General features: G+C 39.2%; 3 protein-coding genes across 3 annotated transcripts; all 3 read left to right on the forward strand.

Moving 5' to 3' along the window:
- Window positions 1-26,039: 26,039 nt before the first annotated feature.
- LOC143553678 (uncharacterized) lies at window positions 26,040-36,244 on the forward strand. The gene is made up of 5 exons (XM_077043620.1): window positions 26,040-26,309; window positions 32,475-32,817; window positions 33,695-33,969; window positions 34,874-35,070; window positions 35,684-36,244. The coding sequence occupies exons 1-5, from the start codon at window positions 26,120-26,122 to the stop codon at window positions 36,107-36,109; spliced, it is 1,431 nt and encodes a 476-aa protein (XP_076899735.1). The 5' UTR covers window positions 26,040-26,119; the 3' UTR covers window positions 36,110-36,244.
- A 4,913-nt stretch (window positions 36,245-41,157) lies between these two features.
- On the forward strand, window positions 41,158-43,225 carry LOC143553672 (F-box protein CPR1-like). The gene has a single exon (XM_077043614.1). The coding sequence runs from the start codon at window positions 41,179-41,181 to the stop codon at window positions 42,310-42,312; it is 1,134 nt and encodes a 377-aa protein (XP_076899729.1). The 5' UTR covers window positions 41,158-41,178; the 3' UTR covers window positions 42,313-43,225.
- A 10,115-nt stretch (window positions 43,226-53,340) lies between these two features.
- On the forward strand, window positions 53,341-56,685 carry LOC143553673 (protein MULTIPLE CHLOROPLAST DIVISION SITE 1-like). Its single transcript, XM_077043615.1, has 5 exons — window positions 53,341-53,581; window positions 54,115-54,372; window positions 54,781-54,944; window positions 55,560-55,947; window positions 56,145-56,685. The coding sequence occupies exons 1-5, from the start codon at window positions 53,531-53,533 to the stop codon at window positions 56,337-56,339; spliced, it is 1,056 nt and encodes a 351-aa protein (XP_076899730.1). The 5' UTR covers window positions 53,341-53,530; the 3' UTR covers window positions 56,340-56,685.
- Window positions 56,686-72,089: the final 15,404 nt, after the last annotated feature.

Raw genomic sequence — 72,089 nt, forward strand, 5'->3', positions numbered from 1 at the left:
GTAGACCGTCCGGTTCGGTGTCCGGTCCGGTTATGAGAACATTGCATACGTATATACATTTTTTAATAATTGTAAATGCTTTAGATAAGATATAATCACTTTAAGTCGTCTTCATGCCTTCAAGGTAAATTAATAGCGCATCGCGTTTACACTAATAAACTTGATAATTCCATAACTTGTTTATTTTATAACTTCTAAAGCAATTAATCAAAGATGAATCAAATATGTAAGCCACCAACAATCTAGTTAAATATTAAGATTACACATTAATAAGTTAAAACAATATAGGAATCTGATGTACGTGAGCTAGCTATTGTCTAATCCAACATGTTATAACATGTGAGCATGTGGGTATCAATTTGTTTCTTTGCTCCTTTGTTCGATTCTATTTGGGACATGGGGTGGTTTCCTCGTCCATGGGGAATACAAAACAAAACCTTCTAGCATTCCATTACTCAATCAAAAACTAGTGTGATTCCCGACAAACTATTAATTTCAAAAATAAAATAAAAATTTCACAAAAGTATTAGAAATAATGTTTTGTATATTTTAGTTATATGATAGTATAATTGGTTCATGGAATGGGAGGGATACTGAAGAGGTAGGTCCCAGCAGAGCCCAGTTGGACCCGCAAGACTCACCTTGAAGAGAGACGTCTGCGCAGAAACCAACTGGATCCGCAGGACCCACCATGCTCAGAGACGTGACGTCCTTACGCGCAGTACGCAAGCTGTTCCCGCAGGAAATGCCTCCCAATGGTGAAGGACTCTGCCTGTTCCCGCAGCTGCGGATACAAGCCATCAGGGAAGGCCACCCGCGCAGCAAGGCTACACGCACAAAGCACTTAGCTCTCAATAATTCAGTTGTCACCTGAAGGAATGAGCAAAGCCGGGAACAATCCCGCACAAAGGCGGGAGGGGGAATACTCCCGCCCAAATAAGCCAGTCCGTACGATACGGGAAGATCTTCTGTACTGTACCTGACGAGGTATGGGCAAAAGATCTGACCAAAGATACGACAGCTTATTGACAACAGTATGGCGAGCAGCATGCTCTTGTACTGTATGTCACTATTAGCCGCTGCCTACTCACCAACTCCTGTCATACCACGTGCATAGCCGGCAGTTGGTGGAAAAGGAATAGTACACAGCAGGCCTGGTCACTGTCAGCCGCTGCCTACCCACCAACTACCAGCAGGGCACGTGCGTAGGCCACAGTTGGTGGAACAGGAATACTATTCAGCCGGCCACACCTTCTTGGAAACCTACATTCGGCTATAAATACCCCAAATGGTATGATCTTATCATCATATACTATCTCGTATTACATATTATACCTGATATCTGCTCTAGCAATCTCTTAATATACATTTATATTTAAAGAGCAATCTAGTCTGATTCTCACGCCGGAGGGTGGTCACAAGGAGGAACCCCCCCCCCTACTCAGTGACGAGCTCACGGTGTCTGTTTTGCAGGTTATCAGAAGAACCATCTTTGCCGGGTCTAACCCCTCGTGGGAAACATCTATCCAACCCCCAGGTTACCCGTAATCTGCCCGGGGTCCGGTTAGTGTTTCTTCATTGGCGCCATCCGTGCATAAAAGCTAGAACTTCATTTCTTTTCAGTTTTTTCAAACTTCTGGAAAGATGGTTAAAGAAACTCCGGTAACCACAACCCCAGCTACTGGGGGGAATACCGGCGACTACACAGTTTTTACGAACACTACCCCGGTTACCCAAACCGGGGCAAGTGCAGTAAATTTTACGAACACTACCCCAGTTACCCAAGCTGGGGCAAGTGCAGTAAATAATCGCTCACTGGGATTCACCGATACCCGGTTAGAGAGAGAATGAATGAGGCTCCCCCGCCAAACACTCGATGAAATTAAAGCGTGGGCGGAAGCACGTCAAAAGGAATTCCAAGCTGAGTTGGACGAACGCTTGCGTTCCGTCCAACAGGCTAACGAATTTGGAAGCATTCAACTCAACATGAGTAGTGAATGCGAATACTCGGAGGAATCCGACACCGACGCGAACCCTCGCCATAGGGCAAAAGGGAAGCGTAAGGAAACGGACTCCCAACCGAGAAGGCGTTTTGGAAAAGCCTTCAAACCAAAAAACACAGGTGGAAATCCACGTGACTTCTCCAAAACATTCAGACCAACTGTGGAAAATGCGGGAACGTCCAAATTTGCAAGGGACATTGCGGAAGCAATCGCCCCAAAAAGTGCCAAACAGATGTCCAACATCGGCACTTATGATGGTATATCTGATCCAGACGATCATTTGAACAGGTTCATAGCGTGGGCAACCGTCAGTAGTTGGACGGAACCTACGTGGTGTTACATGTTCCAAATGACGCTTGTTGGGGCTGCTAGAGCGTGGTTCGATCGTCTACCGGTCCACCACATCTACGGTTGGGAAGACTTCCAGCAAAAGTTTAGCCAACACTTCAGCCAGCAAAGAAAGTATACCGAGGAGCAATGGACAATCCTCAAATGCATTCGAGAGGAAGATGAATCTTTGCTAGACTTCATCACTCGCTTCAACTCAAAGAAGCTTAGTCTGGGTAATATCAGCGAAGATCTTGTTCGCGCTGCTATCATCCAGGGCGCGAACGACCCAGAGCTCATCCGCACCTTAACGGGTAAAGATGGCATGCCATCCACATGGGATGCCATCATGACAGCAGCTAAACACTTTGCGGAAACGGAGAAGCAACTGGGTAGAGATCTCCCCCAGAGCACAAACCTCTACACCCAGAAAACAAGAGAAGACAACGTCCTTACGGCCCGACTAAACAAAAAGCGGAAGCTAGGCGTTTGGCAGTCAAGGGTAAACTTTGACACCTCATCCGGCTTGCAACATCGGTTAGGCTGAAGGGATAACGTACGGTCGAACCAGAACTCCAGATGGACGCCACTCACCAAAAGCGTCACCGAGATATTCGCCACTGAGGAGCTCCCATGGCCAAAGGCTCCAATAATCCGACATCGTCACAATGCTGATCGGAGCAAATACTGTGACTTTCACAGGACAAAAGGCCACAACACTGAAGAATGCACAGACGTAAAGGACATGGTCGAAGCATTTGTCAGAGATGGACGCTCGCGCACCTCGTGGCGCAATGAACGCTGAGCAGGCTGATGCGTGTAGAACCCCAGCTGGGGAAAACACGAATAAAATTGCAGCTTCAATGTGGAGACTACATGCTGCGTAAAGAACGAGATCCCGAACCAGGTGCATATCGGCTCGATGGCACTCCCATCCCAACAACATGGAAGGGAGCTCAATTACACAGTTTGCATGTAGATCAATTCCAAATTTGTAAAGAAAAGGCCCAGAGCCACTTCTAATGGAAATGATTCTCCTTAGAACATCGACGCTGATGATTTCACATTTATACTTTTATGAACTTTCAACACTGATGCCGGTTTTCACCGCATACATAAGTGTGAAAGTCGTTGCGTGGGGAAGGCGGCAAAACCCGCATAAACCCAAAAAATGGCAAACCTTCACGCAGGTCAGTTGAAGGGTAAAGTTCAGTCATCCCACTAAATGAAAGTGCTGGTCTATCCGCATGAATCATGATAGAGGAAACTGAACACTAACCTATTAACAACCGCGCGTCGAACGGTTAATTTATTCAACACGGATATGCCGGTTTTCACCGCATAATTACGTGGAAAGTCGTTGCGTGGGGAAGGCGGCAAAACCCGCATAAACCCAAAAAACGGCAAACCTTCACGCAGGTCAGTTGAAGGGTAAAGTTCAGTCATCCCACTAAATGAAAGTGCCGATCTATCTGCATGAATCATGATAGAGGAAACTGAACACTAACCTATTAACAACCGCGCGTCGAACGGTTAATTTATTCAACACGGATATGCCGGTTTTCACCGCATAATTACGTGGAAAGTCGTTGCGTGGGGAAGGCGGCAAAACCCGCATAAACCCAAAAAACGGCAAACCTTCACGCAGGTCAGTCATAGGTAAACTTTGGTCAACTAAATGAAAGTGCCGGTCCTAACCGCACAAATCATGAGAGGAAACCGAACCTATTGACAACCGCGCGTCGAACGGATAACTTATTCAAAACAGAGAATTTCTAACAAAAGCATGAGGAAAACCTACACGCAGGTCAGATGTAGGTAAAGTTTAGCCATCCTACTAAGTGCAAGTGACGGTCCTACCCGCACAATCACGAAAGAGGAAGCAAAACTTCAACCTATTATCTACCACGTTCAAAGGTTAACTTATCCTAAACACTTAGAAATTTCAAAAAAGATGAGGAAAACCTCCACGCAGGTCAGATGTAGGTAAAATTTAGCCATCCTACTAAGTGCAAGTGACGGTCCTACCCGCACAATCACGAAAGAGGAAGCAAAACTTCAACCTATTATCTACCACGTTCAAAGGTTAACTTATTCTAAACACTTGGAAAATTGCTAATTTAAACTAAAGTATGCAAGTCATATAACGTTTATAAAGCAAGGAATCCAGTGAAAATAGCGGTCTTAACCGCACAAAGATTTATATTTCATAATATTCATTACAAGAATGGCCGGGTAACTACCCGCCTACAAGAATATAAATCTATACAAGCTAAACCTATCCTAGCAGTGGGAAGGGATCTTCAGGATCAAGCTTCAGGGCCACTTCCACTTGGACCAGCACCATCAGTAGAGCGTGGCGGTTCAAGGAAAGCTTTAAGGATAGCTAGCCCATCATCAGCAGCAGCAGCGTCGTTCACCTTCTCCACCACCGGATGCGGGAAGGCGGCATACTGATTCACTGCTTGGTCGTATACAGCTTCAGTATCCACATCAAATAAAGGGAAGTTGGAAGGCGGGATGCCTTTCTCAACGAACCCTAGACCAAGCAGGAAGCCGGCCTTTTCCCCATCCTCATGAGAAGCGTTGAGGGCTGCACTCATAGCATCGTCATAAGACGTATCCGCGAAGACCCGATGCACAACCTACAAGAAAAAATACAAGTGTCAAAACCTTTTCTATTTACAAAGAAAAGCGTGAAGACATGAAGCTAAACATACCTGAGACAACGCTTCTCGAAGAAGCCATTCCTTGGCAACCAGAGCCTCCTGGAGGGCAGCTTGAGCTTCGTTACGGGCGCGTTCGGCTTCACTTTTGTTGAGGTTGGCAAGCAACACTTCTTTAGCCGCAGCCTCTTCGACGCCCTTTAGCTTCCGCTCAGTGTGGTCAAGCACCCCCCTCTGGTCCAAGATCTCTTGGAGCTTTTTGGCGTCTTCCATCGCCAAGGCATCATGAGCCTGCTGGAGAGCCTCTAATTTGGCTTTAAGCTCCTCATTCTCCACGCGTAGAGGCTCAGCAACAGCTTCAGCCTTGGTGGCCCTCTCGGTTGCGTTCCTTGCAGTTTCCTTAGCCAGCCGAAGCTGTTCGTTAACAGCTTGGGCAGCCTTGGAACGGGCCTCAAGCCGGGCCTGAACTTCAACCTCGAGGGCCTTGAAGGCCTTCTCCTTTTCCGCAGCCACTGCGGTAAGCCTTACGCTCTCCTCCCGGACAGCCCGCGCCCGAGCTACTTCTTGATGGCGAGCTGCTTTTAACTTGTCGTTTTCACTACAAAGCAGCTCGACGCGCGGCTGCATCCGGGCCAGGAGAACCCGAAGCTCATTGGTTAGCCTACCCTCCTGGTAGCTAGCCATGGCTTCCCCCAACGCACCACTGGGAGCTGCGTGACGAGCCCACTCCACGCACTCCACAGGTGTGCGAAGGGTTGTTCCTCGGCGGATGTTCCATCGTGGAACATACACTTCATTGGAATCCGACACTGCAAAAAACATAAAGCAGTTAGGAAAAGATGATAAAAATATAAAAAGGCCAAAAGAACCCTACGCACCTGTAGGGTCAACAACAGGCCGATAGCCGCCAAACCCATCACCTGAACCCAAGGGAAATCCATCCAAGAGGTCAGGCAGATGGGAAGGAGGCAGAGGTTGGCGATAAGCCCCATGCATACCTGAAGGATCGGCCGTCGTTGCCGATGACGGAGGAGGCATGGTAAAAGCCGCCGCGGTCGCCGCTGCGGAATCCGCAGCAAAAGTAACCGCCGGCTCAGTGAAAGATGCGGTAAAAATGGCACTGACAGCCGGCGGTGATGTCATCACAGCTGGAACAGTCGGCTCAACGGAGTGAGCAACTGAACCAGCGGAAGCAGGCGCAGCCGCCTGGGTCGTCGCCTCAGGTAGGCTGACCAAGCCTACCGTCATGGGCAGGGGGGTACTCCTCCCCGCTCCACCCTGGAATGCGTCAACATCCACGCCTGCACAAAGAAGATAAATATTAATGATGGAAAGCTATGAAGTTAAAAATAAAGTTTGTACTTACGGGTTTTCTTGAGCCTAAAAGTGCGGACAGGCGGGGATGAACCCGATGGAGCCGGCCTCTTCACGCCGCTCACCATTGTCATCCTGGGCTCTCCGGAGGTGACAGTCGTCGCAGCCTCCGGAGCGGTGGTCTTATCACCACCGGGGTTCCCCGCCACCTCCTCGCTCTCGGCCTCTGAGTCAGACCGAGGCACCGGATCGGCAATGGAGGCCACATTCTCCTTCCCCTTCCCGCCGGCAGCCTTTTTCTTCCGCACCAACGGAGGACCATCTGCGGATTCCTCATCAGAACATAAGATTAGAGGAATTCCAGCAGAGGTTTCAACATTGAGGGGTCGAGGGTTGAATAGCGCCTTACCTGGCCGCCTGGCGCTAAGGATCTCGTGACCTAGCGGGTAGACCTCCACGAACCGATCCGCCGTTTGTTCTAGGATGGGCAACCCGTTCTCATCTAGAGCACGAGTACCCATCCGAGCGGGACTGTCAGCCTCCCGCGGATACAGGAGCGACTGCAAGTCGTTCCCCTCTGAAATAAACAGGAAAGAAGTTAGAAGAGATTCTAAATCAACAAAAAGAAACAGAGCATACCGTAAGGAACATAGTTCAAACCGTATTCGAGGACGATCGGGATCTTTCGCGCATCCGCATCCTTCCACACCCGGCTCATCCCGAGCATCACCATCCCGGACTCCGCAAACCGGTAAACCGGAGATTGGACTCGGGATATCTTCGAGAACCATTCCGCCTCCTGGTAGTTGGAGGCGTGAAGGCTGGGAAGTGCTTGCCCATTCTTGAACTTCATGGCAAGGGGGATGGCGCGAGCGGAGATGAAGAAGAACTCCCGCTTCCATGAGCGAAGCCTGCGCTCGGTTGCGCTAATCTTCAAACCCTTGATCCGGGTTATCAGAGTATACCACCCCTGGATGCACCTCCAAGAGTAGAAGGTCATCAGGCGGTCGACAAAGGGCTCAATGCCCAGAATCCGGCACACCCACTCGAAGTGGCGAATCTTCGCAATCGCCATCGGGTGCACCTCGGTCAGGTGCACACCGTGCCTCTCCAGGACACGGTACACAAACTTTGTCAAAGGGAACCTAAGATTCCCATAAACAAAGAATGCAGCATATACCCAGATCTTGCCTCTGGTGGCATCATACACCGTCTGATGGGGTTCAGGAAACTCAGGCTCGAGAGACTCGAGCATGAAATTCCTGACGATGTACTGATACAGATCGACAGGCAGAGCACACTGGCACTCGCCAGCAGTACTCTTGTCATCGGCGAACACCCCAGCCTCCTGGGCTGTAGCTTCGAGATCGTGAGAAGACATCTTGCAGATATGAAAGAAGAAAACGATTTCAAGAGAATGCTCGACTGAAAAGGTGAGTATTCGCCGGAAATCGTTTTGAAGATGAAGAGAAGTGAAAGTGTGGATTACAAAGAACCCTCTCCCCCTTTATATACTAATCGCAATTAATGCGATGAATTTAATGCGGAAGAGAGAGAAATCGAAGGTGCAATGAAACTATGACACGTGGCAAAAAACAAGCTGGCAACAGCTGTTGAAAGGACGCGTACCATTAATTTCGCGGCCACGCGCCCGAAAAATCGAGCCCACGCGCCTGAAAAAGCGTCTGGAATGACCATGTACTGTCACGTCACCATAACTTCCTGCACGTCCTGACACAGTCAGAAGAAACCGTCGCACGACGTTTCAGAGGTTTGGACTGTTCTTATCCTTTCACCAACTCTTCGAATTTCAAAAATTCAAAAAGATTCATAAGTAAGCGGGAAAATACCCCTTACCTTGGCAACCAAGTAACCATAAGACGGGTGCGGGTACAGTGTTAAGGCAAAACCCTTCACATACTTAGCACCTGCAGGGAATTGAAGCCAAGAATACCTTGGCAACCAAGTAACCATAAGACGGGTGCGGGTACAGTGTTAAGGCAAAACCCTTCACATACCTAGCACCCGCAGGGAATTGACGCCAGGAATACCTTGGAAGTAAAGTAACCGTAAGACGAGCGCGGGTACAGTGTTAAGGCAAAACCCTTCACATACCTAGCGCTCCGCAGGGAATTGAAACCTAGAAGGATCTTCTGGGCAATGCTTGCGGAAACGGAAATAACATCCCCGCATAGCGGGAACGTCGAGAACTACATTGTTTGAAGCTCCAGGATGGAATTGGTGGTTTTAACATAATTGATCACTATGTTCAAAACTACCAAAACCTCATGGAGAATCCACACAAGTGGGACTCAACGCTCCTGACTAGCGAGGAGGTTACAGACCTACCCGCATCATACCCAAAGATCAAGTAGGAAAGTCGGGAATTTCTGCAAGTGACAAGGACTTCCGCGGGAAGAATCCCCATGGAAAACCTTAAAACTAAACCCTTTTCAAAACCCTTTGCTTAAAGTCTAAAAGTTCACCTCACTTTATTAAACATTCATGAGAAGAACATTGGACTGGGGGGACTTGAAGAGGTAGGTCCCAGCAGAGCCCAGTTGGACCCGCAAGACTCACCTTGAAGAGAGACGTCTGCGCAGAAACCAACTGGATCCGCAGAACCCACCATGCTCAGAGACGTGACGTCCTTTCGCGCAGTACGCAAGCTGTTCCCGCAGGAAATGCCTCCCAATGGTGAAGGACTCTGCCTGTTCCCGCAGCTGCGGATACAAGCCATCAGGGAAGGCCACCCGCGCAGCAAGGCTACACGCACAAGGCACTTAGCTCTCAATAATTCAGTTGTCACCTGAAGGAATGAGCAAAGCCGGGAACAATCCCGCACAAAGGCGGGAGGGGGAATACTCCCGCCCAAATAAGCCAGTCCGTACGATACGGGAAGATCTTCTGTACTGTACCTGACGAGGTATGGGCAAAAGATCTGACCAAAGATACGACAGCTTATTGACAACAATATGGCGAGCAGCATGCTCTTGTACTGTATGTCACTATTAGCCGCTGCCTACTCACCAACTCCTGTCATACCACGTGCATAGCCGGCAGTTGGTGGAAAAGGAATAGTACACAACAGGCCTGGTCACTGTCAGCCGCTGCCTACCCACCAAGTACCAGCAGGGCACGTGCGTAGGCCACAGTTGGTGGAACAGGAATACTATTCAGCCGGCCACACCTTCTTGGAAACCTACCTTCGGCTATAAATACCCCAAATGGTATGATCTTATCATCATATACTATCTCGTATTACATATTATACCTGATATCTGCTCTAGCAATCTCTTAATATACATTTATATTTAAAGAGCAATCTAGTCTGATTCTCACGCCGGAGGGTGGTCACAAGGAGGAACCCCCCCCCCCCTTCTCAGTGACGAGCTCACGGTGTCTGTTTTGCAGGTTATCAGAAGAACCATCTTTGCCGGGTCTAACCCCTCGTGGGAAACATCTATCCAACCCCCAGGTTACCCGTAATCTGCCCGGGGTCCGGTTAGTGTTTCTTCAGATACCATTTGATTATTCTTTCTTTTTTTAATTCTTAATAATACCAACAAAATCAAGTATAATATTCTTAATTGTATTTAATATTTTCTTTTAACATGGTCCAATCATTTAACACGTGCATTATTTTATAGGAGCAAAGGATTACATATTTACATTATTTTTGTCATTTGGAAAAATTTGTCCACATCTTATATTCCTAAAGGAGGTGCGACTGTGCGAGTTAGTTTTATAGGAAATTAGTTAACTACTTTTTCATATATAGGTTTACTTGATCTTTAATAGTAATAATAATAACAACAAAACTAAGGTAGGCAAGTACTAACTAACTTAGATATATAAAAGGGTTGTTGAACATGAAAACAAAAACAGTAGTTGATGGGCTACTTTGAAATTTTGGTTGTGAGTTATGGAATATTATCAAGACCTAATGGGGCGGAAAGCTGAATTCAAACTGTAGAGTAGGTTGGTACTTGGCAGCGCAGTTGTTAGTTACAACAACCGGGTCCCTTAAAATAAATTGTGCGTCTCTTTTTAGATGAACGCGCTTATTATCCATGTTACAACAACCGAAACAATAGATGGACCGCCAAAGATGGCTCTTGCACCCGAGAAAGCATGGAGCTTCTTAGTGTTCTTGATTCATGTAAAAATAAAGGTCAACTTTGAGAGTTCTGCTCTCATTATGGAAGATTAGAGAATTCACAAATTATGTGATTTTTAGTATCTATCAAATGAGTTAGGAAACTCATTTCGTAATCACCCAAAGAGATCCCAAACATCCATTTATTAGAATAATTAATCTCGCAATAAACAAGAGTAAGTTTCTCTAAAAATGGTTTGTGTCATCCATGCATGGTCCGCGCCAACTGAATCCGTCATGTGTGCCATGCAAGCATCAAGATATCCACGTCAGGCAGCTTGTGCCTTAGTGGACGTGCGCCATATGTGTGCAACGCACGAACCAACACATCTTGTATTAGACCACGCACACGATTTTAAAAAATAGAAAGGCGGGTTACCCTTAGGTTGTCTACTTGATTTTTGTCACTAATGCTATGTGTAGTGGATGAACTACAAAATGGGGTGATTTGCACCATGTGGCGTCCAGTCAACAAATGTTGTGTTTTTGTTTTTGGGTGTAATGATGTTGTAACTCCATATACATATATATATATATATATAAATATATATATCACACACACATACCATTAAAATAATAATAAATGAATAGGTAAGGTGGGCGACAAATAACACTCCCCCCCCCTTGTCGCCTCACTTATCGCCTGGGGAGCAGTTTGCACTCCGTTTATCGCCCAATTTTGGGCATGTTATCGCCCCCACTACGCCTAAGGGAAACAATATACAAAAGTGATCCTCCTTATAAGCCACTTTAAGTTTAGTCCCCCAACCAACGTAGGACAAAATGACAAAGCCTTAATCCGTTTCTTTCAAACTTTCTTATCTTTGGTCGTGTAACCATATATCTTGAGCATCCATATTCATTCATCATAGCTATCTTTTGGACGTGGTTTAGTTTGTGGTGATACTCTCATTAAGGGGGTGTTTGGGTTTTCTTATTTTTGTATTCTTATGACTTTTTAACTTTTTAAAAAGTTCAATGATGTTTGAGTGTCCTTATGATATGAGTAGAAAAGTTGGATAAGTTACAACGTTGTAACTTATGACTTTTCCATAAGTCATAAGGATGGCCAAATAAGAAGTCCCAAACACCCCCTAAATAGAACACAAACCCGAATATAATTATTTATATAACTTATATATATATATATATAATTATTAATATTCAAAACAATGAAAACTCATTTTTTATATATATACTATATGCCAAGGGTTAGTTACGTCACAAAACCTTACTTACTTGCCACTTTAATATTTTTTTTTTAATTAATGGAAGTGTTGGTTAGTTGATTTTTAATTACCGAATACAAATGGAAATTTTAATTTAATATGAGTAAAACTGAATAAACTTATCAATTTTGTAAATCAATTTTTATCAAATTTATGTAAATAGCGGATCTCATTTTAGATGATCTGTCATTGATATCTGTTTCTTTAATTAATGTTTTGACGTTTCATTCTAAATTTTGTTATTTCACATTTTAATGTGTCGCGACACACGAGTTAACATGTCCCATGCGTGTATGTGATTTAACGTTTCTAACAGCTTCGCCGCAACGCACGGGTCCAAATACTAGTTTTCACTCAAAAGTTTTTTTTTTCAACAAATGGGTCCAGGCCCATCTACAAAAAAGCTGAAAGTAATATTTTGGAGAAGCCTAAGTTAGAAGATCAGGCCCGTAACGAAGCAAACCAGTCTAGTATAGAGTGACTAAAATGACATATTGCTAACTAGAAGACTAATCATCATAATTATAAAGGGGAGACAAAGGGCATTAAACGACCCAACCGCCTCTTGTAACATAGGGACATTATATTCATACAAATTATGCGTGTTGCCATCACCCTTTTTCATGTTGTCATACATCTATCATACGGGTCGTATAGATCTTATACAACTCGTATGGTGGGTGTGAACATGTCAACGGGTGTGAATAACCAAACCTCAAATCAGGTTCACTTTTGTGCCGAAGGCATTAATGACACCAACCCATGCAATACCAATTAATTAATTGAATTAATACAATTGGATTTAAATTAGGATCCCCACCTATACCCGGTGTTAGCCAAAATAAAACCCAAAAGGTGGTAATCCCTTCAAAGCCTCACTCCTATCTTTCAGAGATAGGGATAGGGACTGATATTACTAGATATCAAAAATGATGATGATCTCATGAAACTGAGACATTGACTACAAACAAGCCATCAATCACCCTAGAGTCATACTTGTTCATCGGGAGACCCTGAAAACTCAAATAAAAGAACTACGACGTGAATAAAGACTTAACCAGGCTAGAATTCGTCTCATGTATAATATTCCTCCCAAGGGAGATCCAAACCCTTAGCAAACTCACGACCCAAAGGAAACCCATGACCAAAAACAAATCCACGACCCCAGTTCACTCCTAACTTCCTTGGTCACACTTCTTTCGTCACCTTACTCCGACTCAAAAAAATGTTCAAGCCCACATACAAGCCCATACTCAAACCCAACCTAATGTATTGATAACCCTTTACTCCGACTCAGCAGATGTATCCAAGTTCATAACATGATAACAATGCTCCAAATAGTGATTTAGAGGTTTCTTACTTTCTCATATCCACACACTTTGAAAGGCAATTTTTTTTTATTTACTAGGACTTGAACCCAAGACATTTGGATGTTTAAGAGACTTTGTCTCTGTCACTAGATAAACCACCAATCACAAGACAACAAGGGTAATGAATTGTCACGATTAGCAAATGCTTTAAAGGAAACACGACCGCACTTTCAACATCACAAAAAGTCGGTGTCATGAATGCACTCGTAAATATTTTCCATATATTAGCTAGCTTTTACCTTGCAGACATAAATGAGCCACAAGTCCACAAGTATTTTCATTAATGTTGTTACTTGTGGGTTCGGGTGTCTGTGGTCCTTAGAAATGGCCCCCTTTTGTTAAATCTTGATTATGATAATTACATTAATAGTAGGGCTCTTATTCTCTTAAAGAAGCTATGTGCTTATGATGGACCCAACTGTTGTCAAATATGTATTATATATCTAGTTCCCACATAGATTGACAGATATGCCAATAGAAACATGGTGTTTTCGACTACATTAATACAAGTTTTTGTCGGTTGCTTATGTTGTTGTGGTTGGATACATTGGTGAAGAGTGGACGAACATGCTTAATGTTGTGTCAAGGATGTGTACTAGAAGTGGGGCTACAAAAGTTCAAACGACCACACATGCTTGTAATAATGAGTAGGGTTTACAATCCGTCAATGTACTCCGCCACAACATCGGAGCGAAGATCAAGACAAAGAAACGAGCAAGGCACGTGAAGAAACGAGCAAAACCCGGAACCCCTTTTTTTATATCCGGTCTAATGAGTAGGTTTCTATAAAGAGATACTCGGAGGGTGTGTGAGCCGCACCATCGGCCGGGGCACATAAAGTTTGGGGGCACAAACGTTTTTATACATATGACATATATATGTTTTTTGTTTTTAAAAATAAGGTTATTTGCTATGGATAGATAAGTATATGCTCAAAATAGTTTCTGCTTATAATAAACCGGTCGATAAAAATTTTATTCATGTACGCTAGCGAATAAAAAGTTTTCGTTAAGGCATACGGGCCTTTTTATTTTTGCTCGGCCGAGGTATTTAAATCCTCGAAGACGGCCCTGGTTTCTACTGTCGAACAACCTTTGTTTAGAACGAAATGGTTATTGAATATGTCACATTGTGAGTTCACTAGCATGAGCCATGAAGTGACAGTTGCTTATGAATTATAAATGTAATAAGACTTATAATTAAGTCATTTTTCATACTTTAAAATTTTTATATAAATTTATTATACCAACATTATTTATTTTAATTTATAAATAACAAATGATAGACGATATTAAGAGTGACTTTTTTTAAAAGTAGGTTGTTTTGAAAATGGTTAATGACAACCTACAGTCTCTTAACATCTTTGGGTAAGGTTTGAAAAATCAACTATTCGTTATGTAAAGTAGTGATATATGTGACTGTGTGTGTTGTAGTTGCCAATAGAATAGACAGTATGTTCCTTGCTATCCTAGTTAAAGCCACTATTAGCAAAAAGGTAAAATTTGTTTCTCACTCAACCGAATACGTGTTGAATGTTTGACTGAGTAAATAGCGATTTGTCGACCAAATCAAAACGTTTACTAGTTTAATGACCGGTCCGATTGTTTAAAACCTCGGGAGGAGACAACAGTGTTAGCTGTTTGGGTCATGCCAATAAAAATTAAAAACAAACCTAAAGATATAAATACATAGAAAAAATAATACTCCCTTCGTTCCATTAAAAGTGTCAGGGGTGTGCAAAATTAGGATCGACCCGAATAACCGGGACGATTTTACCCGAACCGACCCTAAATTGCTTGTATGAAATCGGTCCCTAGTTTCTTTGAAAATCGGTCTCGGGTTGATCGGTCCCAAAAATCACAACCTCACGAAACCCGAGTAACTGATTAGTAAATTAACCATTTGAAGCTGGATTTGAAAATTGAATTAAGAATTAAATGTGGCTTAATGCATGTTTTAAAAGTAAACATTTAATCGGTGCGACAGTCTGCACAACCAAATTCCAATAAGATAATAATACTTTCTTTATTTTAGTCACTAGGTTATTGACCCGTGTACGATACGGGTGGAAGTATATAAAACGTTTAACAACAACACTTGAGGAGACAATAACATGATATATAGTTGTTATTATAACGTATTATAAACAAAAAGTTGCTTCAACATAAGTACAACCAAAATAACATTGGTTCTACAATTACTATATACATAATACTTTTCATAAACAACAAAGTAACTTTCGTTTTACAATTATTTGATAGATAAAAAAAATTGAAAATTAAAATTTCATAAATAACTAAATACTTCCTTATAAACCGCATTTGTAGTTTTATTTGTAACATTACCCTCCTTATCTAATATAAGCATTTTAACACCGGCTCTACTCTTCACTCGTGATAAAGCCACATATAGCTGACCATGTGTAAACACCGGCTGTCGAAGAAGATGAAAGGGATTTTGAAAATTGAGAAGTTGATATTAGATAGTATGGTTATAAATTTATTATAGTAATATTATAATATTATTATGTTAACTTTCTAGACTTTAATTTGTAAGAAATTCTTTAATATGAATTACAAATATAGGTTGTATAATTTCGTATACGATGAGATATTTTTTTATGATATGACGTTTTTAAAATTAAGTAGTTTGTTTTTATGAAACATTTATAATTGTCGGTATTGTTATATGTTTGTTTACCGTTTAAGTAAAAACGGTTCAAAAAGACATCTCAAATTATAACTCGTTTGTAAATTTATAGTTAGATAAAATGCAGGAAGTCAGTGTTGAAAAAACACGCATTTTTGTTGGTTTTACAAATCTAAATGTTACATTTTTACAATCAAAATAATTCTAGCAAAGTAAAGATGTTTAAATATTGATAAGTTAAAACTTTATTTTTTATAATATTAAAGGATTAATAAACTTATAGTTATATTAATGTTAATAAGTTTGAAAAAAAATAAATAAACAAATAGTTGTATCTAGTACATAAACGTTGGTGTTGCATATAAGTATTGTAATAAATATTATTTGACTTACTTTTATTTTCTTTCAACTTATTTGGTAACTAATACATAGAGTTATAGGAAATACATCATTTCCTTTTAAAATTTTTGTAACATTAAACTATATATTATTAATGGCTTTCATCAATTTTTGTAAAATTATGTGTTTTGTCATGTGTGGTTGTTAGATAATTATTAGTGGCTCTCACCATAAAGTGTAATATAGTATTTAATGGTATGAAGCTAAATAAAGTCGATTATTTATGCTAATAACATTATAATTAATGTTAACTTATAATACATACATTAAATTTAAAAAGTTACAATTGTATGTTGAAAAGTGAAAGTGTAATAAAAATAAGTTTTTTCTTTTACTTAAAGCAAACTTAATACAATTAATAGTAACTCTTAATAACATAATAATGGATTTTTAAGAGAATATTTAATTAAAAATGTTATGATAGTCAAAATAAATGTATGTCAACTTTTATATGGACATAATTTGTGAGTGCAAATCTTAAATTTAAAAGTACTTAAATCATGTTGATATATTTCAAGAAAGTTATATTTACTATGTAAATGTTATTTAAAATTTAAAACGATTTAACATGAATGGTCAAAAATGATTTAATGTGAATGGTCAAATACTTAAATCGGTCGGAAATTTATTTAGTTTATAACTTCGTCATTCGGGTTTTTTAACAAATAAATAAAGTCAAACCATATAAATTGTAATAATGAGATAATTATGGTATTATTTCGGTCAAACATATTAAGGAATGAGTTTATAAAAATGAAAAAAAATTAAAAACTATATACAATTAAGGTAAACAAAAATAAAGAATTGAAGTTCTGAGTTGTTTTAACATTGATTACAAATTGAATTTGTAATAGTGTGAACGGTAACTTGTAATTTTATAACAAAAATAAAAAATAATAGTTTGAATGGTAACTTTCTAAGGTAGTACTTTTTGAAATATCTAGAACAAAAAATAGTAAAAGTAATAACATACTTGTAAAGTATAATTTTAATAATTTAACATAATCTGAATTATAATTTTTGGTAACTATTAAGATAGGGTTATAGTCAATAAAATAATGGGAAACATATATAGAAACAATTATGTTTGACAAACAATTATTATGGACATTAAATAGGAATTCAAATTTAAATCATATACCAAAAATTTAGAGAAATATTATAGAGAAAATCGAGACCTACATTTAATTATTTATGTAAAATAGTAAACTTATTATTATCTACCGATTATGGACCATTAATTTTAGAGAACTTATTATTATGTAAATTATGGATAATTAATTTTAAATTAATTTTTTATGATATACCAAAACTATAAACAATTACAGTAAACAAAAATAAAGAATTGAAGTTATGAGTTGTTTTAACATTTAGAACGAATTTTGAATTTGTAATGGTATGAATGGTAACTCGTAAAATTTTTTAACAAAAATAAAAATAATAACATACTTGTAAAGTATAATTTTAATATGTTACCTTAAACATAATCTGAATGTTGGTATATATTCCATGTAAATGTTGGTCAAACCATTATTGTGAACATTAATTAAAAATTCAAATTTATGGAAACTTATTATTATGTAAATTATGTATAATTAAAGTATATAAATTATGGGATAATTAAAGTATTAAAGTATATAAATTACAATATTGATGTTAATTCGATTATATATACAAATGAAGGAACAAATAAACATTAATTAGAAATTCAAATGTTAGTCAAACAATTAAAGGAAACCTGTTAAATGGGAAACATGTTAATATTTCGTGTAAATGTTAGTCAAATAATTAGTATGGACATTAATTAGAAATTCAAGTTCAAATTTAAATAATATACCAAAAATGTAGAGAGATACCATAAATAAATTCGATATCTTGATTTACTTATTTATGTAAATTAGTAAACCTGTTATTATGTATTATTATTTATAGATTATGGACATTTAATGTTAGATAAATTATTACTATGTAAATTATGGATAATTAATTTAAAATTAAGTTTTTATGATACACCAAAACTATATACAATTACGGTAAACTCATATTAACTTTGAGTATTTCGTTAAGATTTAAAATTTTATATAAAAGGGAATACAATAATTATATTATAAAAGGTAGTAACAAAGTTCTATGTATGTGTAAATGTTATTTTATAATTATCATTGATATGACCAAATAGTAAATGAGAAAAAAATGAAGTTAATTTGTAAAATCGGTTTTCTTTAAAAATTAAGGAAATAAATTGTGTATAAAATAATAAAATAAATTGTATTAAGCAACAAAATTAGGAAATAGTTAATTGAGAAAGTCAATACATATAAAATAGGAATCATGTTATGACCATAAATTAGGAAAGTCAAACTAAATAATTCGAATTAATGGAATAGTTAATTGTGTCATTTATTAAGGCGCCGGAAAACAAAATATACATCAATGTATAGATTAATATTTAGCTTTAACTAAAATTTATAAAATTGAAATATTGAAATACATGAATATTCAAAAAAGAAAATATATACATGATAATATAATAAAAAATACATCTTATAAATTCTTGATCAATCGTGAAATCATATTATATGAGTCGGAAAATAACCTGAAATAATAAAATCAAAAATTAATATTGATATTATGGTTTTTTGAATTATAGTTAATAACCGGAAAATTTAAAAGATGTAACCGGAAAAACGATATTGTGACAATGACCATGGTATGTCGGATTTTTTTTGTAGAATTTCCAGAGAAATGAACATCTATTAGTTTTGGCATTGACCTGAAATTAGAAAGTAGAATATCAATGTTGATATTATGGAATATTTGATTTTTAATTTGTAATCGGAAAATTGAATGTCTTACCGGAAAATAAGAAATATGGTTTTTAACCATGGAATCTCCGATTTTGATACCGTCGATAGATGAACATGATTTTGATTTAGAACATAGATTAACAGCATGTCAAACAAAAGAACACGAAAATAAAAAAATACTAATAAATATAAAACAATCATCATTGTTATAAGTATAACACATAACCGGAAAAAATTACCGTCAATACTTACCGGAAAAACGTAAACACGTCCAAAAATTGTAGACATCGCCTTTCTTTATTAAAAACCTAAACTGATTTTAATAAAATTAGTTAACAATTAAAAGAAACATAAAAAGATTAGAGAAAACAATAACCGGAAGAAATATAATATTGTCGGAAATACACATATCAACAATCGAAATTTAATATATAATAAAAACTTACCGGAAAATAATTAATAAAGATATAGATTTGGATTGGCCGGAATACATGAGAGGATGAAAGAAGATCCGGCTATTAGAGAAAGAAAGAAAAACATGATTATGGTAAAAAATTAAGAAATATTATTGTTTAAATATAGGTTAGAGGATGAGTTGGCAAGAAAGTCAATTGAATAGATTGATTTTATTTTTGATTTATTTAATTGGTAAGAAAAATAAAGAAGTGTAAGATATATTTGAAAGAAATGAAATCACTTAATAAAAAAGGGGCATGTGGAGGCAAACTAATTTAGTTTAATAGTATAGTAGGATTTTTAGTTTTTATTTTATCAACAAAAAAAAAACCATGAATCCTCCTTTCATCCTCACTCCCAATAAACTCAAAAAAGAACTTAAGAAAGAGCGATCAAATATGATAATACAATATTTTAACCATTGTGGAATCATGTGTAGTTGTGTGTTAAACAAAGGTCATATCAGTTATCATGTGTTGTTAGGAGAAAATAATAAAGAACAAGGTGTCTTAACAGAAGCCACCACCACTACCACGAAGCCGGAGGCCCGGAACTCAAATTGAGCCATCTGTTCTGATTTTGGTCACTATGTTGTACTGGTAGTTGGGTGATGGGTCATGTAGCTCCTTCATCATCTTCATAATTTTCTTGGGTCTCGTTCCTTTACCGGTTTGAAAACTTTCCGAAACCGACCAACAGATACCCGAACCGATTATGTTTGTCGAGTTTCTGGTTCTACTTTTCAGATGGTTTCGGTTCTTGGGTCGGGTTAAACCCATGTCAGTCCGGTTCTTTGCATTTTCACAGCCCTAAAAAGTGTCATAGTTTGGAAGAACACAAAGTTCAATGTACATTGAATGATTACTTTTTGTGTTTACTAAATAATAATGCCCTTGAAATTGAGTCCATGAATATTTTTTATTAATGTTAATTGTGTGTGTTTAAGGTTAAATTTGCAAATTGGATAATAAATTTTGAAAATTGACATTTATAATAGGACAAACGAAAAAGGAAATATGGACACTTTTAATGAGACAGAAAGGAGGGAGTAAGTTTTATTTATCAAAAAAACGTTTAAAACTTATAATCTTTATTAAAGTAAATCAAAATCATTTAGGCATGCATACACCCGAACATCACTTTAAGTCCATAATTAGCATGTCTATCATATCATACAAGTCGTATAAATAGTAACTTTAGTAAAGAAAGGCGCGTCTAATTCATAATTAGAAGTCCGCCTGTCTGTATCATACTACTCCCAATTTATAAACCTATAAGGCTGTATGTAATGGGGCGAGAATATTGGGCGATGGGGGCGATTTTGGGGGAACACCGCCCCCCAGGGCGATATTGGGGCGAATTAGGGCGGGGGCGGGAGGTTTTTGTTGCGGAGATGGGGAAAAATATTATTATTATTATTATAATAATACCGTTGGACAACGGTCAAACAAATTTTAATTAAAACTATATATGTATATATATATATATATATATATATATATATATATATATATATAAACATACACCTTCTTCTCCATTTCATACAAATTCATACCCAAATTCTTCAAAAAATCTAGCAAAATGAATCCTAGAAACAACCCGAACCGTGGAACTCACCATTACCATGAGAGAAACCATCAAAAAACACGAAAAGTTTGCCGAGGAACTCAACGATACCATGAGAGAAACCAACAAACAACACGAAAAGATTGCCGCTAGGATGAAATTGCGGGAAATGAGTAAATAATACGAATCCCTCAAAGCGGCCGGGTTACACGAAGAGGCCGCATTATTGTAACGACGACGAATTGAAAAAAATGCGCGAATATTATGGATATTAATATTTTTTTTAGTTATGTATTTTTTAGTATTTCTTTTTAATTTTAATACATTATTTAATTTTCTTGGTTTTTATTTGTTTAGTTTAATTATAAAATATAAAAAGAAAATAATAATAAAAAATACCGTGTGTCCGGTTTTTAGCCCCTACATTAGGCCAAACATAGTGGGCGATAAAGATGGGCGAATTGGGGCGAATTTAGGGGGGAACATCGCCCCCGGGCGCTTTTGGGGCGATAAGGGGCGGGGGCTAAGGGAAATTGTCGCCGGAAAGGGGGAAAAGAATATTATTATTTTAATCATATGTGTGTTATATATACATATATATATATATATATATATTATATTATTATATTACTATTTGTAGCCCGTAGCCCTTATACCATTACATCAAAAAACAAATTCTCATCCCTTGCTGTCTGAGCGCCACACGGCGCCAAACGCCCCAATTTGTAGCCCCTCCACTACGCATAGCCTTACACCTCAAAAACAAAATCCCACCTCTCGCATGCTGACTAGACGACACGTGTCGCAATTCGTCCCAATCTATAGCCCCTCCACTACATATACATATAGCATAACAATAGTAAAGAAAGAGACTGGCACGTTTATCGTATCACAATTCACACACACAGCTGGTACATTTGGGGGGTGTTTGGGATTCCTTATTTAAGGTAAAAAGGGCTTTTTGTGATAAGTTAAAAAGGTCTTATGGCTTTTTAATAAGGAGTTTCCAAAAAAGTGTGGATTAACATAAGACAATAAGTTATTTTTGTAATAGTGTTTGGTTTAACTTATCGATTTAAATGACCAAAAGGGATATAATTTAACAATGGGGGAATGGAACTTGGAAGGGTGTAATGGGTATCCTAATTCTATAAGAAGATAAATTAGCAAACTCAACTTATTAACACAAAAAGGACTTATAACGAGAGGAAAATAAGGAATCCTAAAAGGTCAGCGTCACTTCACAACTTCTTATGATCGAATCACTATCACTTTCCTTCATCAATCAAATTTAGAGATGCATTTGAGCGAGAACGAGGGTATAGAAGGTAAGGCGTTCGTGGTAACAGGCGGACTCGGGTTCGTAGGTTCAGCACTGTGTTTGGAGCTGGTCCGTAGAGGCGCACGTCTTGTTCGAGCCCTTGATCTTAGATCCATTTCTCCTTGGTCCGATCACCTTCTCAACAATGGAGTCCGTTGCGTTCAAGGTATTATTTATTGGTTCAGTTTGGGATTTTGAGTTTATACTGTTAAATGTTAATTAATTAACCATCAGTCTATGCTAATTATGATTTAGACTTATCGATTAGCAGGTTTGTTTAATTGCATGTTTATCGTATTACTTTCAAAGTCTAGAAACTAGAGTTTGAGTTATAGTATGTAATGTAGGGTTTGGATCAAATACAAATTAATAAATTAACGTGAGAATCAAGTATAATTATATATACAACATAGTGTAATTATAGTGTAGTGTAATTACACTACGATAATTCACTACTTAATTCTCACTATTGGTACATTAACTTTCCCCATGTAATGTAATGGGTGTGCAAGTGTCAAGAATTATAATAAACAGAACGAGTCGTTCCGTGTTCGGGTTCTTGGGCCTGATTTCCATTATATACGTGTAACATTGTATTAGAATAATCAATACTATCTCTTTTACCTTCACAAACTGCTATCTGCTTTTGTTTGTACACTTGGAAGGTCTGCTTGGTAAAACTGTCTAAGTTGACCAGCTTATATGGTCAACTTATACATTACACAAAGTGTTTACACCGACCAACTCCCTAACATATTGAATGCACTTGTAATTAGCTAGCTTTTACCTTGCAGACATAAATGACCCACAAGCCCACAAGTACTTTCCTCAATGTTGTTACTTGTGGGTTCGAGTGTCCGTGGTCCTTAGAAATGGCCCCCTTTTGTTAAATCTTGATTATGATAATTACATTAACAATAGTAGGGCTCTTATTCTCTTAAAGAAGCTATGTGCTTATGACGGACCCAATTGTTGTCAAATATGTTATATCTAGTTCCCACATAGATTGACAGATATGTATATTATATATCTAGTTCCCACATAGATCGACAGATATGCCAATAGAAACAAGGTGTTTTCGACTACATTAATACAAGTTTTTGTCGGTTGCTTTTGTTGTTGTGGTTGGATACATGGGTGAAGAGTGGGCGAGCATGCTTACTGTTGTGTCAAGGATGTGTACTAGAAGTGGGGCTACAAAAGTTCAAACGACCACACATGCTTGTAATAATGAGTAGGTTTCTATTGTCGAACAACCTTTGTTTAGAACGAAATGGTTATTGAATATGTCACATTATGAGTTCACTAGCATGAGCCATGAAGTGACAGTTGCTTATGAATTATAAATGTAATAAGACTTATAATTGTAAGTCAATTTTCATACTTTAAAAGTTTTTATATAAATTTATTGTACCAACATTATTTATTTTAATTTATAAATAACAAATGATAGACGATATTAAGAGTGATTTTCTTTAAAAGTAGGTTGTTTTGAAAATGGTTGGTGATTTTTTTAAAAGCAGGTTGTTTTGAAAATGGTTGATGACAACCTACAGTCTCTTAGGGTAAGGTTTGAAAAATCAACTATTCGTTATATAAAATAGTGATATATGTGACTGTGTGTCTTGTAGTTGCCAATAGAATAGACAGTATGTTCCTTGCTATCCTAGTTAAAGCCACTATTAGCAAAAAGGTAAAACTTGTTTCTCACTCAACCGAATACGTGTTGATGTTTGACTGAGTAAATAGCGATTTGTCGACCAAATCAAAACGTTTACTAGTTTAATGACCGGCCCGATTGTTTAAAACCTCGGGAGGAGACGACAGTGTTAGCTGTTTGGGTCATATGTCAATAAAAACTAAAAACAAACCTAAAGATATAAATACATATAAAAAATAATACTCCCTCTGTTCCATTAAAAATGCCATAGTTCGAAAAACACAAAGTTCAATGTAGATTGAATGATTACTTTTTGAGAAAATTCCCAAAATAGTCCAAAAGTAGAGAGAGGTTCCCAAAATAGTTCTTGCAAAATCATCTCCGACGACACATTTGGATTCGTGACGTGAGATTTTTTAACCCTCAGATGTTGACACGTGTAAAGGTGACGTGAGATTTACATTGAAATCTGTCTTCCCTTATACTTTTCAATCCAAAATCATCTCCATAGAAACCATGGTTTTCCTATGAAATTTATCTGGCCCGTGAGGTTTCAAAAGTCATGGTTTTCCGTGTTTTTTTGAAATCATCTCCTCGGACGCATTTAAGATGAAATTCATCTTTATTTGCATAGAAAGAAGAGTTGTCAGAATAGATGAATTTTGTTACAAATCTATGCAATTCGATGGGTTTTTAGATGAAAGTCATCTTTTTTTTTTGCATAGAAAGAATTGATGTTTGATAAGATGAATTTTGTTACAAATATATGGTATTCGATGGTTTTTAGATGAAACTCATCTTTTTCGGAAGTATTGGTTTGTTATAACATTTTTCAAACTCCACCACTAACCACCACACCACCACCATAATCTTTCCATGCATTTTACCTCTAAAGATTGAATCTTTACATCAAACCAATAATCTTTCCATGCATTTTTTTGTCAAATATTGAATCTTTCTTCATACCCATATCAACCACCACCACCATTTTCCGGCCAAACCTATTAAAGTCCCATAATCTTTACATACATTTTTCTTCAAACCCATATCAACCACCCACCACCACCTTCTTGACACTTGATACTCAACCAAAGATTAAATCTTTCTTCATACCCATATCAACCACCACCCACCGCCATCATCCACCACATTCTTAACACTTGCCATTTTCTTGATGAGCAAAGTTTCAATATTTCTTTATACCCAATTTATCGGATTTTTAAAACTTTTATGAAAATCATCTAAGGAGATTAAATTCATTGGGAATTTATCATTTTTTTTAAAACTTTTTTGAAAATCATTTGAGGAGACTAAATTCACTGGAAAATTATCGTTTTTTTTAAACTTTTATGAAATTCATCGGAGGACATTAAATTCACATGAATGCATCCGAGGAGATGGATTTCAATAAAACCCGAATATCATCTTTTTTTGAAAACTCACGGGTCAAACAGATTTCATTGGAAAATCCATGGTTTTTGAGGGGATGGTTTTGGATTGAAAATTAACGGGGAAGACAGATTTCAACTAAAAAATGTCGTCACCTTTACACGTGTCTATACTTCACTGGTTATCGAAATCTATCGGCACAAATACAAATGTCATGACGGATATGATTTTGATGGACTATTTTGGGAATTTAACAAACTTTTGGTCTATTTTGGGAATCTCACTCTTCACTTGGACTATTTTGGGGATTTTCCCTTACTTTTTTTGTTTACTAAATGACAATAATGCCCTTGAAATTAAGTTCATGAATGTTTATTAATGTTAATTGTGTGTGTTTAAGGGTAAATTTGGAAATTGGATGATAAATTTTGAAAATGGACATGTATAATGAGACTAACAAAAAAGGAAATATGGACACTTTTAGTGGGACGGAGGGGAGGGAGTAAGTTTTATTTATCATAAAAACGCTTAAAACTTATAATCTATAGTAAAGTAAATCAAAATCATTTAGGCATACATACACTCGAACATCACTTCAACTCCACAATTAGCATGTCTATCGTATCATACAAGTCGTATAAATACTATCAATTATAAAAAAGAAAGACAGTAATCACAATTAGGAGTATTAAGCAAGCACAGCTGGTACATTTGGTCAAAGTCAACGTCACGTCGCAAGTTCTTATGATCGAATCACCATAACTGATCACTTTCCGTCATCAATCAAATTTAGCTACTGTAGAGATGCATTTGAGTGAGAACGAAAGTATAGAGGGTAAGGCGTTCGTGGTGACAGGCGGACTCGGGTTTGTAGGTTCAGCACTGTGTTTGGAGCTGGTCCGTAGAGGCGCACGTCTTGTTCGAGCCTTTGATCTTAGATCCACTTCTCGTTGGTCCGATCACCTTCTCAACTATGGAGTCCGTTGTGTTAAAGGTATTACGATACACGTCCCCTAAAGGTCTATTCGAGGAGACACCATCGTGCCAAGTCAGCTGCTGATGTGGAGCAATTTAATTCGGTTTTCAGTTACATCCAGGACCCATTTAATAAGCCAAAAAAGCTGAAAGGTGGAGCAGTGGAGAAGCCTTCTGAATTCAGAGAGCAGTTATCTACATTATTAATATATATATATAGCAGGCTATGCTTTTACTATGATATCCATGTTTTTTTAATTAACAAACTCTGTTTGTATTTGGAGACCTTGCCCTTCTCGAATTGGGCCTACTATTTTATCTTATCAGTATTGCCTGTTAGTTTGTTTCTCGTCTCTGGATTCTATCATTTTGGTTCCATTGCCGGGAATCTAAGAGATGGTGCAAACCTGGAACAGTTCCAGCGATGGTGGTAGCAACCCACCTGATTCGTTAGCCGCTCAGTTGGCCACCATCCGTCCCGTTTAGAATCAATTGAAACCCTCAAAGATGATGTCGCAGAACTTAAAGCTCAATCAAAGAATCAAGGTAGAAGTCACGGGGGATCAGGGCGTTTTGATGATGGAGAAACATCGTGGAGAAACAACCAGTACCGACCTTCCACAAAAATTATTTTGCCACCATACAGCAATGGTGATCTAAGAGGTTGGATTCTCAAGTAGAAAAATATTCAGGTATTATGATGTTCCCGACGAAGATAAAGTCGATGTTGCAGCAATGAATCTGGAAGGGGATGCATTAGATTTGTACTCCTGGTTATCTAGTAATGAGCAACTAGTTTGTTGGGAGGAGTTGGTACACGCCCTACAAAAGAATTTTGGTCCAGCCGAGTTCCAAAACCCGGACGAGTATCTGTGTAGTATCAAACAAACAGGCACTGTCCAGGAGTATCGACAGGAATTTGCAAAACGATCAGCACGGGTGTCTAATTGGCCTGAACATTGCTTGTTAGGGGTGTTCCTAAATGGGCTCAAGGATGAATTAAAAGCTGATGTACGAATTCATAAACCTCGAGCGGTATATAATGCGATGAGTTTGGCGGTGGAGCTTGAATCGAAATTGGCGCATGTTCGAACAGGAAAACCATCAATGAGGGCTGTTCATACCAAACCGTCATCTTTTGACAGCAAACCCATTGCAACTTCTGTAACAGTTCCATCGAAACCAACCTCTCGCACACGGGATAGCGAAAAACAGGCACGCTTGTTACGAGGGGAATGTTATCGTTGTGGGGATACCAGGACACCGATGTAAGACCGGTACGTTGAAAGTGTTGGAGGTGGAGGATATACCTGAAGAGCAACCATACACCGAAACAAGTAACATTGATGGTAAATCGGATGAGGTAGCGATCAGCCTTAATGCTATTCTTGGGAGTTCCCATCCAACAATTATGAAGGTTCACGGTATGCTTAATTCTACCGAGGTACTCAATTTGGTTGATGGCGGATCGACTCATAATTTTATCTCTGATGTTCTTGTAAGCGAACTAAAACTTACCACCCAATTTGTTACACCTTTCGGTGTCTAAATCGGAAATGGGGATATTATTTGTTGTAAGCAAGTCTGCAGGGATGTTTCGTTACAAGTGTCCGACCTCAAAATAGTTCAAGACTTTTATCCTTTTTCGATAGGTGGGGCTGACCTGGTTTTGGGTGTTCAATGGCTATCTACTCTTAATACCGTTCAAGCTAATTGGAATGAAATGTTTATGATTTTCAATATTGATGGTAAAAGATACAAATTGCAGGGTATCTCTTCTGGCCCACAAAAGTCTGCAGCTTTTCAACACTTAGCAGTGGATTTTGAATCTGCACTTGACATACCCTCCTACCTGCACCCTTTAATTTCTAAGTATCAGAAGGTATTTGAGGAACCAACTGATTTACCTCCTTTTCGCTCAACATCACATTCAATTCCCTTGTTACTAGATTCAATCCCACCTAATCTTCGCCCTTACCGTTTTCCCTATTCCCAAAAGGCAGAGATCGAGAAACAGGTCGAGTTACTACTAGCTTCAGGGCTTATTCAACCCAGCACCAGCCCTTTTTCAAGCCCCGTTCTGTTGGTGAAAAAGAAAGACAATTCATGGCGAATGTGTGTTGATTACCGTGCTTTGAACAAGATGACCGTGCCCGATAAGTATCCCATTCCCAATATCGACGAGCTTTTAGATGAATTACATGGAGCAACGGTATTCTCCAAACTTGATTTACGTTCTGGGTAGTGGGTACTATCAAATTAGGGTGGATGTGAAAGATGTTATGAAGACAGCTTTTAGAACTCATTCGGGCCATTACGAGTTCAAGGTTATGCCTTTCGGCTTAACCAATGCCACATCTACATTTCAAGCGGTGATGAATGACTTATTCTGTCCATATTTGCGTCGATTCATATTGGTATTCTTTGAAGATATCCTAATTTACAGCCAAAACATGGAACAACTTGTGTCCCATCTAGAACAGGCCATGGAGTTACTTTGCAACCATCGGTTTTTTGCTAAGTTGTCCAAATGTTGTTTTGGACAGTCGAGAGTGGTTTTCTTGGGTCATGTAATAACTTCGGAGGGAGTTCAAGTTGAGCAGGAAAAGATCATGACAGTTCAGTCATGGCCAGTTCCAACTACAGTGCGAGAATTTCGTGGTTTTCTCGGTTTAACCGGGTACTACCGGCGTTTCTTCGCAATTACGGTCTGATTGCCAGACCACTTACAACTCTCACCAAGAAAGACGGGTTCATGTGGTCAAACGACGCCTTAACAGCTTTTAATAAGCTAAAACAAGCTTTGATATCAACTCCGATTCTTAGACTACCTGATTTTTCCAAGCCTTTTACCGTGGAGTGTGATGCTTCATCAGAAGGAGTTGGTGCTATTTTATCTCAGGAGGATCACCCGGTAGCCTATTTCAGCAAAGGTTTCTCACCTACTAACCGACTAAAATCTGCTTATGATCGCGAGTTACTGGCATAGTTACTGGCATTGGTGCTAGCGGTACAAAAATGGAACCATTACTTGTTGGGTCACCATTTTTTTATTCGCACCGATCATTATACTCTGAAGTTTTTGCTGGAACAAAGAATTACCACAACTGAACAACGTCTTTTGCTCAAACTGATGCCTTATGATTTCTCCATCAGTCACAAAGCTGGGAAGGAAAATCGAGGAGCGGATGCCTTGTCTCGACGACCCCATTCAGGTGATTTCTATACTCTTGTGGTACCGTTTTGTCCAGATATAATACACATTCAAGAAGGTCTCAAAACTGACCCATATACAAGTGATATTTTGAAGGAGCTGGAGGCCGACCCATCTTCATGTTCGGGTTTTTCTATCGTGGGTCAGTTATTGTTTTTCAAACATCGAGTGGTAATTCCTGATGTTTTGGACCTTAAGAATAAACTTTTTCATGAAGCCCATTCCACACCAATGGCTGGTCATGGTGGATTTTTGAAAACATTTAAACGACTATCTGCAAAGTATTTTGACCCAAATTGAAGCAAGAAGTTCGAGTTTGTGTACAACAATGTCTAGTTTGCCAGCAACAAAAGTACGAGACATTAGTTCCAGCAGGACTGCTTCAACCTTTACCAATTCCAAAGCAGGTTTGGGAGGACATTTCAATGGATTTCATAGTCGGTTTACCGAAGTCAGACAGGTTTGACGCTATATTCGTTGTGGTTGACCGCCTAAGTAAGTATGGTCACGTTATTCCACTATCTCACCCTTTTACGGCTAAGAGTGTGGCGCCTATATTTTGTAAGGAGATTGTACGATTACATGGGTTCCCAAGAACAATCGTTTCAGAACGAGACGTAATTTTCTTGAGCAACTTTTGGCAGGAGCTATTTCGCCTCAGTCAAAACTAAGTTGAAGTTGAGTACCAGTTACCACCCTCAAACGAATGGGCAAACCGAGGTCGTAAACCGTTGCTTGGAGGCGTACTTACGTTGTTTCGCCCACGAGCAACCGAAAAAATGGAGTAAATACTTATCCTGGGCAGAATATTCCTATAACACTGGCTACCATACATCTACGGGCACAACCCCTTTTTCGGTCGTTTATGGCAGGGAACCTCCTCATCTTCCTGCATATGTTGCTGGGGAAACAAAGAATGATGTGTTGGAGCAACAACTTTTTGAAGGGATGATATGCTGAAGTTACTACGAACCAATCTTCAAAAAGCTCAAGATAGAATGCGCAACCAAGCTAATTTCAAGAGACGTGAACTATTATCCCAGATTGGTGATTATGTATTTTTAAAAATCCAACCTTACCGCTAAAAAGAGTTTAGCTAAACGAAACTATGAGAAGTTATCCCCAAGGTTCTATTGCCCTTACCGTATCAAGCGCACAGTCAGATCAGTAGCTTATGAACTTGAATTGCCCCAAGATGCAATAGTACACCCAATCTTTCATGTGTCCATGCTTAAGCCCGCTCGCGGTTCGTTTTCTTCTCAACCAATGGCTCCTTTACCAATCACTAAGAATTGGGAAGTGGACCTACAACCCAATTCAGTTATTACTCATCGCTGGGTGTATGAAGCTGGCCAACAAGTCTTGGAACTCCTAATCTCATGGCGTCATCGTCCCCTCGTAGAAGCTACATGGGAATCTTATGATTTGCTAGCAGAACAGTTCCCTAATTTTCGCCTTGAGGACAGGGCGTTTTACCGGGAGGGAAGTAATGATACACGTCCCCTAAAGGTCTATTCGAGGAGACACCATCGTGCCAAGTCAGCTGCTGATGTGGAGCAATTTAATTCGGTTTTCAGTTACATCCAGGACCCATTTAATAAGCCAAAGAAGCTGAAAGGTGGAGCAGTGGAGAAGCCTTCTGAATTCTAAGAGAGCAGTTATCTACATTATTAATATATATATAGCAGGCTATGATTTTACTATGATATCCATGTTTTTTTTATTAACAAACTCTTTTGTATTTGGAGACCTTGCCCTTCTCGAATTGGGCCTACTATTTTATCTTATCAGTATTGCCTGTTAGTTTGTTTCTCGTCTCTGGATTCTATCATATTATTTTTTGGTTCAGTTTGGGATTTAGGGTTTATACTGTTAAATGTTAATTAATTAACCATCAGTCTATGCTAATTATGAATTAGACTTATCGATTAGCAGATTTGTTTAATTGCATGTTTATCTTATTACTTTCAAAGTCTAGAAACTAGAGTTTGAGTTATAGTATGTAATGTAGGGTTTGGATCAAATGCAAATTAATTAATTAACGTGAGAATCAAGTAGAGTAGTTATATATGCAACATATTGTAATTACACTACTTGATTCTCACAGTTAGGACGTTAATTTTATTTGTACATTAACTTTCCCCATGTAATGTAATAGGTGTGCAAGTGTCAAGAATTATAATAAACAGAACGAGTCGTTCCGTTTTCGGGTTCTTGGGCCTGATTTCCATTATATACGTGTAACTTTGTATTAGAATAATCAATACTATCTCTTTTACCTTCACAAACTGCTATCAGCTTTTGTTTGTACACTTGGAAGGTCTGCTTGGTAAAACTGTCTAAGTTGACCAGCTTATATGGTCAACTTATACGTTACACAAAGTGTTTACACCGACCAACTCCCTAACATATTGAAACTGCCCTCCAACTTTTACATAGTATCACGCTTTACCAAGTGTGTACGTTGACCGACATGCGATTAGCACAAACAGTAGTTTCTAAATCTGAAGTGTATTGACCTGTAAAAACCTTCCTTCCAACAATGTAAAATAATGTTTCATGATCGCTTCATACAATGAAGAAAGTTTATTCGTGTTTCCATGTTGGATAGTGATGGTGTAATGAAGGGCCGAGATGTGCCTTGACCCCTCACTTTAATGCAATGGCACTAACTGTTTCGATTTTAATAAAACTTATATTTTTGATATTCATGGTTTTATACAAAAAAAAAAAAAAAAGAAACTAATACTTGAACTCAATAATCTTAAGTGTAATATTATATAAATATGCAAAAGAACTCAACAGCCATAACAAAGATTTGAAGGGTGGTATTTTTTAGAAATAATATTCATCCTTTTAGACTTGATTTGTAATGCACATTTGATTTTTCTCTTCTTTTTGCTTCTTTGCTATAACATAACTCAAATAATGAATGTTTTTCATGGTTTATGTGGCAATTAATGTTTTCAGGCGACATCATCAACAGAAAAGATGTGGAAAAGGCATTGCGTGGTGTAGATTGTGTTTTCCACTTAGCTTCATTTGGCATGTCTGGCAAAGAAATGCTTCAATATGGTCGAGTCGACGATGTCAATATAAATGGAACCTGCCATGTGTTGGAAGCTTGCCATGAACATGGTGTTAAGAGACTTGTATACGCAAGTACATCAAATGTCGTTTTTGCCGGAAACGAAATTATTAATGGAAACGAAAAACTGCCTTATGTTCCTATGGACAACCATGTTGATCCATATAGCCGAAGCAAATCTATTGCTGAACAACTGGTTCTAAAAAGCAATGGGCGTCCTTCTAAGTATGTAATTCAATACTTTTACTTATAAATGGGTTGGTTTCGGTTATGTTATATTTTTAATTGATCATATGGGTGTAAACGAGCCAAGCTGGGCTGCGCCTAATCTCGAGCTTGGCTCGTGACTCGTTTTTTCAAGCTCAAGCTCGGCTCGTTTGTTATTTATTAGTTTGTATACCTTTTAATTACTATTATATATTTTGAGAAAACCCTTAAAAGAGCCTAAGCTCCGCTCGAGCCCTTGTATGGTACCTTAAACGAGCCAAAGCTCGGCTGGAGCTTGGCTGTGCAGTGTGAAGTTATTACACAGAAGCCCAAAAAGAGTAACTTCAAAATCCACAAGGCTCGTTAAGGTTCAACGAACCTAAAAGATCTTCCCTAACAAAGCTCGAGCTCGGGCTCTATAACTAAATGAGGTTTATCTGAGGCTTGGGCTCGATAAGGCTTGGCTCGTTTTGAGCTTTTTACCATTCTGATCTCGAGTAGCTTGCGAGCGGCTTGGCTCGTTTGGTCAAAAGTCCCCTGAAGCTAATTTTAATGTATTAAACTTCTTAAATTATGAATTTAAAACTTTGGGTAATTGTTGAAATTATATACTTTCGTAATACTATTTTACACACCAACCCGACCCGTAAAGTGTCATCCCTTTTAACTGTTATCTGATCCAATGACTTGTCCAATTTGACACATCTACTTTTACTGCACTGGTTTCATGTTTCAGTTGTCCTATAATGTAAGAAAAAGGTTTGAAGTTTTTGTTAGTTGTTCTTAACAACTAACTGGATTGTTTGGGTTATGCTATATCTTTAGTTGGTCAAATTGGTAAAAGGTAAAAATATTAACTTTTCAACCAGTAAGATTTATTTTGGTGTTTTTATAGGAACGGCGGGAATGGGGAATGTTTATATACATGTGCAATACGTCCTGCTGCTATATACGGGCCCGGTGAAGAAAGACATTTACCTAGGATTATCCATCTTGCAAAATTAGGACTGCTTCCGTTTAAAATCGGTGATGAAAGTGTTAAAAGTGACTGGGTTTATATTGATAACTTGGTTCTGGGATTAATTCTGGCTAGTATGGGACTTTTGGATGATATTCCTGGAAGAGGAAAACACCCCATTGCTGCTGGTCAGCCATACTTTATATCAGATGGTAATTTTTATTTTATTATTCTCACTTAATTCATATATGTTCAATGCATTGTGTTCATTTCGTGGGCCCCACTTAAGTTACATGAAACTATGCCTAGAAATAAAGATCGGACCTACAAAATAGAGCATGGCATAAACAAATAGAATATTGGCGAAGGACACTTAATTTGTTCAAATAGTAAAGCAGTTTATATCCGTCCCAGTCTGGGTTTCCAAAATAATAAAGTTAAAGCTTAGCTAAAATGTTCACTAAAATTGTAACTTTGACCCGTGTACAAAAATGATAATCTGGCCTGGTTACGGAAAACGATAATTTGACCTGGTTGCTAAAATGATAATCTTGACCCGTTTACAAAATGGTCATTTTCACCTGTTTACTAATAATGGCAACCTTGACTCGTTTATTAAAAAGGGTGTATAATAAAAAATGGTATTCATGGCATCCAAGGTGATGATGCAAATTTACCAAATTACCCGTCATGGTCAATTTTCTCATGGATCAAGTTGTGAAACTAAAAAAGAAAGCTAAAAGATCATACCAAAACTTTTTATATTGTTATTGTAATGGAACAATATAATAAAAAGGGTTGTTATTATAGTAAATTCGTTATGGGACAGAACCTGTCTGTGTGAACTTTGAATTTAGAGGAGTGTTTTTAATGTTCTAATAGCTATAAAATTTGCAACAATTTATGCTACACATGTATTAATATAAGTATTAGATTATTAGCCTCATGTCTAAAATGCCATTTCATCATAATGAAGTAAGGAGGTGTTTTAAGTATATATTTTGGATCACGTGTAACATCATAATAGTTTTGTAGTTACATCTAAGAAAATGGTTGCCAACTTGCCATTTTATCAGACAAACTATTTTGAGATGAATGACACATTTTTTTTAACAGGTTATCCTGTGAACACGTTTGAGTTCATCCGTCCATTGCTTAAAAGTCTGGAATATGATTTACCAAAGGCATCGTTACCTGTTGATAAAGCTCTTATTGTGGGAAAAACATTTTCTGTTATCTACACTCTCATGCATCCTTGGTTGAACAGTCGTTGGCTTCCTCAACCTTTATTGCTTCCTGCCGAAGTTTACAAGGTTCAGTCAAACACACCATTAATTATTATTATTATAGAAAATTGCAGATGGTTCCTGTGGTCACATATTGCAGTTTTGGTCCCCAGATTTTAAAAATTGTAAAATTAGTCCAAACTTTTATCAGGTTGTGCGTTTAGTCACCACCATTAATGGTGTAAACGAGCCGAGCCCGAGCTTGATTAGGCTCGAGTTTGGCTCGTTTAACTTATAGAGAGCTCGAGCTCGGCTCCTGAGTAATTTTTCAAGCTCGAGCTTGGCTTGTTTTTCTTATTTATTAATTGTTTTATTTACTGATTATTTTGTTATTCTTATTCTAATTTTTACATAATAATAATTGTTAAATATATATATATCAAATATAAGTTTATAAATAGTAGGCTTGCTTAGGCTCGCGGGCCGGCTTGGGCTCGATTAGTGAAGCTCGAGCTTGGGCTCATTTATCAAACAAGCTTACTTTTACGCTCAAAGCTCTGGCTCGAGCTCGTTTAAGCTTGGCTTGATTTGATCTTTTTTCGAGTAGAGTGGCTTGGCTTGTTTACAGCCCCACAGGGACCATTTGTGCGATTCAATAAATCACACAATATTTTTCCTTTTATCTATATTTTATATGCAGGTTGGTGTGACCCATTATTTCAACTACCTGAAAGCAAAACAAGAGTTGGGGTATACCCCAATAATTCGTCCCGAGCAAGGCATGGCAGCTACTATCTCATTCTTCAAGGAGAAAAAACGGAAAAGTTTGGATGGGCCCACATTTTATGAATGGCTTTTTGTTGTGTTTGGAATGTTGGCGGTTATTATAGCTGCAGCCTTCCCTGTTCCGATACTTAGAAGCGCATGCTTAATGATTATACGGTCCCTGTTTGCTTTGAGGTTGTTGGCTATTTGGGCTGTTGCAATGCATGTTGGTGAGTCTATATATGCTTGGAGATTAGCTAAAAGAGTGGATCCTGAAAATTCGCGTGGGTGGTTTTTGCAGACTTTTGTTCTTGGTATTTTCTCTTTAAAGTTTCTCCTCAAGAGAGCTAAGAACAAGTAGTTAGTTATGAATGAATGTATCGGTGCTATGGTCAGTTTTCTCATACAAAAGCGTTTGATTGGACTAAGATAGTGAGACTAGAACTTTAATGAAGCTGCTATTCAAAAACATTATATACATTCAATTTTCGTTTGATTCTGTTGGATGTATAATATACAGCTGGTACTCGTGTACTCTTATGCAGGCCTAAATTTGCCACAATTATTGATTTTTAGTAAATAATAATGTTGTTCAAAATGAAGATGACTAGAAGTAGCAAGATGCAACCAGGATTTGCAACATGATTTCTTAAGAAAAGAATATAGTGACTAGCTTACATATAGACAATAAAACGGAATAAAACAATTTCCCGTATATAGCAGCAATGGGTCTTCATAACTCGACCGGTTAATGAACCGGATGCCTTAATTACCGGCCCACTGGTGTTGAATCGTTATTTAGAGCCGAATAACGTTATGATGAGTTTTAAAATTTTGTAGATTTACATACTTTTCATGAGCAAGTCTTAATTATTATTTTATGTAAGCACATGAAAAATTCTGGTTACTTGGGACTTTCAACTGTAGAAACTGTGTTATTCTGTGTGATTTAGTTAATATTTAATAGGTTTGATCCACCCATTTTGAATATTAAAATTTAGATTGTCAAGTCTTTTTAGAGAATGCTAAAACTTAGAGGTTATTTAGTTCGCCAAATGCTTTTGATGAAGTTAAAATATGTAAGGGAATTGCAATTTTGAAGTAATTGAAATGATTTGTCATGCATTTGGTTGGCAAAATGCAATGGAATCCTTTGAAATATCTTGTTTGGCTTGTAAACATGTCAAGGGAATTAGTATGTAAAACACTAGTAAATGACATAATTATCCTTTATGGTGTTTTTAAATTATATATACTAAACTATAATAAACAATTGTGAAAATTTGTATAATGCATATAAAATTTATTGTACAACACTAATAGTAATTACAAAAGTATTACTGCATAACATAATAATTCAATTGCAATTAAAAAAAAGTAGAAATTAAATGTAACAAAAGTACTTCAAAATTCAAATGATGCCCTACATCAATGACTGCACTAGCAAGACAATATTATTGATGCATTGAGAAATTACAATTACAAGGATGTCATATATACATGCAAAACAGTTAGTGTTGCTCCATACAAAATTGTTTCCTAATGAATAAAATAAGTGTCGGATGCCAACGCTGCCGCCTAAGGCTACTGTCCGTTAGGGTCGGCAGCCTCCACATAACCCAATAGCTAAGAAACTGCTTAACATCACCCATACCGTCAAGAACAATAAGAAGTTTTTGTGCACAAATCTTTTTTGCATCATGTTGGCGCCGTACTTCGGATCCTGAACATTAAAATTGTGATTGGCCATATAACAATTTTTTTTGTAAGGTTCATAATATCTCTCTCTTACAAGAACTATTTTCTCTAACATCGTTCAGAAAGCTACTACCCTCAAACATATGTCTTGATCTTACTAAATAAGGTTTTGGCAATAGTTGTCTTGCCAATTCCTCCCATTCCATATTTATGCTCCCAATAGTGAAATTAATGTATCAATATGAGAGTCGATGCCAACTAAATTATTCTCCATATCCCTCCACTCCTTCACTTTATCCATCTTTTCTCTAAACATTTCCTCGTGCTAAAAGAATACATGGACCTTATGCCCGTGAATATCAGATGGATCGACATGATAGAACACCTGTATCACCTCTAGTCCCATCTGATTATGCCATTCCATGATTTTGGCCACCTCAACCAAACACCACGTAGAGTTTGCATAATTTTTTGAGAAGACAGCTGCAAACCTTGATTCTTCTATGGCTTTCAGCAGTTTTAAAGAACCGACGTTCTCTTTTTTGTGCTCCTCAACATCTTTAAACACATATACTCCTCTTTGCACAAGAGTTGCATAAAGATGATCCAAACAAGTGTATGGAGTATCCTCGCCTCTAAAGCTCAAAAACACGTCATATTCTCAACTCCTTGTTGGTACACAACATGATGAACATGGTGAAGGTTTTAAATAAGACATTGAGTATATGTGGGTGGTTTCTCTTGATTGAACTAGAGGTTCATTAGAACAATCAAAGATGGAGTAGATCAATTGAAAATTGGGATTATTAGATAAAAAAGAGTGAAGGACTATAATTATAATGGGTAAGACTCTTTTGTTTTTTGCCGTTCCATCATTGGGCCACTGTTGTGGACAGGTTGTAGGGCTGGGCCCGTATCATTACACTCCAAACTTAAGCTAAGTGTAGCGATACAACTAAAAGGTATAAATGTCCTGTCACACGTAAGTATGAGAGCCCTCACTGATTTTTCTATCAAACATGTATAATGGTCTAACAAACAACAAATTATAATCTAATACTATTGTTATATAATTAAAAAGAGTAAATTATAAATTCTGTCATGTAAGTTCGTACCAAATTTCAACATATGTCCTTTACTATTAAAATTGACGAGATTTATACTAAATGTTTCCAAATGTTGCATGTTTTGTCCTGTGCCCTTAATTCGGATATTTTTTTCTCGTTAAATATGCTTATTTGCAAGGCACGTGAGAGTAGTTTTTAAGTTTACAAATTTATTCAAAAGTACAAATTATAGCATCATCATCCCCATTCGCCATTTTCAAGAACACTAGTTGACTACCTGACCATCATGTTGAAACTTGAATTGCATCTCATTTCTCTATGCCTTGCTTGCATGCTTCAAAAGCCTTTTGATCTTGGCTCTCCACTTTCAAATGTCATTATAAACAATAAGATCTGGCTGATCAAGCATAAGTAGTTACTCCATGTAGTCACATAGAACAAATAATTCTTTTAACCCATCAATCCCAAGTTTATCGATGCGTTTGAATAGGAACTATAAACATCAACTTGTGAACGATCATCTCCTTGTTTTGGAATATCATTTATAGGTTCACCACTCTTCTAAAATCCCTTAAATATACAATCTCTTTTTACAGTAAAAGCGAGCTTTGTAAATGATTTTGAAACACCACCCCCTAGCGTCCATACATCAAAATCCAAATTAATGGCACGTCCATCTTCAACAATCACAACAAGAGTCTCCCTTAGCTTAGACAAAGACAAAATATCACCCATGTGTGTTAAACTATCCATAAGGATACTTCTCTAAACTCTTCATTTGTCGTATCAAATGAAATAATAATATGCCTTAATTCATCATCCATGATAATCCTAACAGTCGTAAGCCAATAAAACACTCCATATATACCTACCATATTATGGAGATTATGAAAAAAAATGATTTGATCTACGAGGGAGATTACCATATGGCCTTCTCCAAGCTCCCATGCTTAATGTGAAAACCTCAACTTGAGGAGGGTCCCAAAAGGGATAAACATAGGTAATCTTGACAATTTTAGGGCCATTTTTCTCACGACATATCTCAAAACCTATAGCACTATCATATATGCGTTCTCCAATATTAGGCACATCAACAATAGTTGGCAATGCATACAAAGTTGACGTACCGAAGATAAGGGGTGTCATACTGTCAGTCTTTTCGAAGCAATCTACCAATACATTGACAATGCATATAAGGTTAACTAACCCAAGGTTTCTGATACATTTAACGTGGTTGACAAACTATGATACAGAAGATGTCATATCAAGTTTGAGGTCAAACTTTCGTTTTGACAGAGAGGATATTAGCGGCCTGGTTCAACAAATTGGTTTAAACACTATGATCAAGTGATCCGAGTCCAAGGTGATGCAAATTAAAACTTAAGTGGAAATTCTAAAATTGTGCATTTTGACCTCATAATTTTTAAGAATGTCCACGGAATTCAAAAATCCCTAAAAGGCCCACTAGTAAACGGGCAGTCCTCACAATTTTGAAGAATAAACATCTGGTTCTCACCATCATAAAAAATAATGTCGTCCGCTTCATCTGGAACAATAAGCGGGCAGTCTTCACAACCTTAAACAATAAACGTCGGTCCTCACCATCTTCAAAAATAGCGTCGTTCTCATCATCTTGAACAACAAAGAGGTTGTCCTCACAATCTTGAACACTAAATGTTCGTCATAACATTTTCGTTTAAATACCGTTGGATCTTACTATTTCTTTATCTTCTCCACTCACTTCTAGAAAATGAGGGGTCTAGCACACGCGCGCGTGCGAAGATGTGTTAGAGAGATGAGTAGTGAAGTACAAACTTCTGATTCGCTTCTACTCGTGGTGACCGAAGTATATAGCTGCCACCACTAATCACCACCATTTTTTATTTGTTGCTACCTTTGATATCTATGCCATAAAAAATTGTGTTTCTGACAACTTCTAAAAACTATGAGAATTTTAACAAAAATGCTAGGGTGGGTTTAAAAATGGTCTGATCAAACGAATAGCTGACATGTGGCTTGATTTTATAATGGGTCAGTTTAAAGGTTTTTGAATTCCATGAACATTCTTAGAAAGTGAAAAGTCAAAATGGGCGTTTTGAAGATTTCCTAATCCTTGTTGGTTTATTGAACTCCAATTAATTTAGTTGTTATTCTACGTGTTAAAACATTTAAATAACATATTAGTTTATTGGGCGGGCCTAGTGATAGGAGGTTTGGAGTTTCCAATAGCGACTCAAGTTTGATTCCCATTTATATCACTTTGGGTAGATATTGGTAATGAAGAATTTGAGTTGGGCGTTATGCAAAGATTGTCAGTTTGAACCCCGAGCACACCCGAGTTTTCGTCCATTCGTCACACCATGTGTTATGTCAGAGAGTTCTGCTCTTGTGGTGGCACATTGGCTGTTAAGTGGCAAACGTTGGTATGGTTTTCCGGGGAAACGTCCAAGTCAAACTCTGAAAGTCCGCGTAAGCCTGATTAAGAAAACATAGCCGGCTAGAGTGGAGCATCGATTCTCTACTGAAAATCGCCTATAAAAGGTTAAAAATAATATTTTTGGCCATTAGACAGTTATTAAAATAGAATCAAAGTATGTAATAATTCGATAGCCTTTTCAGTTGTTCCATTTCAGTGTCTCTGGTAAACACTAGAAATCAGTTGAAAATGTCAGATAACATACCTGTTGAAATCCAGTTAGAAATCGTGAAGTGGCTTCCTGTGAAATCGTTGATTCAGTGCCGATCGGTCTCCAAAACATGGAAGTCTATCATCGACAGCTCTGATTTTATTAAAAAGCATTCCCGTTGCCACCGCACACAGTTACAACATCATGTACTTGTAATGTATGAAGATATGTTTTTCAGTGTCGATGGTGGATATGATCGTGAGGCCAAATATGTTTCAGTTGTTGATGATCATACTTTTCCAGAACACAAACTATCCCCAAATCCTCCTCAATTGCTTGGCATGCTTGCTCGTCTGTGCAGGATAATTGGTAGCTCTCACGGTTTGTTAGCTTTGTATGGCGGTATTTATCGCGATGGCCGCAGGACGGACATGGCTGTTCTTTGGAATATTTCTATTAGAAAAGCGGTAGCTGTTGCGATGCCTCTTAATGTTGGAGAAGGGATATATAGAATTGCTATAGGTTTTGGGGTTTTTCATAAGACTAATGACCCTAAGATTGTCAAGATTACATATCTTGATCATCACAAGACAAAGGGTATGGAAAGCGTCACTTGCAACCCTCCTGGCGTTGAGGTCTTTACATTAAGCACACGGGCTTGGAGAAGGTCATATGGCAATCTCCCTCGTAAATCAATTCAATTTGATGACTATAATAATGTAGTTATAGATGGTGTTTATTATTGGCTTGCTAAGGATGTGATTACCGTGGACGGTGGTTTTAGGTTTATGATTATTTCATTTGATATGACAAGTGAAGAGTTTAGAGAAGTAAACCTTCCAAATAGTTTTGCTAGCATGGGTTATATATTGTCCTTGTATAAGCTAGGAGAATCTCTTGTTGTGGTTGTTCAAGATGAACATCCCATTAATGGAGCTTTTGATGTATGGATGATGGGGGATGGTGTTCCAAAATCGTTTACAAAGCTATGGGCTATTACTCCTAACGTACATGCTTTACTAGCGGGATTTCGGAAGAGTGGTGAAGCTATATTTGAAACTCTCGTGATCAATAATATCGTGATTGATGGATCAATGGGTTTATATTATACGTATCAGTACATGGAAACACTACTTTTGCTTGATCAGCCTAAGTGTATGGTTTATGAATGACAGTTGAAAGTGGAGCTGAGAACAAAAGGAATTTGAAGCATACAGACAAGCATAGAGATTGAGGTGCAATACAAGCTGACCCTCAAGTTTCAAGGTGATTTGGTTCGTCACTTCTTAGGTGTATGCCCTTCAATATTTTGTAACAATGTGCTACTTAATCCAGGTTTAATTTTATATTAATTTACTCCATGTCTTTCGCTTATAACTAGAATGTCTATCTTCCCCAAAAGATCCATGAATTTGGGTAGTGTATTATTGGAATGGTTGAGTGAAAAGAACACATGCTTGTTAAAATGTTTTACTTGATTTCTTCAGCTATGGCTTCTTCTTCATGCACCTGTGCTTTTATATGTTGCTTTCACATATGTTTGGAAGTTTGAATTGTGATTTTTTAATAATAATTATTATTCTAGCATGCTTAATTACTTTGATTAATGTTATAATAGATTGAAGAAGTCAAGGTAAACATTACATAACTACTGAAGTTGCAGTGTATGTAATCTGCAAGTAGAGGTTGCAAAATGCTGTTTGGGTTAGGTCAAAATGAAAATAAAGGAAAATCATTATTCAGTCAAAATAATCCGTGAAAATAACAAGCGCAGATTTCCTCTTATTATAGAAGAGATCTCACATTTTACCAGTTGGATGACACCAACCTTGCTTTTAGACCATCTCGAATTTGCTCTTCTTTTTAGTTATTTTTTTTCTGTGAGCGATTAGCTCATATATCTTAGATTCCAGAAGAATTGCATACAACAAACTTTGAATGATTTCAAGCACTTAAATGTTCGTTGGTGATGTAACAATTTCTTCATATTTGCATTAAATTTCTACCAACTTATCTCATGTAATCTGGCTAACAATGATTAATTTGCATATAATTTCTATAAAAGCGGTCAAGAACCACTAAAGCAGTGATACATATTTTACCAATTTAACATCATCCTTACCTTTAGAGATGTGTTGATATGATACTTTTAATTGTTTTGATATATATGGGGAGTCCATTGCATTGAAAATTCTTTTTCTGTCAAAACCGAATTCAAATTCAGCAAAACCAAGTTCGATTCAGAAAGGGGTGGCGGCGCAGCTTGTTGCCCGCCTACCTGCTATGTTGATGTAATATCTATGTTTCTTAATAAATGTTGGGCTTTTAAATCCAAATTTGGTTTCTTTTTCAAAGCGAGAAGCCAAGAAACATGATTTAACCAAAAAAAAAATTAACTGCTAGTGTTTTTAAAATTGTTGATGGACTGGAGTACATGTAATTGTGCTCGTTTTGTTTCAGATCAACTTTTTAGTGTTATGTCAAGTTCTAGGCACCAAGGTGGAACTTAGTCACAAATAGTGTAACTAAACTAGTAGCATACAATATAGCCATGACCAGCAACATAAACAAAATTAAAATATACACATTGACATTAGTAAGATCCATATATAGTGATGACAAGCAAAAACAAGTCTGATGATTCAAGAAAACAAACATCTCAATAGGACATTATATCAAATATGTGGTGTGCATGATTGAAACTAAACAAATGTTTGTCCCAAAATCAAAATTAATAAAAAGATTCATGCCATTTAGGATTTCTACATCAAAAGACCAAAAGAAATGTCCTAGATGCAATGTAAAATGCAAGTTTGCATCAAGATTTACCTTAGGGTGCGTTTGGTCCGCGAAATTTTTTTTCGGGGGAATTGTAATTTATTAAAGGGATTGTAATTTGAAGAAATTGGATTTGGAATTGGAATTCAAAGAATTTATAAAAGGATTTTGAATTTGAAAGTGCGTTTGGTTCGTGGAATTTTTTCTAAGGAGTTGGAATTTATCAAAAGAATTGGAATACAAGCGCCAGACACGTAAACGAAACCTGATACTTTATCGCGTCGAACGCCTAATCGACAACATATGCATCATGAGTTAACCGACGCCGACGTGTAATTGACGCCAAGCTTCGACGCATAACTGATGCCTCATGCGTTAATCGAGTTATTATTATCTATGTTGCAAGGGAAAGTGATTTTTATTTTGACCTGAAAATTGAGTTAACAAGTATATTAAAGGATTTTGCTACCAGTTTCATGATGATGGATTTCAAAGTTTTGTTTAGACAAGGAATGCAGTATGTTGATTGTTGTATGTTTCTTCTATACACCTGCTCACATAATAATTTTTCTCTGTGTTTTGTAGTAATATTATGGATGCCAGTCATACGAACTGTGCCATATTAAACCCAAGCTATGAATATCTGAAAAGATGGAACCGGCATACCAAGTTGAATAAACTTACCTTTGTGATGAAATAAAGGAATATGAGAGAAGAAGTTAAGAAATAAAGGGATATACTGAATACGATGATGATGAAGTTAAGAAATTTAAGTCATTAGAATCAGTCTTTTTTTTACTTACTATTGACTTGAAAAATGTGACTTGGTTTATATAAGAGCGCATAGAGTCCGGATCCGGAGTGGATTTTTTCCACATAATCCACCAGAGATTTACTACCGATCAACGGGGAATGGGGAATATGCAATGTGTATTTAAACAGTAGGTGGGGTTGGGTAGTGAATTAAAAAAAAAGGAATATTGGATTTTAATAATCCCTATTGAATGGTATTGGCGGATAATAATCTCTATTCATTTTATCGCCGCTGGCGGTCTCAAATTCAAAAAAGTTGGCCCCCAATGGTCCCCCGTTAAAAAGGACTTACCGGCGTTATACTTTTTTCCGAATTTCAAACTAACTTTTTAGGGCTATTAATCGGAAGGAAGATACGAGTCGAATGATATAAAACTTAGCTCCAAACAATGATCTAAACGACTTGATTTTGGTTAATTGTAAGTTCAAACACCCGAATTGAAGCATTGACTTTTAAATGGAGGTTTCTCATGCATTTGACCCGAATTCACGGGTATGGGTCTCATCAAACCCAGATATTTCTTAAACGGGTTATAAAATTTCATTAAATTAAAAACTAATCTTACCAATATTTGATATAAAAATCCTATAAAGATGGGATATACTAAAAATTAATATCTGATTTACTTAAATATATATATATTATTTATAATTAAAAAACCAATTTTATAATAAAAAATAAACGGGTCTTGGGTCTCATCAAACTCATATAGCTTTTAAACCGGGTTATAACATCTCATTTATTTATGAAACAATTTATCATCAAACCATAAGTATATTATTAACTTTCATATAATAAAAAAAACAAAAAAAAATATTAGAAACAAATAATATAAAACAACCTCCGTAATACGGAGGATAAAAACTAGTAACATATTATATTTGTAACTAATATATTCTAAAGTATTTATATTGAAAATAACATATTTTTAAGTTTATAATTGTTTTTTTAGGGATATTGGTTTTTAATACTATCAATTTTCACTAGTTGGTAAATAACACTCTCAATTTTCGATTTGTTATACACCACTCCTAACCTTCATCATATTTGTTTTTGTCACTCCCTCACTAACTGAACACTAACGCTGTTAGTGTTGATGCTGACGTGGACGTTTTTTAATTGAGTTGGCATGCTTATATGCCATGTGCGGGTCCCACCTAGCCATTTCACCTTCTTCTTCATCAAATTAACCCTAGGTCCCTACCCAACTCCATCACCACCCACCTTCACCATCACCAACCTCCTCAATTCCACCTTTAAATTATCACTCTCACACTCACACATCATTTCCATTATGTTTTTGCCGTCGCTACTCCACGTCATGCACCACCATACCACCACAGTCACCATCCTACACTCCCTCACCATAGTTACCTCGCAGCTGTCGTTGCCAGCTCAAGCGTATTCGACAACAATCGCTTATCCATCGACGTTGGCAAAAATCCCCTAACAACCCATTGGCGTTAGCAACAACCCCTTGCCCATAGACGACTCCAAGACCGGAGAAGGTTAGCAGGACGGCAGGGCGGGCGATGAGGTAGCAGAAGGCGGAGGCGGCGTAGCTGGCAGATTGTTCATTGTGGAAGGCGATGAAGCGGATGCCTGGGGCGACGAAGCGTGTCTCTAAGAAGGTGACAGGGATTCCGACCACGCCGAACATGTGGGTTATGCCGACCAACGATAAAGCTTTGGCGACCAGGAGGTTGCAGTCAATTTGTTCAGCCGATTCAGCCATGAATGAGTGTGTGGTGAATAAGGTGGAGTTGTGATGATTTGAATGTGCCCGACTTTTGTCTACGGATGTTGGTGATGGTGAAGGTGGGTGGTGATGGAGGTGGGTAGGGAACTAGGGTTAGTTTTATGAAAAAGAAGGTGAAATGACTCTATGGGACCCGCACATGACACATAAGCATGCCAGCTCAATTAAAAAACGTCCACGTCAACATCAACACTAATGCCGTTAGTGTTCAAATAGTGAGGGAGTGACAAAAACAAATATGATGAAAGTTGGGAATGGTGTATAATAAATCAAAAGTTGAGAGTGTTATCTATCAACAGGTGAAAGTTGAGAGTATTAAAAACCAATATCCTTTTTTTTATTAAATTAACTTGAACTATAGAAAATAAAAATTTTGTTTAAAGAACAAACAAAATATTTAATTTAAAAAGTGAAATATTTTTTTTTCTTTTTGCCAGATTTCGTTTGTTTGTGTTTAAGAACAGACCTGCCCTGACCACCCAGTTAACTTTTATTCTTTTTAAATTTTTGATTTTTACTTTTAAAAACTTTTAGCAATTTCTTATAATGAATGATCTTGGATGTTATTTTACTTTTAAATATTATTTAAGATTATTTAAACGTAAAAAAATTATGTTAAGAATAAATCAAACCATTCGCCTCACAGGTAACATAGGTCCCGTCTTTCAAAGCTAGAGGAATGACTAAGCATGGCGCGATGCACTAGCGATTGATCGATTATATATGTAAGGATCTATTATAGCCTTAGGGGCAGATGAATGACCAAGCATAATGTGGTGCGCCACCAACTAATCATGTATGTAAGGATCTATAATAGCTTAAGAGTCAGTAACTACCTTTGTTTATAAAGTTTTTAGAAATTTGTAATCCCATGTATCATTTATAACCCCGGTGAACGATGGCTGCAACGCGAACCGTTGGTGACTGGTGGTGAGTGCCAGTGGTCAGTATGACTACCGGTGGTTGGTGCAATGGAATGAAGAAGCTAGTTATGGTTGGGACGATAGTATGAAGAAAGAGAGGAACATAATATAAATGATATTAAAATCCACCGGTATAACTGTACAAAATAGTGACTATGAGTGAGAAAAATAATTGGGTTATTGGATTTCAATTTTCACTCGTTAGTTGGAAACATTCCCAACTAACGAAGTGCTTATCAATGCTACCAACTTTCATCTTGTATTATTTTCTTCTGGCACTCCCAAACTAATATGAACTTAGTTCTTATTTTTGATGATGTGACATTTTTTGAAATGATTTAGGAGTGATAAAAGAAAATAACGTGGAAGTTGAAAGTGATAGTAAATATTTCGTTAAGACTGTCAAGAGTGGATCACACTATGTTGCTAAAATTGTGACATGGAGGGCGATGCCGGCAGCGAACACCGCCCCAGTTGGGTCGCCCAATGGTGATTTTATCGGTGATTTTTACACAACCAAAACGACGCTCAAATATGAGGGAGGAGAGAGAGAGAGAATCCTGGAGAGAGGAACAAGTGTAGAGGTCATTGTTGAATGTTTTTAATTTTGTTGGATGTTTTCAAATTTGGATCATGGTGTAAAAGGGTAAAAGAAGACGATGTATTGAATTTTTTATATTATTTTTCCTTTCGAGTTAAGTGTTATTTTATTACATGTGGTTTGGACTACTACGCAACTTTAGTACATATTCTTTATTTTATGCCGTTAGTTACCTCAGTTTCCAAATTCTTGCATTTTTAGTACTTTTTTAACCCCGTTAACTTTCATCCGTTAAGTCAGGGGTATTTGTGTAATTCTATTATTTAAATGAAGGATATTTGAGTAATTTTACTATTATATTTTTCTTTTTCTTTTTTTGTTTTCTCTCTCCCCGATTATAAACCCTGCCCCCCATTTATTTCCCCCAAATTCATCGTATGACCCCAATTCTCCAAAATCACAGAGACTTCACAATTGATAATGGTTATGTACTCTTGTGGTTCGCCAACCATCATTCGAACTTCGTGGACATCATATAACCCTGGTCGACGATTTTATTGTTGCGCTAGGCAGGTAAAATTTGTTTGTGTGTTACTTAATTCATAATTTGTGCTCCAATTTCTATTTGAATTCATAATTTTTATTGTAAGGGGCGAAACTGTGGGTTTGTTCTTTGGATGGACACCCCGATGTGTCAGGGAGCAGCTGCTATTATACCCGACCTTTTGAAGTCAATTAACGAACATAAAGAAAATGCAAGAAAGTTGTCTAAGTGGAACTCAAAACTTGAAGAAATTGGAAGAGAAATGGGGAATGAGAACAGAAGGCTTAAACAAATGTTTTGCATGTCATGGGTGTTTTTCATTTGCTATTATCTATTGCATTGACTTTTAGTTTAGTATCCTTATGTTTGACTTTAGTAATGTTAGGTAATATTGTTGTTTGTGGCCTAATGCAAGTACTCTAATGTAACAATGCTAAGCATGTAATTGTGTTTGTGTTAATGAATGATGTTTGACTTTTAGTTTAATATTGTTTTTTGTTGAGTTTGTTTTAGTCTGTTGGTGTTTTGGTCTTTATGATTTGGTGTTTGGTGTTTGTTTGTGTTAATGAAATGCTCATGCTTTATGCTTATGCTATTGTCATTCTTTGGTCAACATAGTCACTTTTGGGCATCCAATTGAAATGGCACTATTTGGCAATCCAAATAACATTATGCAAGTGTTACTAAACTGCAAGAGTCACAAGAATGCAAGTGTTTAAAAGAATCTGCAAGAGTCTAATAAGCTAGAGTCTAAACAATTTTACAACTAACATTCAATAGTCTAAACAATCTGCAAGTTTCAAACATTACACAATAACATAAGTTTCATAACATTACACAAACATTTGACAACAATTGGCTGCAACTGCAAGTTTCATAGCAATACACAAACATAAGTTTCAACATTACACAAACATAAGTTTCAAGACACATAAAGCATGGACATAAGTTTGTCAACATTACACAAACATAAGTTTCAAAACACATAAACCATGGATATAAGTTTGTCAACATTACATAAACATAACACATGTTTAAAAACACTTAATGCAAGGACTAAGTAGCAGCCTCACCTTTTGTTCCAACCCTTTTCCTTTTAGCACCAGCTTTAGCATCCACAACTTGTTTTCCAGCCCTTGTTCTTTTAGCAACAGCCTTACCAGTCCCAGATGATTTTGCAGCAGCTTGCTTACCAGTTGTTTGCTTGCCAGTCCTAGATGATTTTCCAACAGCTTTAGCAGATCCAGCAGTTTGCTTACCAGCCTTAATAGACCCACCTTGTGCCCTTTTGCCACATGACCTCTTGTTATGTCCCACCTGTTTGCAAATGTCACATGTTACAGTCCCACCTTCCCTTGTCAATTTACCACTTTTTGCAAGCTTTTGGCTCAACTCAAGAATCTCCTCAGCAGACTTCTTTCTCTTCTTCATTGGTCTACCTATTTGCTTGTGATACTTTGGGGCTGTTAAGGTGTTTAGGCATGGAGAGATTGGCCATAACTCTATACTATTAATTGGTTCTAAGGTTTTTGCATAAACCTTTTTCCAAGTCTCTAACCAATAGACCTCATCCACCCACCTCTCTGCTATCCCATCACCCTGTCTATTCAAGGCCATATTATAAATACAAGCCACTGCATGCCTGAAAGGCATGCCCATAAGCTCCCATCTTCTACATGAACAAGTCCTCTGTTCCATGTCTACAGCTCTCTTCTCATTAGTAGGACCAGTAACTTGATATTTGGTATTCCCATTCCAAATAACAGTGTATAGATTTGCTTAAGTCTTGATTTTCTCAAATATTGATGTGGCAACAGGTGTTAATGGCCCTTGACACTTAGCAATGGTCTTATGCACCACAACCATCCTTTTCATCATGTATTCTCTAATGAACTCAATGCAAGTTATAATTGGTTTGTCCCTTGCAAGAATCAGTTGCCTATTGAAGACCTCACAAAGATTGTTCAACATAACATCACATTTTGGCCTAACTGCAATAAATTTAAGAAAATATAGTATCAGACAACTTATATCTACATGCTAATCAACTGATATCAAACAACTATAACTACATGCTAATCAAACAACTGATATCAATAAATTGAATGAAATATAATATCACATACCACTGTTATAAGCTTTGGACCAGTGTTTGGGTGGGATCTCTTTCAACCAATCATGGAGTGCCTTATCTTTATCTAGTATTGCTTCATACTTCTTTCAAATTCCTGTGGTGTTGTTGCAAAGGCACATTTCTGAAACATGTTTTTGTACATCACACCTCTCCACCTTGGCTTCATGTTCTCATGTATATGCCTTATGCAATACCTGTGTTCAGTACTTGGAAACACCTTTTGTATAGCTGGTATTATGCCCTAAATAAAACAATATTAAGTATGTAAAAATATGCAAACAGTTACAAAAACAATCATATGTATGTAAAAATAAGCAAACAGTTACAAATCTTCTGTCTGTCACTTATGAAGGTGAAGTTACTATTGGCATACAACTCCAGATCTTCACCTAAACACTCCAAAAATCAGGTCCAACTATCATTTAACTCAGCCTCCACCACTAAGAATGCTACTGGATAAATTCCATTTTTTGCATCAATTCCCACAACTGTTAAAATTTGTCCCGGAAATGGCCATTTCATAAAGCACCCATCAAGACCAAGTAAATCTCTACCACCTAGCTTGAACCCTTCCTTTAGTGCACCAAAACAAATATATATTCTCCTAAACTATCTTGTGGGACTACTAGGGTTGAAACTAGGTTCAACATCTAGTTTCACTGTTGTACCTGGATTAGATCTAATAAGCTCCTCAGTGTAATCCCTTAGATAACCATACTGAGCCTGAAAATCTCTAAGTACCTTCCTTTCAGCCATGGTCTTAGCCCTGTTCATCTGATATGGGGTAATCTGCACTTGATATTTCTTTGTCAAGTCTTCTGCCAGATCTCTTGGCTTAGTGGTTGAATTGCTTGTTTTAATGGTTGGTTCAATTTCTCTGGCCAACCAATTTATGGTGCACAGGCTCACATCTCTTGTTTGCAAACAAGTGTGCTCTTTAAAATATGTTTTCACAGTCCAACTACCTTTATTTCTAACATTTGATATGTGTAATGTCCAAAGGCATGTGGCAATCTGGTCCTTCTTTTTGGGTTTGGATTTTACAGAATTACCCTTTGATGTCCCACTAGAAGATGCTTGAGATCTATCCTTGGAATTCCTAACTACTTTTGTCCCATCCTCTTTACTTTCATACCTAACATGGCTAGGGTCCACACCTAAAAAAATCACCCTATATCTACGATTGTCATTAAGCTTAACATGTAATTCCCTTCTTGATGCAATTGGATGTTGCTTGACCAACCACTTAATGGAATCTTTATCATCAAAAGTTTGGCCAATGTAAAAGGGATGATTCACATCTTCTGTACCACTATTCTTCTTCTTGCTAAGCTTAAGAGCTTGTTCCAATGGTGTCTCATCACCACTATAACCATCAAATTCATCTACATCAATCAAACCTAAATCTTGATCTCCAAATACTTCATCTTCTTCACCTTCATCACTTATGTCAAAGTCAACAGCAGCCCTAAATTCATCTTTATCATCTACATCTATATCATCTTCTAAGTAGTCTTCATCTATTATGTAATCTGAATCTTCACTCTCTTGACTACCTACATCACCCCTCCCTTCAACATCATTTGACCCCTCATCACTCCAATCATCATCACCCTTATCATCCTCAACAGCCTCCTTCTCAACAGCACCCTCATCACTACTAAACTAATAATCAACAGCCTATCCAACATTCAAAACATTCAAATCTTCACCACCTTTATCAACATTCAGTTTTTTCCTATGATGTGTTTTGAAATGTTCAACATATACTCAGAATGCACCTTATCAATGAAGTCCACATGACTCAAATTGTAAGTTTTGCCTCCTGGACCATCGTTAAACTTGCCACCATGATGAATTTGTATTGTAAACTGGTACAATACAAAATAAAGAATAGGTACTAAAGTTGCGTAGTAGTCCAAACCACAGGTATTAAAATGACACTTAACTCTTTCCTTTCTAAATATAGAGAGAGGAACCCCCTTGCATAGTCAAATATTTTTTTTAAACGACCAACTAAGTAACGTCTGGTACTCTGTACGCGACCCCCATTGGCTAAAGGTAGCCCGAGCCGGCCACTAGTCCGGACGGACGGAGCCCCTAGCGGTTCACCTATTAAGGGATTCCCCGGATAAAACCCGACCCCACGCTCGCCAAACGGCACGACAACGAGGAGCCGGTAAAACCGGGTGAGATCCTCGAACCCTAGTGAGGTTTGAATCCCTTACCTCTCACTAGTAAAATGAGTGCTCTACCACTTAGTCACATCCAATTTATGTTGCATAGTCAAATATGAGTGTTGAAATTTGTTTGTTTATTATTTTTTAAGTTAATGTTTATGCTTATTAGTATAAATCAATGCTTTTATTTAATTAATTGATAATATTTGATGTGATATTAGTTTAGTTATGTTAGATTTTAATTAATTTTAGTTATATAAATTTTATTATTCTATTTAAAAAAAAGAGAGAAATGGTAAACAAGTGAATTGGTGTCCATTTTTTTGATATTGTGAAAGAAAATGAAGTTAAGCGAAGTATAACGTGACGCTGATGTGGCAGTTTGAAGTGAGAAACGAAGAGATATCCATTCAATGTATTCTAATCGAGAATGTTTGTGGCCAACAAGTAAGAGATAAAAGTATCTAAATCCAAGAAGTCAATAATGAATAATTAGGTGAAGTAGGTGGCGTTTGGAAACATGTTAAGTCATCATCCCAAAGAAACAAAGCATTAGCATAGCAGCCAAACACACCTCATCGTGTCTAAACTAAAACACAAACCCAATCTCTGAAATCATCTTCAGTTCAATCTAATACTTTTAAATAAACCTTTTGTCAGTTGGGATGATTATTGATATAAACAAGTATGGGATTATTATACTATTACTGAACTGAAATGGCTTCTTCACTGCAATTGCAATTGCATCCTATTTCTATTTCTATCCCGGTATGTATCGTATCTTACACAAAATATTATAAACTTTCTTTCTTTCTTTCTTTCTTCTTAATAATGTATATAATATATGTGTGTATATTAAGAGTAACCCTAATTGCAATATTATTATTATTATAATTTGGTTGTCTAAGTGATGATGCATTATCATTCTGCCGACTGATTAGAACCTAGGGTTTCTTACTAGTAACCAGGATTTATATGTTTCATTTTCCTCATTTCATTTCATCAAGTTTTATAAAAAAGTTACATTAGTTTGGAACACCTGATGGAAGTTAAGTTAATTACCAATAGAGAAACACAAAAACTATGAGTGATTTAGTGGAACATTTATGAAACTTGGTATAAACTTACCCTTGTTTTAAATAGTTCTTAACTGAGTAACCCGGTCTACATGAGGGTACATCATTAGTAATGACTACCAATGGTTCTTAATACGACCTTAATCTTTCATTTACTATGTTTTGTTAAGTTTGTTTTCAGTAGTTTTTTATTCTGGCTCCAATTGTTTGTTTTCTCTTTTGAAGCATCGGGTTTCAACAAATGCATTCGGGCTTAAACCACAGTCAGGGTTCAACAAAAGATACCAAATTTGGAAGAGAAAGAACAAATATCCAGATTTTTTTATTGAAGCCTCTGGTAATTCATCAACATCAGGTGTAGATAAATCGATTAAGGATGAAGTGACACTTGCCAGTTTAAAAAGCAATGGCGTTGTTGTCCTACAACAGCAAATTTCAAAACTACAACAAACGATCATTTCTTCCCCTCCTGTTGTTTTTTTGGTATGTTTTCCTCGTTGCAAGACTTCATAATTCTTGTGGTCATCAATTTCTTTGACATAATATGTGTAGATGTTTTTTGGTCTACAAGTTTCAAGTTTGACCATCAAAGTCATTTTTTACATTGATGTGATCTGAAGTATGATATTAGTAATAAAAGTTGTTATTCGTTTACTTTTTGTTCATTATATCTGTTTTTTTGTCCTTGATGCTTCTATTTTACATTAAACATGTTCTTTTTGTCAAGCTTTCAAATTGAAATTACTTTTTTCATCCATTATCATCACTACAAAGAACCAGTGAGATTGATTTTGGTACTAAATATTCCCACACTACTTAAGGACTTCTAAGTTTTATAGTGTTTCCTTATTATCTTGCTAACATATTACATTCTCTTTTATTTTTGAGTAGGTAAAAAATTCTCCTGGTTCTACATATATGCTAGGGTTTTGTATAGCCACAACTGCATTAATCATTGCAGTTAGAGTTTACGTGGCATGGAAATCGAGGCACAAACGCCCGGGATCCATTGCTGATCTTGTGAGGCGTGGTCAACTTAACTCTGGAAGAGGCATGTATGACTCTTTAACCCTTTCTTATATTCTTTTATAAATTTTAATGTGATAATTTAGTCTTGTAAACAGACTGAACGAACACGAAGGGAGCATGCTTGTGTTCGTTTGTGTAACTTTAATCGAACACAAACAATTAAACGAATGGTTGTTGTTCGTGTTCGTTTGTTAAGAAAATGAGCATGCTTGTGTTCACTTATGTTCGTTCGTGAACAGTATAAACGAACAGTTCACAAACAAAATGAACATAACTGAGCTATATAAGTTAAAGGTAATGTGAAAAATAATGTGTTGGACCTAAAAAGCTATTAAAACTAAACTAAGTTGTAATGGGCCAAAAATATTTGAAAACAAGAAGTGTGAGCAATCTGTATAGTGTTCTTTCTAGTACTTTGACTTGGCTACATATTAACGAACAAATGTAAACTAACGGACATTAATGAAAGTAAACAAATGTTCACGAACATTAATAAACGAATGACGTGTTCATGTTCGTTCGTTTAACTAAATAAATGAACATAAACGAACTTCCCGCCCGAACGGTTCACAAACTGTTCACTGAACGTGCGGTTTGTTTACAACTCTGTGTGACATACAGAGTATATGTTTTATTTACAGATCAAAGACAGTGATGTATGACGATCCATTTAACAATCCACAAGTGAAAATCAGTAAAAACAACTCAACAGTCGAAATGTGTGGAAAAGTTTACAAATTGGCACCAGTCACTCTAACACGAGAAGAGCAAAACATACATCAAAAAAGGCGATCACGTGCGTACCAATGGAAAAGACCAACAATATTCCTTAAAGAAGGTGACCCCATACCTGCTGATGTGGACCCCGATATGGTTAGATGGATACCTGCAAATCATCCTTTCGCAACAACCATTAATGACATCACTGAAGATTTGGCTCAAAAAAACGTGTATCAAAAACATGGTGTTCCGTTTCGTATTCAGGCCGAGCATGAGGCCTTGCAGAAAAAACTTGAAGCTTTGCAAAGTGTAAGTTACCTGTTCATGTAAATAGAGTAAGTTGCATAAATGGCCCCTACGGGTTGACCATATTGCAAGTTTCTCTAATGTATATGATGCCTTAGTTTTCTTAGTTAGACCTCAGGGACCATTTGTGCAATTTTCTGTAATATATATGATGCCTTACTTTTTTATAGTGGTCTTATTTAAGTTGTGATTATATGCAGGATCAGAAGTTGAATAATATGGTGATTGATCCCGGGACTGCTAGAAATTTTGAGAGGCCGTTCAAGTCGAATAACAAGTTAGATGATCAGCAGCAGGTGGAACAGAAGTCTGCAAACGGTCAAACGGGCTCTCGGCCAGAAAGTCAACCTAATTCTAATGGCAAATCGGCTTCTGAAGAGAAACAAACGTTGTAAAAAACTACATGAACGAGTACATAGTTTTGGGTGTGTTTTGGAATCTTGTTCTTGACGGTTACTGTTGTTTACGTTTTATTAGTCAAAATCATCTCTGTTTCCTAGTAACATATATAGGGAAAGCATCTAAAGGCTTTTTGATTGTGATAATCAAACCTTTGTAAAGTGTTTGGATAGCTAACTCCATTGAGTTAGCCAATAATGCACTTTCCTAGGTGCTTAAAATAATTCTTTTAAAGTGGTGAAAGTGGTTGATTGTGATATTTTATTGTCTCCAACGACAATGAAGAGGCTAAGGCCACTGAATGGGTTCTTCCATATATTGACTGTTGTACACTTGATCACTTATAAAGCCACCCTTTTATAAACATAAATTTATACTTTATGCATTCTTAAATGTATAAGATATTATACATATGTGGTAATTACTAATTAGTGAGTCGATCACTATCATCTTGTTAGCGTGACAAGAACTTTGTAAGACTTTGAAATGGTGATTGTCGTTTGCTTAGACCAAGTAGATAATGAGTAATAGTTGTCGATGAAGATTGAGGAGCGGACATAAGATGGACTCATGTATATCCACCATCGGAATTATATATATTGTTAACTAACTCACTTACATCCGCTTCTTGTACTTCATACCACAGGTGTTGCACATTAGTATTTTCTCTAAAGTGGTTTACAAATCTCTCTAAGAGGTGCTATCACCCGAAATTATTCATTATAACGATGTCAAATAAATCAGCATTTTGTTTAAGCTTTTAAGGAAGTGACACCTCTTAAGTTTCACCTACATAAATAGTGATCATGACCTTTACCCTTTTCAATAACTTGATAGTTATCATCACATACGAAAACAATCAAACATACTAGAATGTTTGATGATGAATGTTTTAATTTTTACTGGCGCATATAGTCCTTTGAACAATGCAAGAGTTAAGAATTTTAGTGGCAAAAATCTTAATAACTATTAGGTTCTTTTTTCCTATTAATATTCCTGGGTGAAGAGGTAGGTCCCCGCAAAGCCCAGTTGGACCCGCAAGACACACCTTGAAGAGGTACGTCTGCGCAAAGATCAGCTGGTTCCGCAGGACCCACCATGCTCAGAGATGAAGACCTTACACGCAGTAAGCCAGCTGTTCCCGCAGGAAAGCCTCCCTTGGTACAGTACCCTACCTGTTCCCGCAGCTGTGGGTACAAGCCAAGAAGGAAGGCTACCCGCACTAACAGTAAAGCTACACGCATAAGGCACTAACTCATACTTCAGCAATGTCACCTAAGGAAAGAATGAGCAAGGCGGGAATATTCCCGCCCAAAAGAGCCAGTTCGTACGCTTCTGGAAGATCTTTTGTACTATACCTGCCAAGGTATGGACAAAATAGACAAGATCTGACAAAAGCAGCCCATGAACCAATCACAGGGTGACAGCTCACCGACAATAGTACGAGGAGGAGCACGCTCCAGTACAAAATGTCACTATCAGCCGCTGCCTACCCACCAACTCCCATCGTGGCACGTACGTAGCCTGTAGTTGGTGGAAAAGGAATATTATATACAGCTGGCCGTACCTGCTTGGAAACCTACCTTCGGCTATAAATACTCCAACACCTTGGAACGGTATTATCATCTTATCTTCTCTCTAGCTATTTCTCTCAATATACACTTATATTCAGAGCAATCTAGTCTGATTCTCACGCCGGAGGGTGGTCACAAGATGGAACGTCCTCCCTTCTCAGTGACGAGCTCACGGTGTCTGCTTTGCAGGTCGAGAAGAATAACCATCTTTGCCGGACCTAACCCTCGTGGGAAACATCTACTTAACCCTAAGATTAGATTATTCGTAATCTGCCGGGGACATTTAGTGTTTCTTCATTGGCGCCATCCGTGCATTAAGCTAGAACTAATTATTCTTTTCTCAGTTTTTTCAAAACTTCTGGAAAGATGGTTAACGTTACTCCGATGCCAAAGCCACCGGGTAACCAAGAAGCTCCGGTAACCACAACCCCAGCCACTGGGAGGAACACCGGCGAATACACGAATGTTACGAACACTACCCCGGTTACCCAAGCCGGGGCAAGTGCAGTAAACAACCCTCCCCTAGGATTCACTGATACCCAGGTAGAGAAGCAACAGACGAGGCTTCCCCGCCAAACACTGGATCAAGTTAAAGCTTGGGCGGAAGCACGTCAGAAAGAATTCCAAGCTGAGTTGGATGAACGTTTACGTTCACTCCAACAGGCTAATGACGAATTCGGAAGCACTCGACAACAGCTCAACATGAGCAATGATTGCGAGTATTCGGATGATGAGTGGGAAGAATCTGACAGTGACGCAAACCCTCGTCATAAGGCGAAAGGGAAGCGTAAAGAAGCAGACTTCCGCTCGAAAAGAAGTTTTGGAGAAACTTTCAAACCAAAGAGCGCGGGGGGAAACCCACGTGACTTCTCCAAAACTTTCAGACCAACTGTTGCAAACGTGGGAACGTCCAAGTTTGCAAGAGACATTGCGGAAGCAATCGCTCCAAAGAGTGCCAAACAGATGTCCAACATAGGCACTTACGACGGCGTATCTGACCCGGACGATCACTTGAACAGATTTATAGCGGGGGCAACCGTCAGCAATTGGACGGAACCCACATGGTGCTACATGTTCCAGATGACGCTCGTCGGGGCAGCCAGAACGTGGTTTGATCGTCTACCGGTCCACCACATCTATGATTGGGCAGACTTCCAGCACAAGTTCAGCCAGCACTTCAGTCAACAAAGAAAATATACTGAAGAGCAGTGGACGATCCTCAACTGCGTCAGAGAGGAAGACGAATCTTTGCTAGACTTCATTACTCGCTTCAACTCAAAGAAGCTAAGTCTGGGCACCATCAGTGAAGATCTTGTTCGCGCCGCTTTCATCCAGGGCGCTGAGTACCCAGAGCTTATCCGCACGTTGACGGGTAAAGATTGCATGCCATCCACGTGGGATGCCATCATGACGGCAGCTAAACGCTTTGCCGAGACTGAGAAGCAACTGGGTAGAAATCTTCCCCAGAGCACAAATCTCTACACGCAGAAGACCAGAGAAAATAACGTCCGTACCGCCCGACAAAATAAGAAGAGGAAGCTTGGAATTTGGCAGTCAAGGATAAACTTTGACACCTCATCCAGCTCTCGCCCTCTCTTAGGCGGAAGGGACAACACGCACTCATCAAACAGGAATCCCAGATGGACTCCACTCACCAAAAGCGTCACCGAGATATTTGCCACCAAGAAACTCCCATGACCAAAGGCTCCAATAATCCGACAGCGTCATAACGCTGATCAGAGCAAATCCTGTGACTTCCACGGGACCAAAGGCCACACCACTGAGGAATGCACATCTTTGAAGGATATCGTCGAAACATTCGTCAAAGATGGGAAACTCACACACCTCGTGGCGTCAATCAAGAACGGAGGGAGGAACGACAATCGGTACAAGGGCAATGGACGAAAGCCCGTCGACATCAGCATCCACATGGTTCATGGCAACGTCAGAGGAAGAAAACGACGAACAACAGAGCTAAGTGCGTGGAAGGAAGCTGAAGTGCGCTTCCCGCGTGTGCTAGGAGGGCCCAACAAAGAAGGCACCATAGTCATCAAAAGCCAGCTGGGGCACTACATCACTTCCCGCACTCTTGCTGATAATGGCGCTTCGTCAACCGTCATGTATAGGCAGTTCTTCGACAAACTAGACGACGAAGACAAAGAACGCCTAGAAACGGTTTACGCCTCGATGGAAGGGTTTGACGGCAGCACAAACACCCCCTTGGGGATCCTATCCTTCCCCGTCACTCTCACAGACGGGAAATACTCCCGCACAAAAGACGCGGACTTCGTCGTAATGAGGAAGCCACACCACACGTACGACATTCTCTTCGGGAGAGACGGGATGGCAAGGTTCAATGCTGTGGTGTCGTCGGTCCATGGTATGATGGGATGGCCAACAGCTGAGGGCGTTGCTATGATCACGGGCATTCCCCAGGTATGCATCGCATCTGTCTCATCCAAACCTAAACCAAAGATGGCTAAACCAACAACCTCTGAGCCAGAAGAATGGGCCTTCAATGGCAAATACCCTGACCAGGCTGTTACCATTGGCCCAACGATCACTCATCCCACACGCACCCTGCTCAAACGCTTGTTGCAAAAAAAATGCGGACATCTTCGCGTGGACACCAGCCGACATGACTGGTGTACCCCGAAGTAAGGCTGAGCATAAGCTCAAGTGTGACCCGGCGTTTACGCCGGTCATACAAAAGCGTCGCGTGATGGGGACTGAGCAGGCTAACGCGTGTAGAACCCAAGTCAAGGAACTCCTTGACGCAGGCATCGTACGCGTTAGTAAATATCAAACATGGGTTGCAAATCCCGTCATGGAACCGAAGTCAAACAAACAATGGCGCATGTGCATAGACTTTAAAGACCTAAACAAAGCATGCCCCAAAGATTGTTACCCGTTACCTGAAATTGACCTTAAGGTAGATTCGTTAGCACTGTTTCGCCTTAAATGCTTCCTTGATGCGTATAAGGGATACCATCAAATCCACATGGCCGTTGACGATCAGGACAAAACCGCATTTCGGACGCTCGATGGCACATTTTGTTATCAAATGATGCCATTCGGACTTAAGAATGCCGGGTCCACATACCAACGCCTGATGGACAAAGAGTTCCATGCCCAAATCGGGAGGAACTTGGAAGTTTACACGGATGACTTGGTCATCAAAAGCCTTGAGCCAGAAGCGATGTTGAAAGACATCGAAGAAACTTTCAACACGCTCAGACGGATAAACATGAAGCTCAACCCGAGCAAGTGTTCCTTTGGGATGGAAGAAGGGAAGTTCTTAGGAGTCATCGTCACCAAAGATGGCTTCAGAGCGAACCCTGAGAAGGTCGAAGCCATTATGAAAATGGAATCACCTACTACCATCAAACAGGCTCAAACACTGAATGGACGACTAGTCGCACTTAACCGCTTTTTGGCAAACCATGCGGATAGGTCGTTCCCATTCGTGTCAACATTGAGAAATTGCTTGAAGAAAACGCACTTCCGCTGGACACCAGAAGCGGAAGCAGCTTTTCAAGAGATTCGGTCACGCTTGATCGAACTCCCAACACTCACAGCACCAGAAGTGGGGGAGGAATTAATTCTTTACTTCTCAGCCACAGACAGAGCAACCGGGGCAGTCCTACTAGTAGAACGAAAAGGCATCCAGATGCCCATCTACTATGTTAGTCGCGTCTTAACAGATGTAGAAACCCGGTACTCTACCCTGGAAAAATTAGTCTTAGCGCTTGTACAGGCTTCACGTAGGCTAAGACGATATTTCCAAGGCCACCCAATCACCATTCTCACCAACTTCAAACTTGCAAACGTTCTAGGCAAACCCGAGTTGTCAGGGCGCCTAGCCAAATGGGCAATTGAATTGGGAGAATACGCGATAAAGTACAAGCCAAGACCAACCATAAAAGGCCAGGTCTTGGCCGACTTTATTGCAGAAGTCCCCGCTTCGCGGGAAAAAGAGTGCCAAGAAGAGGCTCAACCCTCTCCAGCACAGGACATTGATGATGTCTGGCGACTCTATACTGATGGAGCAGCCAACAACGAGGGTTCAGGCGCAGGGTTGAAACTAACTAACCCAGCAGGCCAAGAGGAGACTTACGCTATTCGGCTGGATTTCCCAAGTACGAATAACGAAGCGGAGTATGAAGCATTCTTGGCCGGATTAAGAATTGCGCGTAAGATGGGGGTGAAAAACTTGGAAGCCCACGTGGATTCCATGTTAGTATCCAACCAGATAAACGGGACGTACACGGCCGTGAACGACACAATGGCCCTGTACCTCGCACAAGCAAAAACCCTTATGCGCGATTTTAACGATTGCAAAGTTATGCACATCAAGCGAAGCGAAAACAAATCTGCGGATGCGTTAAGCAAGCTTGCATCGTTAGCCTTCACCCACTTAGGAAAGGACATCCGCGTTGAACTTCTTGGAGCACCATCAGTCCCGCACAAGGAAATTTGTGTCATCCAAACCGGCACGGAAACATGGATGACACCAATCATAAATTACCTTGCAACGGGTATATTACCAGAATCGAAGACACAGGCAAGAAAGATACGCTGTAAATCACTGAACTATCAACTTGTTGATGACATACTTTACAGGCGTAATTTTCTTGGCCCACTACTCAGATGCGTTGACAACCAAGATGCCGACTACCTCCTAAGGGAAGTACACGAAGGCATCTGTGGAGTACACGCAGGTCCACACGCAGTTGTAGCTAAGCTAAACAACGCGGGATACTTTTGGCCGGGGATGCATACGGATGCGCTGGCCTACATCAAAAAATGTAGGTCCTGCCAGCTCTACGCACCCAACACGCATCACCCGAAGAACGAACTTGTTCCAGTCACTTCTTCATGGCCATTTCAGAAGTGGGCCATCGATGTGACAGGCCCATTTCCCACAGCAGCAGGAAACATTCAGTTCCTAGTGGTAGCCATCGACTACTTCACCAAGTGGATAGAAGCAAAACCCTTAGCCCAAACAACCGCAAAACATATCAAAAAATTTATTTGGGAATTTATTATTTATCGTTTTGGACTTCCACAGAATTTGGTGAGTGATAACGGCACAAACTTTGCTGACCCGAAGCTACAAAAGTGGCTGAAAGAACTTCAAATCACCCACACCTTTACCTCAGTGGCACACCCGCAGGGTAATGGTGAGGTGGAAAGAGCAAACAAGAGCATCGTCGATGGCATAAAGAAAAGACTCTTGGAACATAGATCCGGCTGGGTGAACGAAGTTCCACATGTCCTTTGGGCGAATAGAACGCTAAAAAAGGCAAGCACGGGCGAAACCCCGTTCAGCCTCACCTATGGCACTGAAGCCATGGTCCCAGTCGAAATTGGTCTACCCTCACCAAGAGTCATAACTCAACCAGAAAACAATGATGCGGAAAGACGGTTAGACTTTATGCTGACCGAAGAACGCAGAGACTTAGCCGCAGCGCGTGAAGAGAACTACAAGCGACAAATGCAAAAGTACTACAACAAGCGGGTAAAACTCTGCAACTTCAATGTCGGAGACTACATACTGCGTAACAACGAGGCTTCGAATCAAGAACGCCCAGGAAAGCTGGCCCCGGTCTGGGAAGGGCCATACATCATTAAAGAAGTTTTGGGAAAGGGCGCATACCGGCTCGAAAGGCTCGATGGCACCCCCATCCCAAGAACATGGAATGGAGCTCAATTACGCAAATGTTACATGTAGATCAATTCCAAACTTGTAAAGAAAAGGCCTAGAGCCACTTCTAATGGAAATGATTCTCCTTTCACATTGTGTTGATAGCCTTACCTTTATACTTATGAACTGACCACACTGATATGCCGGTATTCACCGCATAAATAAGTGTGGGAGGAAGTAAGTCGTTGCGTGTGGAAAGCGGCACAACCCGCATAAACACAAAAACAGTAAATATTTCTAAGAGGAAGATGAGGAAAACCTTCACGCAGGTCAGATATAGGTAAAGTTTGGTCATCCTACTAAGTGAAAGTGACGGTTCTACCCGCACAATCATGATAGAGGAAACAGAACAGTAACCTATTATCCAACACGCGTCGAAAGGTTAACTTATTCAAAACACTTAGAAAATTGCTAAGTTAAACTAAAATATGCATGAGCAATCCATATAATGTTTACAAGGCAAGGCGTTAACAAAATATTTATATTTATAATAAAAATTCAAACATTACAAGAATGGCTAGGTATTTACCCGCCTACAAAAATACAAATCTATCCTAACGGTTGGAAGGGATCTCAAGGTTCAAGCTTCAGGACCACTACCTCCAAACCCGCTCGAACCTGCACCATCAGTTGTCTGCGTCGGTTCGAGGAAAGCCTTGAGAACAGCTAGCCCGTCATCAGCAGCCACAATTTCGTTCACCTTCTCCATAACCGGATGCGGGAAGGCAGCATACTGGTTCACAGCTTGGTCGTAGGCAGCTTCAGTGTCTACATCGTGTAAAGGAAAGTTGGAAGGCGGGATGCCCTTCTCTGCAAATCCTAGACCAAGCAGGAAACCAGCTTTCTTCCCATCCTCATGAGAAGCGTTGAGGGCTGCACTCATGGCATCGTCATAAGATGTGTTCGCGAAAATCCGATGCACAACCTACAAAAAAAAGTATATATAAAAGAACTTTTCTAAGTATAAAGAAAAGCGTAAAGAAATTATGGAGCTACGCGTACCTGCGGCAACGCTTCTCGTAGAAGCCATTCCTTAGTGATCAGAGCTTCTTGGAGGGTAGCTTGAGCTACCCTCTTGTTGAGGTTGGCAAGCAACACATCCTTAGCAGCAGCCTCTTCAACGCCCTTGAGCTTGCGCTCAGTGCGATCAAGCATACCCTTCTGATCCAGGAGCTCTTGGAGCTTGTTGGCATCTTCTAAAGCCAAAGCATCATGAGCCTGCTGAAGCTTCTCTAGTTTGGCTTTGAGCTCTTCGTTCTCAGTGCGCAGAGGCTCAGCAACGGCTTCAGCTTTGGTGGCCCTCTCGGTCGCATTACGCGCAGTTTCCTTTGCCAACCTAAGCTGTTCGTTAACAGCTTGGGTAGCCTTGGAACTGGCCTCATGCCTGGCCTGAATCTCGACCTCAAGGTCCTTAAAGGCCTTCTCCTTCTCCGCGGCGGGTGGCAGCAAGCCTCGTGTTCTCCTCCCGCAATGCTCGCGCCTGAGCCACGTCCAGGCTACGCGCAGTCTTTAACTTGTCGTTTTCACGACAAAGTAGCTCGACGCGCGGCTGCATCTGGGCAAGGAGGATTCGGAGCTCGTTGGACAGCCTACCCTCCTGGTAGCTGGCCATTGCCTCCCCCAACTCACCGCTTGGGGCGGCATGGCGCGCCCAGTCGACGCAGTCCGCAGCCGTTCGGAGGGTCGTTCCCCGGTGGATATTCCACCGTGGAGCGTACACCTCATTGGAATCCGAAACTGCAAAAACAAAAAACAGTTAGAAAAAAAAAATGACAAAAATGGATAATAGGCCCAAATAAACCCACGCACCTGTAGGGTCGATAACAGGCCGGTAGCCGCCGAACCCGTTACCCGAACCTAAGGGATATCCATCCAAGAGGTCAAGGAGATGGGAAGGAGGCAAAGATTGGCTAGAGGTCCCAACCCCAAACATACCTGAAGAACCGGCCATGGACGAGGTAGTCGCTGACACCGGAGGGGGCATGGTAGAAGCCACCGTGGTAGAGACCATCGGAGGTGAACTCATTGAAGATGAACTCACAACCGTGGTCGCCGCTGCGGATGAGCTTGCAGAAAAAGTCACCGCCGGCCCAGTGAAGGATGTGGTAAAGATAGCACTGACGGCCGGCGGAGATTAAGTCATAACTGGAACAGTTGCCACAACAGTAGGGGCAACTGAACCAGCACCGGAAACAGGCGCAGCCGCCTGGGTCATCGCCTCGGATAGGTTGACCAAACCTATCGTCGTGGGTCCTGAACTGCTTCCTCCCACACCGCTCTGAAAAGTAGATACGTCCACTCCTGCATAAAGAACAAAATATTAAAAACAATGGCGAAAAGAAATGTGGGAAAGGTAAAAAATTATACTTACGGGTTTTCTTAATCTTGAAAGACCTGACGGGTGGAGACGAACCCGATGGAACTGGCCTCTTCACGCCAGTCACTGTCGCAACGCTTGGTTGCTCGGAGGTGACAGCCGTCTCAACCTCCGAGACAATGGTCTCGCCACCACCAAGGTCCCCCGCCGCCTCCTCACTCTCAGTCTCAGAATCCGACTGATTCCCCAGGTCGACGATGGAAGCGACCTTCGCCTTGCCCTTCCCGCCAGCAGCCTTCTTCTTCCTCACAAAGAAGGGCCCATATGCGGATTCCTCATCAGAAGATGACAAAATCAGAGGAATTCCAGCAGAAGTTTGAGCATGAAGAGGACGAGAATTGAAGAACTTATTACCTGGCCGAGTGGCGCTTAGGATCTCATGACCTGCCGGATAGACTTCTACGAACCTATCCGCAGTTTGCTCCAAGATGGGCAACTCGTTCTCGTCAAGATCACGAGTACCCAACCGTGCGGGACCCCCAGTCTCCCGCGGATGCAGGAGCGATTGTAAGTCGTTCCCCTCTGAAATAAGAAAAGATAACAGTGTTAGTAGAAAAACCCTAAACCAACACAAAAAATGGAGCATACCGTAAGGAGTAGAGCTCAAACCATATTCAAGGACGATGGGTATTTGCGCGTCCCAGACCCGGCATCCTTCCACACGCGGCTCATCCCGAGCATCACCATCCCAGACTCCGCGAAGCGATAAACCAGAGTCTGGATCTGGGAGATCTTGGCGAACCATTCCGCCTCCTGGTAATTGGAGGCGTGAAGTTTAGGGAGCGCCCTCCCGTTCTTGAACGTCATCGCGATTGGGACGACGCGAGCGGAGATGTAGAAAAACTCCCGCTTCCAAGACCGAAGACTGCGCTCGGTAGCGCAGATCTTCAACCCCTTGATCCGAGTGACCAGGGTATACCAACCCTGGATGCACCTCTAGGAGTAGAAGGTCATCAAGCGGTCGACGCGGGGCTCGATGCCCAGAATACGGCACACCCATTCGAAGTGGCGAACTTTAGCAATCGCCATCGGGTGCACCTCCGTCAAATGTACACCGTGTTTCTCCAAAACACGGTATACGAACTTTGTTAATGGGAATCTGAGATTCCCATATATGAAGAATGAGGCATAAACCCCTATCTTGCCCTTAGGGGCATCATACACCGTCTGGTGGGGCTCCCGAAACTCAGGCTCGTAAGGATCGAGCATGAACTTCTTGACGATATAGTGGTATAAATCGACAGAAAGAGTACACTGGCACTCGCCAGCAGTACTCTTATCGTCCTTATCAGACGTGGACGTCGGGTTCTCGAGGTATACATCTGTGACAACTGCCCAAATCCGACCCGACCCAGGTACCCGTTTTCGAATCCGATTCTTTTTATGATTTAAAATTTGATTATTAATCTTTGTAAATTTAACATTAATAAATTATATATATATATATATTTTTATATTACTTACTAATAATAATAATTTCTTTTCCGCCGACCCGTCCCTTTCTTTTTCTCTCTTGTCGCCGTCCCGCCTCTTTTTCTCTCTTGTCGCCGTCCCGCCCCTCTGCTTAACCCTTAAGCCTGACCCCCCTTTTCTCTTAACTCTTTGCTTGTCCTTTGGTTCTTCCCGCCTAAGGATGTCTGCGCAGCTCCACGCGCCAGACTCCTTACAAGGAAGCCTGCGTGAAGATCAGCTGTTCCTGCGATACGCGAGGCGAACTGTTCCCGCGACGCGCAAAGGATTGTAGTTCTTCCCGCGGCGCGCTAAGAATGGTAGTTCTTCCCGCGGCGCGCTAAGAATGGTAGTTCTTCCCGCGGCGCGCTAAGGATTATAGTTCTTCCCGCGGCGCGCTAAGAATTGTAGTTCTTCCCGCGACGCGCTAAGGATTATAGTTCTTCCCGCGGCGCGCTAAGGATTGTTCTCTGTCTGCCTTCGCCCTCGCGCGCGCGCTCGAGTCTTTTCGCGCTAGACCTTAAGTTTTTTCTTCAGTTTAGGTCAGCCTGTATGCTTTTGAAAAATCTTATCTTTTGTTTGAGCACTTTAGGTCAGTTCCGACATCTGTCCGAAAAGCCACTTTCGGCGCAGCATGCGCACCAATCCTATTGGTTGACAGAAAAAGTGACTGACATAATCTTTTGAAATCTTCTTTTGCATGTCTTGAACAGTATTTTATCTGACACCTCCTATGCTTTGATCTGTAACCTGTCAGCTTTTCCCCATCCCCTGCAGCTGCCGGCATATCTTTTTAATATCTTTTGCTTGATTTGATAAGATCTTTTCTCCTTTCAAGGGATTGTGTTCCCTTGGGCTTCCTATAAATTAAGCTAAATTCTTTTTTTAACACTACACACACTACACTTAAACACTCCCCAAATCTCTCTCCCTTCGCTCTCCGCCGTGGTTCCTCAGCTACTCCACTCCTCTCCTTGCCTTCGTCTTCTCTTCTGTTCTGCCCAGAATCTCGGTAAATATGAATATATATATATTTTGTTTTAATTTGTTTAACTAACAAAAAAAAATCGATACTTACTGCATATATTCAAGACATAAAAACCAATCGTTAAACCAATAACCTCTTATTTATAGGTTAACTTGTGCTTGTTTAAAAGTTGGTTCTTGCATTATCTTTCAACACACCTTTTTCAGGTGAGTAATCTCGTACTTAATCCCCTTTTATTTTTAACGTTTTGGGATGTTCATGTGTTCGTACAACTTGAGTCTTAAACTTGTTTATGAAATTTATGTGCGCAAAACCCCATGTGTTATGGACGTTTACTTGGCTGTTTATTTGTATGTGTGAATCATTAACCGCTTTGTTCGGCCTATTCCGAAGTTTTCATGGATCCATTAGATGAACACGGGAGACCTATCGTTTACGGTTTTTCTTGTTTTGTTTACACATGCACGTATGATTAATTGTTTTTGTGCTCGATTGGGAGCACGGATTGAACTATGAGCTATGATCTATTTAGGCTTGATCACAATCTGATTACACCCTATGTTAAACCCCAGTTAAGCACATGTTGCGCGCAGTGTTTGTTATTATCTATTTATATCTATTAAACTTGATTTCTCACCGACACGCAAGTGTTGACGTTTTATTTTAACACATGTTCAGGTTTGCTGTAGCTGCTTTTGGGAATCTCAAGGACACGTAGGATGTTTTCTTTTTCTTTGGACCTAGATTAAAATGTAACAAGACAAATTATGTTATTTGAATATTTTGAGTTATGATATGATTTATGTTACTTTACGATTTGTGTTCTGCGCGTGCGCAATGAAAATGTATTTATTAAATATTGACACCCAAATAGTGTCACGAGTAATGAAACAATACGTGGCGCCCCGATGTATAATCCGCCATTGGTCGGGGTGTTACAGATTGGTATCAGAGCTCCGTGACTTTAGGATAGGTGGTTAGACTTAACGACCTAGAATACCTAAGAGTCCCTTCTCGCGCATGAGAAATATCTCATGTTTGCGCGCTAATTGTTAATTACTCGATATTTATAAAATATGCTTGCGTATACGCAGCACATGATTTCATGTTTTATTCGCGATCTTTCGATTTTATTGTTAAATTTCAATTTATTTCTTTACTTACATATTCGTTTGTTGTTGGGATTTAGCATTGAAAATCCGAAAAGTCATGGTGATACATGAATAGTTGATTTTCAATCCCCATTAACTTTATGTTTTAAATTGAAGATTTGAAAAGTCATGGTGATACATGAATTGTCAATCTCCAATATTCATTTACTCGATATTTTAAATTGAAGATTTGAAAAGTCATGGTGATACATGAATTGTCAATCTCCAATATTCATTTACTCGATATTTTAAATTGAGAATTCGGAAAGTCATGGTGATGCATGAATTGTCGATTTTCAATTCGAATTCATTACCTGTATTAAGTTTGCATTTAAATTCATATTTTACTTCAAAATTTGATAGCATTTAACTCCGCGAAACAAGCTTTATGACGATATACTTTGCGCTAAAACGATTTCCCATACCAAGATATTAACAAAAATTAAAACTTTTATAGAATGCCTCCGCTATCTCGCCGTCATCAGAGGAGAGAAGCCGCGCGCAGACGTATGCAGCGTCGTTCCCAGGAAATGGCCGCCGCAATAGCCCAAGCCTTAAACCAAAATAATTCCAACCCCTCCGGATACAATATTAAATCCTTTAATGCGGGTAACCCTCCGAGATTCACAGGGCTTGAAGGAGCCACCGTAATGCTCCAATGGCTCGAGAAAATTGAGAACACCTTCCTCCATACCCAATGCCCTCCAGACCGACGAACCTTATACGCCTCAAGTGTCCTAGAATCAAGGGCGCTTACTTGGTGGAACGGAGTAGCTCACGCGCGTGGCGCAGAGGCTGCTTCTAGCATGCTCTGGGAGGAATTCAAGGAACTTTTGACTAGAGAATTCTGCCCTCCCAACGAAATAAAGCGCCTTGAGGAGGAATTTTGGAACTTGAAGCAGTACAGTGGCGAAGCGCGCGAGTACGCTACGCGCTTCTACGAACTAAGTTTGCTTGTCCCGCACCTAGTTACCCCTTCCCGCCGAGCCATCGAGAATTTTCTTGGGGGTCTCCCCATGGAAATTCAAGATTCTGTATGGGCCATGAACCCAGCAACCCTCTCTGACGCCATCGAGTTGGCCGCTGTGCTCAGCGACAACCATGTCAGGGCAGGAACTCTGTTCCTGCGGGGAGCCGAAAAGACCAAACTCACCAAGACTGTCCCAGAACCAACAGAAACCAAGCCAGAACCCTCAAACCGTAACAACCTCAAGCGTAGGCGCAGACCCAATCATCAAACCTACGCGCTTACCAACCCGCTCGTTGTCCAGCAACCCGCCTACCAACCTCTAGTACACGCTCCTAACCCATTGTCAACTTACCCAACACCCCCTGTAGTCCATAACTACGCCTTAACCAATCCCGCACTCCCTGCCCCGTCAACTAAGAAACCTTACACAGGAAACCAACCCTTTTGCCCAACCTGTAGACTTTACCATCCAACTCAAGTCCCGTGCCGACAATGTAACCGATGTGGCCGTACTGGTCACACTGCTGAGAACTGTAGAGTCCTTCCCGCCAACCCAATCGCGCAAACACCACCAACTTACCCGCTAAACCCACAACCAACATACCCTAATCCACGACCCAGGTCGTGCTATAACTGCGGTGACCCCAGTCATTTCCGGAACGCGTGCCCAAGACTGCAAGTACAAATTACGCAAGCTAATCCGGTTAACCAAATTTCAAACCAAGTGACGCGCGGACGAGCTTTTAATATAACCGAGCACCAAGCGCAAGCGAATAATGACGTGGTTAATGGTACATTTTTACTTAACGGACAATATGCATCTATACTTTTTGATACTGGCGCCGATAGAAGTTTTATTTCTCGCGCATTTGAACAAAAACTTGAGCGACCACGAGTAAACTTAAACGAAAACTTTTCAGTTGAATTGGCTAATGGTGAAACTATTTTAATAAACTCCGTGATCAAAGATTGCACGCTTAACCTTAATGAACATGATTTTCTAATCGACCTCATTCCCATGCCTCTTGGAAGTTTTGATGTGATTATTGGAATGGACTGGCTCTCGCAAAATCGCGCCGAAGTAATCTGCGCCAAGAAGTTGATTCGCATTCCTCGGAAAAATGGTGAAAATCTTTATATCTACGGCGAGAAACCATCTAACGGTCTTAAACTTATGTCATGCTCTGAAGCCCGAAGACTATTGCGGAAGAATTGTGTCGCGTTCTTAGCTCATGTGGTCAAACCCGATGAAGGAAAGAAGAAACTTTCTGAAATCCCCATCGTGCGTGACTTTCCTGAAGTCTTCCCCGATGATCTTTCTGGTTTACCTCCCGCTCGGGAAGTCGAGTTTCGTGTTGATCTTGTCCCTGGTGCATCCCCCGTAGCCAAATCTCCTTATCGACTTGCACCCGCTGAAATGCAAGAATTAGCAAGTCAACTTCAAGAGTTAACCGATAAAGGATTCATTCGCCCTAGCTCTTCGCCATGGGGTGCTCCGGTGTTGTTCGTTAAAAAGAAAGACGGTTCGTT

Source organism: Bidens hawaiensis, unplaced genomic scaffold (assembly GCF_021521415.1).
Source record: "Bidens hawaiensis isolate Kalapana, Puna unplaced genomic scaffold, B.hawaiensis_p1.1 tig00017350_1, whole genome shotgun sequence".
NCBI classification, from domain to species: domain Eukaryota; kingdom Viridiplantae; phylum Streptophyta; class Magnoliopsida; order Asterales; family Asteraceae; genus Bidens; species Bidens hawaiensis.

Bases quoted from the DNA above. Each gene is read 5' to 3' on its own strand.
- LOC143553672 (XM_077043614.1), top strand. From the start codon at position 41,179: ATGTCAGATAACATACCTGTTGAAATCCAGTTAGAAATCGTGAAGTGG.
- LOC143553678 (XM_077043620.1), top strand. From the start codon at position 26,120: ATGCATTTGAGTGAGAACGAAAGTATAGAGGGTAAGGCGTTCGTGGTG. The intron at 32,818-33,694 runs GTATGTAATTCA...GTGTTTTTATAG, and splicing joins AGCAATGGGCGTCCTTCTAA to GAACGGCGGGAATGGGGAAT. The intron at 33,970-34,873 runs GTAATTTTTATT...TTTTTTTAACAG, and splicing joins GCCATACTTTATATCAGATG to GTTATCCTGTGAACACGTTT.
- LOC143553673 (XM_077043615.1), top strand. From the start codon at position 53,531: ATGGCTTCTTCACTGCAATTGCAATTGCATCCTATTTCTATTTCTATC. The intron at 53,582-54,114 runs GTATGTATCGTA...TCTCTTTTGAAG, and splicing joins CTATTTCTATTTCTATCCCG to CATCGGGTTTCAACAAATGC. The intron at 54,945-55,559 runs GTATGACTCTTT...TTTTATTTACAG, and splicing joins CTTAACTCTGGAAGAGGCAT to ATCAAAGACAGTGATGTATG.